Below are 69,979 nucleotides of genomic sequence, written 5' to 3' on the forward strand. Positions count from 1 at the left end.
AACATGCAGGTGCAGTACGTTCTGCCGAAGTGCTTTAAAAAGGTGACAACACGATGTGGGGAATTTTTGTAGAAAGAACCAGAATTATGATGACCACATAAATAAAGAACAAGGTGTGTTATTAGATTGTTCATCTTTGTGATGTCCTAATCTGTAGGCCATGTGCCGATCCTGCCGATGCCCCACCCCGACCCCCGGGGCCCACCCCCACCCCCGGTGAAACGAGGGAGGGGAAGACCACGGATCTACTGGCCAGGCTACAGGAAGAAACCCCCACCCCAGACCAACACACCACCAGGGGCACCCGTCAGAGGTACTAGTACGTAGGATTTTTTACTTGTTTGACTTACAATGTCATGCATGGACAGTCAGCTCATAGTCAGTATACAAAATGTTTGCATGTTAGAAATTGAATTATTTTAATTCTCGGATAGTTCACTTTCCTCCTATAGAAAATAGAGGACAGTTGTACATCAATGTTTTCTTGACTACGTCCTGGTAAATTGGCATATATGTTTCAAAGAAGGAAAACTGTCTTTTATTACAACAATATTCCAGCATCACAAACTTTGAGGTGATTCTAACCTCTCCTAATGCATTTGGAATTGACATAACATAACAAGGCAAAAATATTCAAATTCATATGCATCGAACGTGTACTTTTCTTTCTAACTGTTCCCACTGTGCTCTTCCCTTTCCCAGAATGCCGTCTGCTGTGGGAGTTCTTGCTACGTCTCCTGGCAAATGAGGAAAAGTACAAACACGCCATCAAGTGGCTCGACAAACCCAGAAAGGTCTTCCGTATTGTCAATGCCAACGCCATCGCAAGGTGAACCCAGTTCTCTGACAGAAAAAAACTTCTCACTGTACTAACATTATAATATCTTATGTATGGAAGATGCGATCAAAGGGGCATGAACAACTGACAGACTTTGGGTTTTTCAAATCAGTTTATTTGAGATACCAGCTGAGTAAATACTACTATTTTCTGACATTAAAATCCTTTGCCATATGCCCATTTTCTTTCTTCTCTCTGCTTCTGTTAACACAATATGCCCTACATACTTTCACCAAGGATCTTCCTTGCTTTCACTAACTTTAGGTTCTTTGGGTACTTTGTGTGCTGACATCACAAAACTTTTGTGATCTTGTTCCCAGGCTGTGGGGGAAGCAGAAGAACCGAGACAACATGACGTACGAGAAACTGTCCCGCGCCATGAGGTACTACTACCGCATGGACATCCTGGTGAAGGAAGGGTCCCAGAGACTCACCTACAGGTCAGAGTCTACTCCCTGCAATGTCTTAAACAATGGTGAACTAGTGTACAAGGGACCAAGCTGGAAACATGCCAGCCAGACATTCTTTTTTCCAACTACTGTAATTCACATTATGTGCACAGTAGCAAAAGTTTGTCGTTTAAGAAAAGTGGAGGTCTTTAGGGAAGTATTATGTTCATGGTGGAAGCAGGTACAGAAAAAAGAAAGTTGGCGAATTATAATCACGGTAATGATAAGTCTGTGGAAAAGGCAGCGAAAACCGTGAACTTTAAAAGTACTGCGAGAAAATCAGGAATTACATTAAGTCATTAGGCTTGTCCTTTGTATTGAATACATCCTAACCCATTCAGGTACATTTGCCCCAGCTATGTGTTTAAAGGTTTGTCCAACTTTTTAACCCAGGTTTCTGAAAGGGCTGGAAGACATCCACGCTGATCGCGCCAACCGCCGAAGGAATCGCAGCGGGTCAACGAGCGGTGGCCCGGCGCCGCGTAACCCACCGCCTCTCACCAACGAGCCACACAACAGGATGGGTGTTCTAGACGACGACTTGAACCGAGAGGCCAAACCCCAAAGCAGCAACTTCGGCAACACGCAGCATGAAACGCAAAGGTTGTACGGGAGTAGTGTCGAAAACGTCTCTTCACGTGACTCTATGCAAATGAAGCCAGAAAGTGGATCTGGCGAGCAAATGCCCACACAGGGCGGATCATCGTCTGTAACCCCCGGATACGGCCAAGCTCTGGACGCTAAAATGTTTCAGAGATCCCATTCGATACCGCAAGAGGTAGAAAATGCTACATCTGTGACAAAAGTGGAAAAAGACACGTTACAGATCAAGATACCATACAGATCGGAGGATACACCAGCTTCCAATGAACAAACTGTGAAGAACTTCAGGCCCAGCGTAGATCCACAGTATATAGAACTGAATAGGATGCTTCATCACCAGGCGATGCCTTCATCAGTTGTGTCCAGTAAAGGGTATCACAGAACGACGGACAATGTGCCACGGGCGTCCGTCACCACCGCCCCACCTATTTTCAAGAAAAGGAGATTTTCGGTGGATGGTGCAACTCCTTACCCCACAGCAAGCCTGGACGTGTCCAAAAACACCAAAGAAGCCACAGAAACTGCAGGTTCTGCCGCCACAGAGCCGTACCCCCAGCATCAGGCCATGTCAGCTGAGGCACGTGTGCACGTACGTATCATGGAGGCTCCCTCCCCAAAGAGGACAAAAGTACATCACATTTTCTTCCCTCCCTCTGAGCATCCGCCAGAAGATAGAGGAACAGACAGTGAAAAGGACAAAGATGACAGTGGTGAACAAGAAGAGCCTCTGGACATGAGCGTCAAGAAGACATGATGTACATGTACATCACTACTGAAAACGCGACTTATCACACAAGAAAAACACATAAAAATCACTATTAAAGTAATAGTCTTCCATTGGTGGATTACTGACAAAGAAACTGATCATTTGATCTTCTAAATGCAAGTTAAGTACTATGTATAGAGCACATACTTGTAAGATATAGAGATTTTTCTGTGACAAGCTAGTAGTTAAACATAGACAGGGTGATCTTTTTGTAAACAGACCCTTGCAAGCTTTGTTGCTGCTTTTCTTTTTTTTAGTATTTTGTCAGCTTTGGTATCACACAGTCTTGTGCTGTAAAATTGCCACAGCTTTCTGCAAGAGTCTATAACTTGAAATTTGGCTTCTACTAAGCATTGTTAGTGTTTTGTCATCTTTGAATCACATAAACAGGTTGCAACAGAAGTATCAGTGCTATTCAATGTAATTATGTACAGAGTATTTTGGGATGGAAGAGTAAAAATTTCCTCCTTGCATATATTTTGTATTTTTACAGAAATTGTATGTTCAGAAATCTATTACCTTTATACATGTATATGAAAGAATGATAATTATGGATGCCTTATATTGCTTTCACAATTCCAGCTGCTCTGTTCAAGAAAGTGTTCATGAATAATCAAGCTACGGTATCAATCCAAACACAGTTATAAATTATAAGAGGGCCAACTAGTAACAGTAACGAAGGTAACAATTATTGGAATAAACCCATATGTGCTGTTGAAACACGTTGTCATTGAAAATTATTGATTGTACATGTAGTATGCATGTTCCATGGTGCTGGCTCAAGTCCTTATGGATAGTATTTCTATAAGTTCCTAATATCATAAGAGGATACTGATGTTCTTGAAACGGGAACTGTGGCATGTCTATGAGCTTCCTAACTTCCAACATCTACTGATGAGTCCCACTTTCATTGGACCCACTCAAGAGTGTCACACATAATATGTAATAGTTGGTGATAACCAGTTTAGCACCAAGGAGAGGTCCTGTCACAGATATGTAATAGTTAGTGATAACCAGTTCAGCACCAAGGAGAGGTCCTATCACAGATATGTAATAGTTAGTGATAACCAGTTCAGCACCAAGAAGAGGTCCTATTCCAGATATGTAAAAGTTGGTGATCACTAGTTCAGCACCAAGGAGAGGTCCTGTCACAGATATGTAAAAGTTAGTGATAACCAGTTCAGCACCAAGGAGAGGTCCTGTCAGTGTCACAGGTATGTAATAGTTAGTGATAACCAGTTCAGCACTAAGGAGAGATCGTATCAGATATGTTATAGTGATAACCAGTTCAGCACCAAGGAGATGTCCTATCACAAATATGACACAAGCCCATGCCTTCTCATATCTTCTGTCCAGTGCCACAATCATTGTGAAATAGCTAGACTGTAGACATAAAAGGTTTGACAGTCTAGGGCTAAAAAAATTGCAGCTGTGTAGGTATTTCTGATGTCTACGTGCAGCGAGCCTGCACTGGTCCATGTACTGGGTATATGCAGGTGGGTACAGGTAAAATTGAAGCTGTGTGGGTATTTCTGATGTCTACGTGCAGCGAGCCTGCACTGGTCCATGTACTGGGAATATGCAGGTTAGTGCAGGTAAAATTGAAGCTGTGTAGGTATTTCTGATGTCTACGTGCAGCGAGCCTGCACTGGTCCATGTACTGGGAATATGCAGGTTAGTGCAGGTAAAATTGAAGCTGTGTGGGTATTTCTGATGTCTACGTGCAGCGAGCCTGCACTGGTCCATGTACTGGGTATATGCAGGTTAGTGCAGGTAAAATTGAAGCTGTGTAGGTATTTCTGATGTCTATGTGCAGCTAGCCTGCACTGGCCCATGTGATCTGCACTTCCTGAGTGGTGCAGTTAAAATTTGTCTGTCGCAGGTAATTTTCAATGTTACATGCATCAGTGCTGGTATGTAGGAAAAAGGATTGCCTACCCTGTAATCGCATGTTTGCATACAGGGTAATACCGTTCTTTGTTGACACAAAACATTTTTAGATGCAAAATGCCAAAATTACCAGGTTTTTCAAAGTAGGTCAAAAATGAAAGACCCCTTTTTACATGAAGATGGGTATTCATTTTATTTCCATGTCCTTCAGTCATTTGTCTAAATGACAACACTTATTTCATGAGATTTTTCTCAGCAATTACAACTTCAGACAAAAGAAACATTTGCACAGCATTTATACAAGCAATGGCCTCAAAACCTGAAAAATCAGGTAGATTACTAGTAAGTCCTACAAACTTTCATACTACTTTCACTTGTGCCAATTTACAGGCCTCTTATTCTCCTTTTCTGGAGACACCTCTTTTATATAGTAAACAAGGCAGGGAATAACAACTGGCAACTACTAGTACTAGTTAGGGAGTATGGAATAGCCCAACTCTGACTACCACATGCAAAGTGGTCTTCAACAAGCACATCATACAGCACTTACAATGTATACACAACATGCTTTCTATACACATTCAACACAAACCATTTGCATTTTGGCAGATTTGAATGAATTTTATACTCATCCTGCTGATTCAAGACTAATAACATCACCGTTGCATAGATAACTACATGTACAAAAAATACGAAATCCACCACCTGCACATAAACTTACAGAAATACTGGTAATGTTAAACAGCTGCTACAGTCTGAACAAAATGTCAATTCATCAAATTATAGATGTAAAAAAAAAGCGACAGTTTGGTATGCAGAAAATATTCCATATATACAATACCTGGTTATATTTCTCATATTATTTAAATCAGTGTTACTTCAAAGCTATATCATAGCTGTATCACGGATAACGTGTATCTTGCTTGCCTACATACCACTACATGTCACATATCTGTGACTAGTAACATTGTTCCTGATACAATTAAAATGGTTCTTTCAGAATAAAATCTCATCATCATTGACATCAAAACATTGAGTACAACTTCCACATAATTAAAAAAGATTGTCCAAATACTGCATAATCAATTCTGTGGTCCACTTTCTAGTTCCTTCACTGCTACGCCTTTTCTATGAGCTTATCAATATAAGAAATTTAGCTGGAGAATTATCTACTGCATCTAATGATAGACTTTTGTCCATCTAGTTCCCCTATGATTATCACTTTTTCAGTCAAATTGCTTCAAATACAGTCGTGCAATATATTATTCAGCCTTGATTACTAGCACCTAAAAGCATTTGAAAAAAAATAAATATCCAATACAAAACCTGCCATCGCTAACTGACTTTCCCTGCAAAATTGTTTAAAAATCAATACATCGTGGCATTTTGTTTTACATTTACATAATCATGAGAGTTTGGCAATATTAGTGACATTTTCTGTCATACTAACATGAATAACAGTTAAGTATACCATAGTGTAAGTATATTATACTAACCAAAGCGATCCTCCTCGAGTAAGTATATACCATAGTGATTATCCTATATGAAATTGATGTTGTTGGGAGGTAAAACATTCTTCAGGTGAACTGAAGAATTATTGTTATTGCTTTCCTTTGTACGCGTTTGTGCAAGAACTAGTGTTTCATCAGTCCCTGAAGCCATTTGGAGGTTAATATTCTTTCCCACAATCATTTTTCTAGCCCATTTCCACATACACCATTTTTTGTCATCTGTCACAACATCACTAGACAATACAGCCTAAAACTACACTACATTGTAACATGTATACTAGTATCTCCTGTTCCATATCCTAATTATTCAGAATTTACTAGAAATGCTCATGCTGAAAAGATACGTCATAAAATCATCATACACACATCATTTAGGCTAGGGAGTACTATCCTACACAGTCCTTCTCAAGCTTCTAAAACTACATTTCTAAATCATAGATGCATGTTTACGTGATGCAATATTTCTAAGTCAATCTCACGATCGTGGCTTAAGTCAACAACATTTGGTACTACACAAACATTCTGTTGTCGTTTTTTTTATTCTACTGCTGTTTTTTGGCTTGTATGAACCCATTCTTGTGCTGTAGTCCGTTCCCTGTCTTGTCCTTGTCTGATGTCTTCCCAGCTCCTACAGCAGTTTTAGGCTTCCTAAAAAAAAAAAGAATGAGATAAATGAAGACTTTTTTGCTGCTTATCTTAGTGTTAAGCAGAATGGAAGAAAAAGAAACAAGATGCACCGTCATGTAATATTAGACATACACAATGTTTTTTAATCATTGGCAAATTATTACAGTGTATCTGTATAGCCAGTGTAACTGCCAACCTTCAGTGTAACACACCAGCTTTGCAGGCACGCTGCACCTTTAGAAGCTGGTTATATTACACCAAATGACTTGTCACATCTAACCTGTACATGCCAGGGACATTAAGACACATTGTAATGTTAAATCAATGTAACGCAACGTAACAAAAACTCTTTCATAATCAACCACGTACAACAACTACTGATATACATAAACAATCGTACTCACTTGTAAGCTTTGATGTAGAAATTTCCAAAGAGGGCGATGAGTGAAGTGGCATAGATCAGCAGGCCCCAGTGCATCCACCCAGGGAAGTCACACTCTACATACAAGGACTGCACACAGTGGCCAAACGCAATGAAGAACTGGGTCTGCAAAAGGTGGAAAACCTCATGTCTTTAGTAACAGGCAACAGACTATGATGGTAAAAGTGAACTTTACAGCATATATTATACTCGATTCAAGGCAAAATCTATGAAATGTTGGGACAAAAACAAGTTGAAATTTCAGCTATCTCTAAAACTGACTTATGAATTTGCATTTCCTTTATTGCTCCAGATAAAACACTGTTTTATAGGATTACCAAAAACTGCATAATACTGTAAGCCTGCTTCTTTGGATCTAATTATTTTTCTACACCAATAGTACATGCATAAAACTCCCCCAAAAAGGCCAAATGGCCTGCTTCTTAGAACTGTTTTACATTTCCCAGACAAAAAGATTTTTCACTACTCAAAAAACAATTACCCACCAGTTGTATGACAGTCATGTACTTCTTCCACCAGAGATACTTCTGGAAACGAGGGCCCATTGCGGACAGACCATAATATGTGTACATCAGCACGTGCACACCAGAGTTCATCATGGCACCAAAAAAGGCTGCAACCAGAGGAAAAAAAATAATGAAAACAGTTATATGTACATTGTATCATGATTCACAGCCACATGTTAATCTTTATTTTGTTGTTTTGTGATGTTGGAATGAACAACTGACAGAAATACACATTTATTTACTGATGATAATCAGTACAAATGTGGATTTTGTCTTATCAAAACAAACATGTCACATTTTCAACAGAACACAACAATGTCACGTTGGACGATTTAAAAATATATTGTACTTACACTACAAACATATTGTACTTACACTGCCCCCCAGCCACCCACTTAATCCCGACCCACCACAGCGCGAACATGGTAGTGTGGTGGTACACGTGCAGGAACGAGATCTGGCTGTTCTTCTTGCGTACGATGAAGAAGAACGTGTCGGCAAACTCTAGCAGCTTGGAGATGAAGTACCACCACAGGGCGCTCGCTATCTGTGGTTCAGAAAAACATAACATTTCTATTGTTTGTGACTGCTAAGAAGCACAAGTGTGATCTTTTTGTGCTTGAAAACAACACACTTTAACAGGTCACTGATGAAAAGTACTACTTAGTTGATACTAGAAAGGTAACATCTTCAAAGCAAATGCATAATGTTTACCTTCACATATGGTCTGCTCTTACTCAAACACATTCAGTCATATATGGTGACAGGAGTCTAAATCCCTCCTACTATAAAATTGAAACATTATGTAACCCAACACCAGTTACCATGGTGAGAGACAGTCTGGTTCAAGTCATTGACCAGGTCAGAGGTCAGTGTTTGGAAGCAAGAAGAAACAAAGCAAAAACAATATGTTTTCCTTTGGTAAACATAATTAAAATTTCACATCTGACAGAATCTATCCAGTTGCTTCAGAGTAACAAGTTCCTTGCATATCTCATTACTTGGATGTCTAATCTTCCTAGTCTCTCTAAGTTTTGAAGACAAAAGCTGGTAAAACAAATAAAATAGTGGTGGGACTCACTCTGACTTCATTGACATCATAGGAATAGTTGACCCTCTGACAGGAGTAGCTGTACCCTGCAGACCAGGATGCCGTGACCAGCTGAAATAAAACATACAAAAGTGTCAGTCTCATACTAACGGGAGATACGTCTAGTAGATTTTTGGAATCATCCTAATAAAATATAATTGCACATCTTAAGTTAAACACAGTAGAACTTTATGGTTTTAATTTAAGTCTCAAAATCTTGCAGTTGCAGCCCAACAGACCGAAGGTTGTGACATTTGTGTCATAACTGGGCTGCAGTAACTTTCAATACAGCTGTTCTGGCCCATGTAATAACTAATTTGGGTGCACTAATTATAAGGTGCACATGCACGCAGTATTTCCAGCCCTGTACCATGTAGTATTCTATATGTACTGACCTCCACACAGATGTAAAGGTTCAGCAGCACAGTGGCGAAGTTGTACGGGACCATCAGCCACGTCAGCTCCATGGGCTTCCGTTTCTCCATCAGCCTGGGGCCCAGCCACACGATCAGCAGGTACGCTGCCGTCAGGTACAGCGTGGGAGCCCATCTGTCCATCAGGGGCCAGTCCGCCACGCGCGGGTCTGGATTGAAGGAATTTTGTATCGTTAGGCAGGGTTTGTACAATACCTGACATCATCTTTTTTTTTATGGCTCTCGACACTTAAATGACAAGAATATCCTGAATACTTTTGATACGAAAATATTTGGGTGCACTTGTACACCCACAGAAAAAAATTGGGTGCACAGCTCCAATTTTGGGTGCACTAAGGTGCACATGCACCCAGTATTTCCAGCCCTGGAAAAGGTACTACAATTATTTTGTACACACATGTACATCGTGTACAGGTACAGATATTTGATGTCCTCACCTGAAAAGCTGAGGCACCACTCATAGTACTTCAGTCCCTCTTGAATCTTGTCAGTTATAAGATCCATGGTCCCTAAAAACCTAAAACAGCAGAAGTGCAATTGTTAAGCATCACCCATGTAAATATCAACATAAAGCATGAACCTCTTTTATGGTTTTATTTCTAGTACTTCCTACAGATAAATTTAAAACAAAGGAAAATATTTTGGAATTCACACTTGGCATTTGAAAGTGTTATTGGACTATCTGACCAAAGTAGTTTTTAGAGGAATTGGTTAATAACTTTTAAGTAACTGGTACTAGTGGTAGTAAGTTAACCAGTTCCTCTCAAAACTGGTTTGGTCTTGCAATAAAATAAAATAAAACAGTATAATAGCTAGTTTATAAGGCGTACCATCAGGACTTCCAAAACCCTAGACCCCGGGGAAGACCACCCAAGAGGTGGAAAGATCAGATCCAGAGTGACACAGGGATTACTCTAAGTGTAGCTGAGGCTATCGCTCTTGACAGAACTGGTTGGAGGAACCTGACGGAGGGGAGCAAGGGGCCAGTACCTGGCCTGGGCACTTAGGCAGGCAGGTAGGCATAATAGCTGTAAGACATAATGTCTTCACATTTCTTACCAATGTGGCTCTCTCTTCTCACCTTACACCCAAACACAATTACACCTGTCCGACGTAACCGCCATGCTAGATTCTTTTCTCCAGTATACAATGACCCAAAAACAATAGCAAGGATCAATGCCACACCTTAAGATACTAGCTTTCAAGACAAAGAACATAGCTCAGAGTTCAGTTACTTCCCATAGCAACAAGTATATACAACTGGCTAAAGGTATATCATGGATTGTATATTATAAGTAATACTAATAACTTACAGGCTCATACAGAAGTTCATGTTGATGACTGCACTATCATATAATAGCAAGGATGTTATATACCATAAAATGCCCTTGCATTACTAAGTTGTAGGGAGAAACTTCCATTTTTGGGGACATTTTAATTAGGCTGCTTACTGACAAAATACATTTGTTGTACATTCATTAACTTAGATACATTTTCTTACAACTGTTTGTATAAAATACTTCTAATCTAAGATGATTCCTTGCTTTTATAAATGGACAAATGGTTTTGTTGGTTTTTTACTTTGTAATTTTGCTTACAAAAGGCTCCAAGCCTTCTAGTTCTACCTTCATGCTTCAATTAAAAATTAAATAGTGTCGAGTGTCAACATCACAAGTATGTACCACAAACAAACAGTATTGACTCTGCTTATCTTAAGACTGGGGGGCAAATGTATGTTGATGACAAAGAAATGCAAAATTCTTCTGGAAGGGACACAAAGGCACATAGAAATCTACAAATGGGGAACAGGAATCTCTCGGCTTTGCCGTGGGTAAACAACTGTGGACTAACAAGATGGCGTGATGTTAGTCTAGTGTCAGGATATAGAATTGCAGGGATCATGGGAACAGACCTTTCCAAAGCCTATGATTATAGTATGAATAAACTGAGTTCTACATGAAAATGTTGTCTGGCCCTAAGTAATATGTAGAAAATATTGTAAGGCAAGTTTTATTGGACTTACATATAACATAATGATATGTTTATTTTATCAAGGACAATACCAAGCCTAATACTAGTATGCTATAGTCTAAATTAAAAAATTGTTTGCATTTTTTTTTCATTAAAAAAATAGTAGGCTTAAAAATTCAGCAAATTTTGGTACAATGTTATTTCCAGCCCTCCAAAAATATTATATTTTACCATACATTATAATATTTTTCTCTTTTTTTTTTCAAAATTTCACCCACCCCCCTCCCAATCCTTGCTGATACTGGTAACTGGACAGAACATCTGAAATCCAAGCTGGTTGCTGACCATAACCTCATTTGTGAAAACCAAGCAATTGTATTTAATAGGCTTGGTGATGAAAATCAAATCAAGATCATGTATATTTAAACCCTAACCTAGACATGCAAATTGAGTGCCATCATAAAAAAATACATGTTCCGCTCTGAGCTGAATATGGGTTCAATTTATCAAACCTTTTCACAGGGGGGGGGGGGTAGAATACTACAATGTAATGACAGATAATGTCCCAAAAGTGACCTAAATACATTTCACAGTGTTCATATACATGTAATTAGCAAGACCAGGTGTGTTGTACCATGCAGGCCGGATCTCCATGTAACCGCACGTAAACCCAACAACCTGCCCAACATTCACAACAGCCTGGTACCCACAGTACTGGGATTTATCAGGTTATAAACTTCATCCCGACCAAGAACAATAGAAAGGCCTACCTGTGAGGAATGACGAGGAAATCTGGGTATATGTAAGTAATGTCCGGCAGCCGGTCTGGCCGTCTGTGTGTATTAATTTGCCGGGTTACTGCATGTGCTTCATAACAACCAATCAGCGATGGTGTTCTAAGTCATCTTATCGATAATTAACTTTCTTATCGACGTTCTCATTGGTTATCCTATAAGCCAATCAGTGTCAGCTATCGACATCACCGCAGACTCAAATACAACCAATCAAAATCTGTTTGACATAGATTAAAGGATAGAGGGAATTGTTAGCGACATTGTGATTGGTCAATTTCGTCACGTGGCGACATTCTCCCGAATTTGAAGTTCTATGGCTCCATTCGGCGTTCCTTTCATATGCAAATAAGAGGGAGTTTCTTCCCGCCCGAATTTGGACCGATCAAGGGACCAAGCTGAAGTCCTGTACCGGCTAGTTACTTCTGGTAGGTTTTTAATCATTTTCGTTACACTTGCTCTCGTTCAAAGGCACGTCTGTAGACAGAGAAGTATTTCCTACTCACTGATCCAATTTATTTTGATGACAGGTGCCCAATAATATCAGCTGGCCCATGATATCAGACACCAGGCGATGATGTTGTGGTATGATTTATGAGTATGAGCAGCAGTATAAATTTGACTTTTACATGATATTTGTCTTATGTAACTGTATGTGCTTTATCTAACTAATCCCGTACATTAGCTAGACGTTGCGTAATCTCGCCAGAATATTCCGATCTGGATACAAAGACTATAAAAATACTAGTACCGTGCTAGTACCGTAAGTGGTAAAACAAACATCTGCCCCCCTCCCACCCATCTCATCATCCACCTGATGTTCATTAAAATTCGTGATGAAAATTCAACCAACTGAACTTGAAGTGTACATGTATCGCAATATGTGCAGCTTGTTAAAAGGGGTTTGGTTGCATGACTTAAAATTGCTTGTCCCTTTTCGTGGGTGGGGCTTCCCCAAATTACCTTGAGTGAAGTTACAAATTAGCATGACAATTAGAAAATGATGCCTAATATGTCAGGGTCAGGACAACATGTCAAGCAGTGCACTAACGTTATATCCTTGATCCAAGGACTTATAATAACCACCTTGGTAGAATAATGGCAATATTCACTGTCATGATTTTTTTTGTTGCTCTGCTAATAAAATATTGCAAATTGCTTAGTATAACCAAGGAGGTTAAATGCTTTAACTCGCTTGGTATAACCAAGGACTCTGGTATAACATACATTTTTTTTTTCAGTTTTGTTTTTTACATGTAACGTTAGGAAATCACCTAGCTGCCTTGAAAAATGTTCTGTGGTATGTTGTGAATGTGCACTAGATTAACTCCCAGAGGACAGCCATTTTGTATACTAGTACTTGTAGTTGTGGATCAAAGAGAGATTACTAGTATCTATGATTATGACTGAGTACCTTCATTCATAGACCTGTGTCATGCACTTACATAACATTGATATCCCTAGGCCTCAAACAAAGACTAGTATCCATACTGCCATATCCTAAAGGACCTAAAAAGGCCCAACATGTAAGCAGACTTACCATATATGTATGTGAGAGAATTTTCCCTAGAGCAAAAACCTTGTGATAGAAAGGAACCATGGTCATGTCATGTCAACTGTGCACATTTAATTGACTGATTCCATTGCCCCGCCCACTTCGAAAATGTTGGAGCACAAAATGTAGGAATGGAAGAATTTTACACACACATACTAGTATCTCTGGTTGGTTGATGAACTGCTAATTTTGATTGACAGACAGAATCAGTCTCTAGGGACATAGGTGCCAGACATAGGGCACCTGTTTTACATACACTCATCAGTGACAGATGGTCCCTCTAATTATGATTCATGACCTGTCAGACACTGAAGATTACTGTCTTTAGTTATATTTATGCACACCCCAATAATGTACATGTAACAATTGTGTGCCTGTTGCCGGTGTTCTGCTATTTATACTACTAGAATCTATCCAGTTGCAAGCCCTTGGCTTGAGAATGATAAAAAGGATGTCTTTCTAGTTACAACTGTACACCTTTCAGTATGATTTGTAAATATATGTTTTTAGTAATTTGCAGGAATACAGTATATATGAAATTTCCTTGCAAAAAAGTTGAAATGGAGTATATGAATGGTATGTTGACATGTTGGGCCTGTGTCTTGCTATTTATAGAGAGAAAAGGTGGTTGACCAGAAAAATAGGTTTGAGTTCTTTCTCCAGTCCACTGTTGTTTCAATAACTGTTATTTTCTGTGTGTAGAAGGAATTCACCATGGCAGCCGTAGTAGAAAGGCTTAAAGCATTCCATCAGTGGGCGGAGTCCACTTCAGGTGAGTAGGTATTTTCCACTGTAATAATGATAACCCTGTAAGTTGTATCAAAGTTACATTCAGCACAAATATTTACAAGGGCATTACCTCAAAAGCATGAATCAGGACCTTGTCGGCATATCGGTCCATTCCATGGTGACGACATTGGAAAAAATACAGACTGGCAAAGTCAAAGACCTCACAAACTCCCAAATTGTTTCGCGAAAAAAATCTTCGCGAATATAAATGAACTTACAGTATAGTGTCAACTATTCCTGGTACACCATTCTCATTAGTCTCTACCAGACTCCTTTACAGGTTGAATAAGTTGTTAAAATCAACTACCAGTATTGGTACTACTATATATGGCCTGCTAACAGGCTTTTAGCTAGGATTTTTTTGTTGGGCGTCCATTTTTTGCATTGTATGCTATGCTCAGCAAAGATGCACGGTGCACAAGCTTTTTAAGGGGCCTTTTTTGAAAGTCAAAATGCTCTCAAACACTACTTTTTGCATTTTGAGTTACAAATTTTGAGGAATTTGAGTTTTTTCCTTCAGTAAACCATCATTTTTGTATTTATAGTAAGGCTGAAGGGAGGCATGTGTGCAAGGCAGGGTTGGGAGTGGAAAAAAAACAGGGCGTCTTTAGGGTGTCCTACCAAAAAGTAGGGCGTCCAATTTCTTAGTATTTTCAGTACAGGGCGTCCAAAAGACACCCTGGACACCCCCTAGCTAAAAGCCTGCCTGCTAACTGCCTTGGCCAATTGTATCCCTTTTTAGGCCAATTTTGCCCATTTATTCAACCTGCAAAGGAGTCTGGTTGAGACTACATTGTCACCAGAAATGCAATTTGGAAATTGGATAATTAACTCTTAACAAAGATTCATCAACCATTTTCCAGACCCGCGGACCAAAGACTTGCCGTTCGTCAGTTCGCCCCTCCTCACCTATGGCCTGGTGCTTCTCTACCTCCTGTTCGTGTGGCAGGGCCCCAAGTTCATGGCCAAGAGAAAGCCTTTTGACCTTCGCTGGTTCATGACGCCCTACAACGGTGTCCTCGTGGCCTGGAACGGATACATCTTTTACGAGGTACATAATCAGTATCCAGCATCAAGCGTTCTTGTTGAATGCTATGTTTGTTATTGATGATTTGTTTGTTATAGTCAAGATACACCCAGAGATGTGTAGATTATACATCTCTAAATAAGATTTGCCCTACAATTTTTTTTCCTGAATGAAGATTAAGGTCAGTCATATTTGCCTACCATACAACTTACTTACTTAGTCCTCTTCGCCCACTCGGGAGCACAGGGCCTTTGTGAGTAGTCTCCAGCGTTTCCAGTTCTTCGCAATCTTCTTGGTCTCTTGCCAGGTTATGTTGGCTTTCTCCAGATTTTTCCTCACGCTTCTTCTCCAGGAGATGCGGGGTCTGCCTCTGTGACGTTTCCCCTGTGGGTTCCAGTCTAGGGCTGTTCTCGTTATGGACGTTGGCGGTTTTCGCAGTGTGTGTCTGATCCAACGCCACTTTCTTCTTCTAATCGTGATTTTGATAGGTTCCACCTACCATACATAATGCAGATAAATTTAATGGCAGGATTTTGGAAATCAAGGACGGAGGCAAACATTTTTTTTATACCTTTTCTAACATATTGATTCTGTAACGCCTACAGTTCCTGATGACCACCTTCCTGAACCCTGGGTTCAGCCCAGTGTGCCAGCCTGTGGACTACAGTCAGAACCAGACAGCCACTAGGGTAGGGACTAGGGAGTATTCAGATCAGAATGAACAGTGTGATTACCTTGGTCTCGGCTAATTACCTCTGCCTAGAACTTTAGAAGGTTATGTTTTATGGCTCTGTGTGTGTGTCAACAGCATAACTGGAGAAGGCTTAGATGGATTATCTTCAAGTTGATATTTGGTAGGTCTTCATGAGAGATGCTCGAAATGATTGATTTTGGGCCCCCAGGCAGCTTGTCACGGTACTGCACCAGAACGTCTGGTTTTGATATATCATGATCTGGACATGATAGTAAATTTTAAAAAAAATACTCAAACCGTATACCTTTGGGTATACATTTTCTGTGATAAAAAAAGATATCAGGGCAATGGTACAGTAATTGGTAATGGTAATGTTAACATTGAGTTTTGAGTGTAGAATGTACACATGTCACATAGTAAAACATGGTTGTTTCTATTTTCCAGCTGGCCAGGGCATGTTACCTGTTCTTCCTCTCCAAGCTTGTGGAGCTGATCGACACGGTAAGTAAAAATCTGTTCAACAAAAAGAACAGTCCAACATTAAACAGTTACACCGGCATGTCCCCTATATGTGCCTAATACAAAACAGGCCAACTTCACCAATAGAGTCTGCTCAAAACTGATGATGTTTGTGGTTGTCCGTCACAGTTCTACTTCTAGAGCTCTAAACTTTTACCACTGAAATACTGACACTATTTTGTGTGGATGTGTACAATAGGTGGTGTTCATTCTGCGTAAGAAGACCAGCCAAGTGACATTCCTGCATGTGTATCACCACGCCACCATGCCCATGTTGTGGTTCGTTGGAGTCCGCTGGATCCCTGGTGGAGAATGTAAGTTTGTTTTAGCTGCTCTTCTGCTAACTGTAACTGTGTATTTTATTTGAGTGCTTCTTTTTACTTGGGTTGCTGAGCTGTGGGTAGGTTGACAGCTAATGGGTGGGGAAGATTGACAGGCAGCATGACAGGAAGTCAAAAAAACCTGAAACACATTGAAAGATATCAGGAGAAATGATCTCATAGTTAATTTCAAATTTTTATATATGTAACCACTATCGTTGCTTTGTACTTCTCACCAGCGTACTTCTCGGCTACCCTGAACTCCTTCATCCATGTGGCGATGTACACGTACTACCTGCTGGCCGCCGTGGGGCCCAGACTGCAGCCCTACCTGTGGTGGAAACGGTACCTCACCACCCTGCAACTGGTAAGGGTCACTGGTAAACCAGATAGCCCAGGGTACTATAACTGAGTGTGGTAGACTAGGATTTGCATGATAATGTACACAATAGTCTGAAATATGAAAGTTGAAGAAGCTGATACTAGTGATAGTGGAAATTCTTCCCAACTTACAACATGCATGAATCTAGATTTAAATCTTTTCAAAATTTCATTTCTCACTCCTTTGGCCAAGGTCTCTTTCCCTCTCTACAACAGTTGAAACAGATCAGAAAATTTGATTTCATTTCACTGATTTTGTTTCATGTAGGTAAAATATGGTTTGTAAAATGTCAGCATAATGTACAGACATTGATCTAACTTCTAAGCTTTGGGCTGGAAATACTGGGTGCAGGTGCACCATAGTGCACCCAAATTTGGAGCTGTGCACCCAATTTTTTTCTGTGGATGTATTTTCATAGGTTTACATATGTAAAGATGTTAAATGTATAGTAGTATACAGCATATTCTTAATATCCAAGTATCCAAATGATAAAATCATTGTTATAGTACTTTTCATTAGTTTTTGCCGACATTCTACTCATTTTATTTTATATGGTGCACCTGCAAAAGGTGCACCCAATATTTTAGTGCTCCTATTCCCAAAAATGAATTTCGAGCCATGAAGCTATTATTGTCAAATGGACATTGTTGTATGTGTTGACTGGGCACACAGGGCAGTATGGTCACACTCTTTTTTTTTGTCCAGATCCAGTTTCTGGCCATCATAGTCCACACCTCCGTGGCGATCTACCTGTCTTGCGGCTTCCCCAACGAGTACAACGTGGCCCTGATCCTGTATGGCATCTCCCACATCCTGCTTTTCGGCAACTTCTACAACGAGACATACGTGGTGAGAACTTCGCTTCCGCCTTTGTTTAGCTTTTGCTGCCATGGACATTGAGATTTAAATGTTGAACTTAACTACGAATGCATTCTATGTCTCACAAAAAAGCAGTAGTCACTTTTAAGTGTAATCACTTTTAAATGTAATCATGATCAGTAGTAAGTTTTTGTGTGGAATAAAAAAAACGTTTTGCTCTTATGTGAGATGGGACACCCAGTGTACTAGCCAGTGTCAATCTTTCCATCATTTGACAGAATTTTGCCACTCATGATGGACGACAATTTTTCCCAAATCATCATCTTTGATGGTGAAAAATCAGCAGGTAAAGAAATGGAAAGGGATGTCATTAAACAAAGCTTAGTCTACCAGCAAAACTTTTCCTTCAAAATCCAGGAAAGAGCATTTCAGAGGGTCAAGATTTCAAATTTTTTTACGCTGACCATGCCCCCTTTTGGTGCTTGCTAGAACACTGGACACATCTCTTGTTAAAGGATCATGAGTAGCTCATGCAAGTAATGGCTCCATATGGCTACTTTTTTTTTCAGCAGAAATGTTGCATTGAGTGACACATTCAGCATCATTCATTGAATGAGTGAGAATGTCCCATTCAACATTGGCAATGCAATTCACCATCACGCTCCCTGAGTACGGAATCATCTGCATTTGAGGCTTGCAGTATTCATACATGTTACAAATGCCTCCTTTTATAGAAGGGAAGAAGTTTTCTTGGTGCTGTTGTTTTGTCTGGTTCACACCATTCTGAAAATCACGTGTTGTATTCTATTCTTGTTTTTTTTCTATGCTCACAGAAAAGGAAACAGAAAAAGATCTGAGCACGACCAAGGCCACAACTACCAAAGTACATCTATTCCACTGGTAGTTGGTTGATTTTAAGCACAATTTTTTTCACAAGCAGCGGTGCATGTTTGGTTGGCTTTAGAATGTAGATGTGCAGAGCATGAATTTCTTCCTTTACAGGACCAGGACAGTCACAATTCAGTAAAAATTCTAACAAAGATGCAAGAACTGTAGAATTTACGTCGACTTTGGTAGATATTATTGTGCTTTGGAGATCGTCAGTATTCAACGTGAATGCACAGACTGATAACACAATATGTTGCAACCTGGTGGCACAGTTTTCCAGTGCAGGGACCCATAGTTTGCTTCCATTGGTTGCACTAATCAATCCTGGCAGGCAGTGTGGCGCAGATCTCATGGGTACTGTAAATCACTTTATATTCGAGGTAGCAAAATTTTGTGGTCTGAAAAATGGACATGTTTGCGGAACTACATGTTCACAATGGTGGCAGGTGCAGAAAGAAAGTCGGCGAATTATTTGTTTGCAGTAATAATAAATTTGCGGTACCCAAGTGACCGCGAAAACGCAAATATAACAGTACTGCAAATATAAAGTGATTTACAGTATGGCGCACATGAAGGCTTTTTTGCACTTGTCCATATGAACCTGAAGGGGAATTTTGACATTCATACCATAGCAGGATGCACCTAGAAGTGCTCCTCAAAACAATATATTCCTCAAGGTTTACATTGGCATGTGCATTACTACAGAGCAAAGCAGTAGCTGCTTGAACACAGTGTAAGCATTAACAATGGTGTACTATCTGGTAGCAAGTGATTTAATTATTAATGTTCTCTCTTATACTTGGTGACCCTCCATTCTAAAGAATGTCCAGAATGTGTACGAAGTTGTGCAATTGAGGCATTGTCTCAAGTTCACAACTCATCCTGTTGATAACAGTAAATGAGTCATTTAGACCACATTTATCTACTACAATAACAAAGAAGTTTATAGGAAAGACAGTGATAGTACTGATACAGTTACAATGTACATTTGGTACCTTTTATGATATTGTTAAAGAGTAGTCCAAAAGGAATAGAATAAATGCTGAGGTACATGTAGGCTCATGTGTACATGTAGGCTTATGTGTACATGTAGGCTTATGTGTACATGTAGGCTTATGTGTACATGTAGGCTTATGTGTACATGTAGGCTTATGTGTACATGTAGGCTTATGTGTACAATGTATTTGAAAAGTGAGACCAAATTTAACAATGTTACAGTTCACATTGTCCAGTCCCCACATCTAACTGTGTATGTAGTAGAGCTATAATATGACAGATGAGAATCCATCCCTAACCTTCCAGATATCTTCTTTCCTGTCTCTCCAGGATGCGAAGAAGAAGCGAGGACGGCGATCAGAGGCACCAGCGGCCGCCAGGCCTGCTGAACAGACGCGCTACAACCTGCGACGACGGTCCACCCAACCGGGCGCGTACGCACAATAACGCGGACCACTCTACAGACAACTCCAAATTACGTAGGCAGCTATCAGTGCAAAATGTCAAACTATCGTGATTTTTGTGTGGTGTGTCTTCGATACTTAAGTCACCACTTTTTTTTTTCCGAATTACTAGATTGTCTTTTGAACTTCATATGAAATTCCTCTGTTGTCTCAAAGCATTTCAGCTTTGAAGAAAGTAGAATATATTTATGATAAATGTGTGGAAGAGACGCTATGTCTGATTTTCTGTTTAGGTACCTGATACTACATGTAGGTGCCATACCACATCAGAATTGTATATTGACAGAGCCGTGTCCTAACAAGTTTTTCAGAATTAGTGAAAAGTCTCTACAAATATCATATCATCACTGATTCAGCTGGTCTTAACATCTGTTGTGTTCTTATCATATTTTTTTGTCATTTTTTTGTTTCTTCCATATTTAATCTGTATACTTTTTAGATGTCCTACTTGTCTTTGTGTCTGAATGGAACAGACTGTACCTTCATGGCCATGTTGTCATGTTTTGGTAATATCGAAAAATATTTTACATGGTATAGATGGAAATGTGTATAGATATAACATTTGTAGATGTAGCAAGTGTTGGTGTGAGTGTTATAATTGTAAACAGGAGTCCTGATTTACATGATTTATTTTTTACTGTCACATATAGTGTGTTTTCATAATGAATGAATGTACAACGTATCTTACGCCAAAAAACAGTTACTCAAGCAACTGGATATGATTTTGAAAACGTCAGACGTTTCAGCTAGTATCCACTAGCTTTCGTCAGTGACTGAGAGACCAGAGCAGGTTTATAAGCACAACCTATTGATTGATATGTAAATAAAGTGAAGACAAATTTTTTGGAAGTCGAAAAAGGAACAAAAGTCAGACAAGTCAAGACAAGATGATGCAAATCCAGTTGCTTGAGTAACTGTTTTTTGGCGTATCATATTGCCTGGATGTCTAACCTTCATCGACGTACAATGTATCTTGCTTGTTGGTACATACTTTTTATCACACAAATTGCTCATCAGGATACAAATTCAGGATGACAACTTCTTATATATTGATTAATGTGTTTTCGGTTTTAACAACATCTCTACGATGATGTAGTTCCCTTTACCAACTGTAGATTTACAGTGTGTCATTATTATACTGTCAATGGTGTGTTGCTTGTTTTCTTAGTACACTGTAATTAAAAAGCAGTTACTCAATAAGACCAATGACAAAGTCTTGGACCAAACAGTTGACCCATTCAATTCAAGATGTCAACAAACTCACATACCTTCAGTAATGTGAACACGGTTTCCAGCATTAAGTAGAAAATTAATTACAATATGCCAGAAATCACAATGATTATTCAGAACGTGACACATTTTACTGCTAGCCTGTTAGACAATGCAAATTTTGTAGCCAATGGCTCAGCAATCTGTATGTGCCATGTTGATACATGAAGTTGACCATGTATGTAGATTAATGTGCCATTTCCCTCAACTGTACTACAATGGCAAGAATCACTGTCAAATAGGTTTCTAGACAATACTGTCATATTCAGAAGTGCGTCCAGTTTCCAATAATGTTTCTATGAGAAATGTCTTCAGTCTTGTCTTGAGAAATGAACTTTTAATGTGGTTGACTGCTCTTTGTCAAATGTAATGTAATCTCTGCTGGTTTTAGTTTGGCTTGTAAACTGGCAGCATATCAGAGGAAAGGGTGTTTTGTGTGTGTTTGCTAGTGCAGGTCAAAGCATTATATTTGTTGATGTGAGGGTCGACTTTATATGAAACAAAATTGTGAATTTTTGTTTTCTGCTTTCGAAGAGTTTGTAAATAGAGTTTGATTCAATGACTTGCTTTCTAAAGGTCTCTGTCTATTTTTGATCCGTTGCTCTATGTTGAGAACAAAATTCCCTGCTTATACACAGGAACAAGGCATTTGAATGTTTAACAAGAATGTTCATGCAATTCACTCACCCAGTTCTTCTCTACCCCCCCTCCCAAAATAAGTACAATGTATCTTCCATCCTCCCTTCTATTTGAGCATACAATTCCTGCATACATATACATATATGTAGACACTGCACAATCATTGTTCTTTTGACATTTTCAATTCATACAAAAACGTAGTCAATCTTTTATATACTTTCTGACTAGTTTGTGGAAGATAATTAATTACTCAGAAGAAATCCAGAGGTAGATTGGTGCATTTACAAGTAGCAATTTTAAGTCAAAACCTTTTACATTATTTACAATTTCCTTGATATGTATATGAATAGCCACAATCTCTTCACCTGGTTAATCTTCAGAAATACATAATTATACAAACTTATTATATAGTATGATGCTAAACTTTATTCCAACACAAGGATTAAAGACTTGCAAGTTTTAGACTTACTGTTAATTCCCGCAGGTCTAGTGATATTGGCTGCAAATTTTTAATACTATACTGTAGAGGAATTTGTAACATGTTCACAACGTTGTGGTCTTAATGTCTGTTGGGTCCACAAATGGAAGGATGACTTTACTTGGGTTGCACAACTTCTCCATGGGCTGTATCTGTGGTATGCTAGGTGCTGGGCATGAACAAGGGATATTACACATGCATCAGTATGTAGAAAGAACTTCAGGATTTGTTTGCATGAAATTTTCTTGTAAGAAATCTGTTACAACCTTTCATTAGAATATTGTGCTAAGGTGTTTTCTTGCGTGATACAAAACATGTATCGAACATTGTTGAAGTAAAAATGTGAGTTTTCTATGTTCGCAGTCTACACAGCACATACACATGTGCACATATATAACGTTACATATATACACAGTGTCACTTACATACATACCGTAACATACACTGTCTGGTGTACAAAGACACACACACATACATGTACATGTGCATACATACACTGTCGGGTATACACAGACACACATACATACATACACTGCCGGGTGTACACAGATACACACACATAAATATACTGTCAGGTGTATACCGACACACAAACATACATACATACAATTACTGTGTCAGGTGTACACAGACAGACACACATACATGTACATACACTGTATATGTATATGCACATACATACATACATACATACATACACTGTCAGGTGTACACAGACGCATACATACATACAGGTCTACACACAGACTCATACATACACAAGTGTATACACACACACACACACATACATGGATGCACAGACACACAGACGTGTACGTGTATACTAGAGCACTATTCACCTGTAGTAGGAGCCACTTTCTGTCTGAACACCCCTTTGGCCACCAGCAGACATACAATGACCAGGACCAGTACTCCAACCACTGATGACCCACCGGCTATCAGTAACCAGTAACCTTTATCCCCTGCCAGACAACACAACAAGAAAAATGTTATAACAGAAAAAAATCATCACTTTCTGGATTAATGTTACCATTTCCTAACCCTCCAACTTAACTGGCCTTTCTTCAGAACTTAAACAATACAAGTTGCATTGAAATCTGCGCATTTTATATTCACATGTAAGGCCCATGCTTCTTATTACTTTTCTTCAAATCATGCACTTAAACAGATAAAAAGATGATATCACACTTACCAGGTAGTTTGTCCACAATTACCTGTAAAGGCAAAACATGTCTTTGAATGTTTCTTTTTTCATAGTTTTGTAAGCAGGAACAAAATGAAAATGTGTGTTTTGACTAATGTAATACTTTTTATTGCCACATATCAGTCCTTCCATAACGAAGTTCTATTTTCGTAATTATATTAGTCTCAATCCGGGCGCTGTTTTAAAATTCTAATCCATTCAGCAGTTTCAAGTGTCATTTTCTACAATTTCTTACCTGCCGTTCATCTGTGGTCCGCAGCATGGCGTTGTTGGTCACAGTCAGTGTGACGTTGTACGCTTCATCGGCGAGTAAGCCGACCGACAGGTTCATCTCCCTGACGTTAATGTCGATGGTGTAATTCCAGAAGAAACAGTCGCTGTCCTTGGGAATGCAGTAACACCGTGATTCTTCGCACTCCTGTTGTGGGATTTAAAAAATGTAACTTTGACGTCCAAATGTCTGTATTAAAACTAACGATGGAAGATGGCGATGTTTTCTTTTTTTTTTCTTTAGGCGGTCACAAATTCTGACAACTTCTCATCCTTGCGCGAGTGTGTGCCGATCGTGTACGATCGTCTTTTAGAAAGTCTGGACCGTCAGTAAATGTTACCATCTCTCTTTCCATCCTTTTACTCGAAAATCTTTCAAAAGGAATAACATTTACGGTTGTGACTGGTATCTTCATAACTGCGGCCGTTTTCATGTATTATGAAGGTATTTTTGCGCACCGAAATCACGCCAATGTACACAAACTAGACACGGTTTTCAGATCACTAAGGCACGAGTATCCGAAACCTACAAAAGGGAAGCTAGGCTGCTACATCACTCTATGATGTCAAAGGAATTGTGGAGTAACGTTATAGATACGTGTTATGTAGTTGACTTACTTCTGCGGTTTGAAACACCATCCGTCCTTCTCCATGTATAAGAAGAGGTCTGGTGGTGTCCTGCAGCGTCCAGTGCACATCGAAAACTCCACTATGAAGATCGTGTGCTTGAACGTGAACTCTGAAGCAAAAAAAGAATCAAATTTAAATGAGGATAGTATGTGTGTCATTGCTGTGTTTTTGATCGTAAAGAATACCTTTCTCAAAAGCAATGACACTTTCATGCTATGACTACATGTATGTAGAACCATTGCAACATATACTAAGGCGGTTAACGCTCCGTGTATATATCAATAAACACTTTGGGAGACCAGAGTCATCGTGATATGGGACTGTTATTATTATATTTTACTGCAAACAAAAGAAGAATTTCTACTTCTACTCATATATTTTTGCCCAATCATCAAAAGAATCAAAGTACTACATGGATTAACTTTGAAATCGAAACAAGCAATGCCAGGATGAAGGATGTAAAACAAGGGTATTAGAATAAGACATATATAAGCTACATATATAAGATACAAGGATACGTCATAGATGTGTATAGATGGCGTTCAGCACCAAGGACAGGAATGTTTGCATGTGTGTCTGTGTGAATGGCGTTCAGCACCAAGGACATGAATGTTTGCATGTGTGTCTGTATAGATGGCGTTTAGCACCAAGGACAGGAATGTTTGCATGTGAGTCTGTGTGGATGGTGTTCAGCACCAAGGACAGGAATTTTGGCATGTGTTCTGTGTGGATGGCGTTCAGCACCAAGGACAGGAATGTTTGCATGTGTGTCTGTGTGAATGGCGTTCAGCACCAAGGACAGGTATTCATCTCACTTGAGGAAGTCTATCTTGTCAGTCCAGTTCACTGCAAATGTGACGTTTCCCAAAACAGGCGGAGTCGAGTCAACGTGAATGGTGACGTCATCTTCGGCCACGTCACCCATGACGTCAATGGCGCGAACCCAAAAGCGAACTGTGTCGCCGTCTTCACGTGAAATCTCAAAATCTTGTTTTTCTACCTGTAAAATATATTGCGTGAATGCACTTATGTGTGCGTGTGAAGCAGTGTATTGTTTCTATTCCAACATTCATCCCAATCTTTAAAGCTTTGTATGTATTTATATGTAATATTCCTTTAATAAACGAAAAAAAATCACAATACATCAGACGACGGCACACTCAAGTTTTTCAAACTTATTTTCATGCCGCTACCAACGCAGACAAACGCACGGACAACAGTCATACGCATTTTAAAGTTAAATGGGGGAAATTCCTGTAAAGTGCCTTTCCCAAGAGCACAGGATCGGTTGCATGGCAGGGTTCGAACCCGGGACCTCTTGGTTCCGCGGCAAACACTCTACCGTTACGCCACACGACCCTACACCCAGTGTATTTTTAAAGAACAAAATGTAATGTTTTTATCAACACAGACTGTCCATGTCATTATGAAATCGTTGAATTTAAAGCTTCTTGTGGGAAAGAAAAATACCGACGCATTTAGCATCGTAACAATCGTTACCATGACGTTTTCCCAGCCCCCGGCCGGCCGGGTCAGACTCCGCCCTCCCTGCTGATCCCCGCCCCAGGCCGTCTGGAACAACACGATCCCATGGACGTTTGGGATCGCCTCACGTGACCTGGTCATCGGGGGTTGGCCTGACAACAATCAGAAAGCTAATCAATATTTCCATTTGATATATCGGTGATATATACGTTATATCACACGTGACATATATGATTCTTAATCTTATGTATCTGCTGTATACCCTTTGACAGAATTAGCATAATAAGCGTTAGTACAATTCAAGTTACCAAGGTGAACACTTATTTAAGTCACACAATGTCATCACACTCACCCCACCCAATTTATTCCCTCGACAAGCTTTATAACACTCTTGTTCTGCTTACCAGATGTTTCCTCATAGTCAGTTGAGATGTTACTTGGATGTGCCACTATGGCGCCGAGGAAGTTGTTGTCACGGTGTAGCTTGTTGAAGAAGTGCCCGGCCCATGTCAACTGGAGCTGATACGATGGAGCAATCATAACAGGTTGGACAATAAAAACTAAACAGTTAAATATTGGACAGTTAAAACTTTTGATTTCAACAATAACAGATCTAGTAGTTCTAGACGAGTAATTTTTTTATTTCAACTTTATTCTAGCTGCTTTATTTCTTTACTTGGCTTTTCTATTGACAAAACTTTGTCACCTTTGTGTCATTGTTGCTACCGTCGTGTAAGTTGGTTTGCCACAGCCAGCCTGTGTCGTTTGCTGCTGACGTCACGAGGAGGGGGAAGGTCCCGGATGTGTCTATCTCCACCGTGCTGTTGTCGTCGAAAATCAGAAACCTTTGCGCCGTGATGACGTTCCCAACACCGGGACCTGTACTGTCCTCCACAGTCAGTGTCACCGAGTACACACCTGATCATGTTGGACAAGAGATGCGATGAGGAAGAATGCCTCTTAAGAACATTTTCCTTTCAACGCTAGCTACGCATCATTAATAGCATACATAAACGTTATCATCATTGAAGATGTAGTCCATTTTGTCTTGGATCAGAACAGCATAATGACGACGTACAGGCCGGGTGTTAGTAGTACATACGTTACTACATTTTCTTGTCGTCAGCTTTGTTTTTTTTCAGACTTTGCCAATATATCGAGTTTTGGGTACCACAGAATTGTCCGAGCAATATATCATCATGCTAACATATTACACGTAATTTGGAGAAGATTTCGTGACACTTACCTGGTTCGGTAATGGTGACGTCCACCTGTTCGGTGTCGGCTCCAACACTTCCGTTGAGTGGATACACTACGTCGCCGTCTACGTCAGTGACGTTCCCGCTATTTGTGACGTTCCGTCCGTCCACAGACGAATTTGTGCCCGTCGAATTGCGACCAACGCTCATGTCCGTTCCATTAGTCGACCCTGAGGTAGTGTTGGTGTTCTCTCCCTGTGTTGTGATGTTTGCTGTACTGTTTCCGTTCGCTACTCCGGCCTCTCTGATGCGCCTCCTGTTTACCTGCGGTGTGCTAGTGGTAGCGTTCTCCCTGGCAGTGCCATTTATCGGTGTACTAGTGGTAGCGTTCTCAGTGCCGGTGCCGTTTATTGCTGTGTCATTGCCTCCCACGTCGGTGCAGTTTCCCCACGTGATGTTACCTTCTCTCGTCCCATTCAGACCCGCCTCACTTGTCCCGTTCTCGGTACCGTTTAGACCGAGCACACACGGCCCGGCAGTCCGGTTGGGACGTACCGCGCTCTCCTGTTGGCACTCCCGCTCCTGGCCCGGCATCCCCAGCCCATCTCCGCACGGCCGCAGCCGGACGATGTCGTACGTGTACGTCCGGATACCGGAGTCGTCGTCATGCCAACCGGACCAGCGGAGGCGAATCGTGCCCTGGAACAAAACAGTACACATGTAGTCAAATGTGAATTTACAATTTTTATGTACGAGGATGGTGGTGCTGGTTATATTGGACGATAGAAATGTTCAGGTTCATCGGTAGTTTGTCCGCCATCCGATAAGACTAATTATGGGTTCACCACACCACGAAGTGGTGGTGAACCCATATTGCTTTTTCTGATGTTTCTTCTCCTCCTTCTCCTCCTTCTCCTCCTTCTTCTCCTGCCATTTTTTAAATGGATTCAGCTTCTTCATTTTAGGGCCTAAGGTCCTGAAATTTGGTATGGAGGTACAGTGGTCAAATTTTAAATTTTTGTGATACAGGCTTTTAGAATGGTTTTATTTGAGTTTTTTGGCTGTGTTATAGCAAATGTATTACTGTGTTAGTCTGCCGTGTGTTAGTCTGCCGTGTTTACCACGTCTGGGCATGAGTCATCACAATGGAATGCAGGGCATCAACCAATAGGCATGCAGCTTTCCTCTATACTTCTTGCTGATTGGCTGTTGGGATTTAACTTGATTAACACCTGCACAGAGCATTTCCACCTGCACAGAGCATTTCTTGCTGATTGGCTGTTGGGATTTAACTTGATTAACACCTGCACAGAGCATTTCCATACTGACAGTATGTCTTTATTCAAGTGTTTTGGTAGGTATTTCAAGCTTTTCTGCTCCAGCATTGGAATGCGGGGCATGAACGTTTTTTTTTTTTTTGTAAAATCAACAGTTTGCATTATGCAATTAAAAATCCTAACCAATAAAGTAGGGAATAGCTATCCAACTGTTGTTTTAGTTGTATGTTACTTCATATTATAGTTATATCAATGTAAATCATTGTTTTCCCTTGTGTTTCTCATTCGTTCCCTGCCATGTGGTAAAATGTGGTGAACCCATCGCTGTATTTGCTCCAAAGCAAATATTGGCCTTTCTAGTTTGATTTAGCATTCTGCAAGTATGCGAGGGAGTTGTGGTGCTACTTGTGCGTCTGATGACATTTCCTTGTGTATCTTATATCACCTGGGTGACTAACGTTCATTGACGTAAGCAAGAGAGAGTTCCCTCTGTCCAAATCAATCTTTGAAGCAACATCCAAACATCCAACGGCTTAAGCTCAATCACAAAGCAAAGTTTGTCGTCACGGGCCACTGTTGCTGCGATAGATGATTTTAGGAGGCTTTCTCAATTGGTTAAATTGAAGCTTCACTTTAAATGGTACAAACACAAAGATAGTACATTTTTCGATAACACCACCTACATTTCTGGTTACAGCCGGCCCCCTGTCGAGCATGTTGTCCGTACAGTTCCCCTCTACAGAGCAGTGGTACGGTGGGGTGAAGTCGAAGGTGAAGTGGGCGGTACGGGAGACCTCCAGGCCGGAGTAGTACACGGACGGGTTCACGGTGTAGCTCGATAGACCGTCATAGTTCCTCATCTTCACGTACCCGCCATTTCTCGACTTGGCCGTAAAATACAGCCTGCAACACAATGGGGTAAACGCGAAATTGCTGACGGTTTTAGATTCATCTGGGCAGTCTCTTTATCTGCACCGGTAAACCCAGTCTCCACCAGACTCCTTTGCAGGCTGAATAAATATAAATTGGCTTTAAAAGGAATGTAACTGGCCAGGGGAGTTAGCCGGCCATAGAGGGTCCAATTTTCCTGCACGGATTTGGACTCTCTATGGTCGACTAACTCCCTTGGCCAATTACAGTCGTTTTAAGGCCGATTTGTATATCCTGCAAAGGAGTCGGGTGGAGACTAGGCAGTATAATCGCTCCTCGGTGTAACGCACAGTCGTGGCGTGCTAAACAATGTTTTGATTGTGCATTGAAATATGGATATTTTACACTCATGCAACTGGAGTTAACCTTCAAACTGGCAATGTTACCTTTAACTTAAAGTACCCAAACTTCAGAGTGTTTCGTTTTAAATGAATGGAGTGTTATGCATTGTCTTTGATGCTAGATACCACATGATACATATTATATCATATGATATCATATCATATCATCCGAAGTCAATGAAGGTTTTCTGACCTGTCCCCGTGTTGAGGTGTAACAGAGATCACGTGTCTTCTGGTGCAGTTGTGAGTTGACAGGGCGGGGCTGTCCTGACTGACCACGTGACTTGAGCCACCATCCTCATATGACTGACACGCCAAAGAGCCGTTCAGAATCGCCGTTGTCCCTAAGATTGTGAAGAATCTCGAAATGATTAATTGTGACACAAATATACGATAGAAATTCATGTATACTTTGTGCATATGCTTTACGTTCACAAGGATTTGTTAAAGATTTATTTGTACAATTTCACATGAAAGTTACAGGTTGATATGCAGCATAGTCCTAGCAACGAACTCGTAAAAAAAATCACAAACATGTTGAGTACCTCTTTCCAGCCACCAGTTTGTGGACGCCTCCGTCATCCCGATTTTCCTGTCATCTATGTAGTAAGGCTCTGGCCAGTCAGATGGCGACGGCTCTTCAAACGCAGTCTCCCAGTTAACCTGACCAGAGAAAAAACGATCACATATTTCGATGTGGTGCCATCAAGTTTCATGATATACAGAGTTTTCAGTCAAGAACAGTGATTGTCGTCTAAAGTTCAAATCACATTTTTATATAGTCTAGAAGGAGATTCTCAAATGAGGCCTAGAAAATGAGAAATCTAGATTCAGAAAATAAAAACTCTGCGGCCACTTGCGACTTTCACGAAGTTTGACGTGCTTTATTCTCCATTCATGGTACGTTTGCATAATTTGCACAAATTTTCATAAAGAACCCTAGAACCATGATGTCCCACCTGGACCATAGTACGGCTTATCTTAAAACGATCAGGGGACATTAGGTGTGATTCTATTGTACTTGCCAAAGTACATACGGGGTGGGCTACGACACGAGTTTTTTTAGGTTTCTCCTCCAGGACTAATAGACATATATGTGTCCAAATGAAGGTATAGGTAGTGATACCTCTAACTGCACCGTGGTTGCTTCCTGCTGGAGGTTTGTCCAGACGGTAGAGGGCGCTATTGTAGAATCCGTACACGATGCCTCTGCAACTTCGCCTGCTGCACCGGTCAGCAGTCCGGCACAGTGTGTCATCTCAGGTGGGACTTGGACTGTGGAAATATTAGTGTACTGATTTATCAATTTATCAATCTTTAATATGGGCTTTGATTCACCTTCAAGGCTTGGATTCACGTTCAAGTCTTCAAAATAAAAAGCATAAACAGAGAATCGAAAAAGACGTCCAGTACTTCCAGGACCAGACGTACTTGACAAACAGTTTGTCCCGTTGAAGTCAGGTGCGCATGTGCAGGATGACGGTAGGCTGTTGGAGCCACAGTTGCCAGGGTAGCAGAACAGACTGTCCGGCCGCCAGGAGCACAGCTCTGATCAAACAACATGAAAACTACACTTTACAACTAAAATTGACAGTGGAAAATTAAATGCCATCCTATCTTTTAATGGCACTAAAACTTCCGTGGTTGTCTTAATACTAAATTAATACCGACTTTAAAAGTTTAATTTCGGGCCCTACGACAGCTGTACATAACATTTGCTTTCTTCCTGAACTTGCTTCAATACGTCGTTAATGTTTGATGTCCTGTCTGTAATTGGTACACGTACACTGCTATGCCTATGGTATACCGCTATCTATGAATAGTTTATTTCATCAGGTAAGTTACTGAGTAAAAAAACTCTTTTTACACAACCAAGTGTTTTATTCACAGCGACATTTCGGTGATCGTCTGTCACCTTCCTCAGGGCAATTCTGATTGGTTCACATTGAACTGCAGCACAGCTGTCGCTGCTTATCGGATGTATTCCCAAACGTGCAATATTTACACATTCACACATATACGTGGTTACAGGGACTGTAATCTGCAATATGCGGTCCCAGGTCCCAAACGGTATACCGCTAGCTATGTCCATACAACAAGTAGGGGCAGAATACTCACGAGTACAGGACTTGCCGTCGGCAGCCAGCCGGTAGCCCATGGCGTCCCCTCCCCGGTCGTACTGACACGTGGTGCACGTGGAATCACCTGGTCCTGTACACTCTAGCACTTCGCAGTCCGCGATACTGTCACAGGCTAGCGCCAAACGGAGTTTAAAATATGTAAAGTTTCAAGTTTTAGACTACCAATTCACCTTTTATGTTTTCAAGAGGCTGTATGCCTAATGTACTTTACATTATGTCATACCTCGGCGGCGATAACTCTGTACTTTACAGTACGTACTTCCTTCTCCAAAGGGGTGGTGTACATCTATTTATGTTTTTAAGTGGGGAGGTATGTAACATGTACTTGACAGTACGTACTCCCCCCTTCCAAAGGGTAGTTATCATCAATGGCAAATCATAATACATGTACTTGTACTTGTGGCGATGGCCGACTGAGCAATTCAGTCACTTCTGAAAACAGTAACCAACTACCAAGTCTTAAAACAAAGGGAAAGTGATAAATAAATACTAGTATGGTAACGTTACGTCTTTAATTTGCGCGCACGATCACAGTTTTTTATACAAAGTTGCGGACTCCTGTACCCACCTACACAGCTGTGCTGACCAGACAGGTAGTACCCGGTGTTACAGCTGCAGATGTAGCTACCTGCCGTGTTGGAACACGTGTGGTCACATCCCCCGTTACCAGACCTGCACTCGTTTATATCTACCCAGAGGAAAACAAAAACACATCGTCAAAAGAATCATATTACATAGTACTTCTGGTCTTTCCTGTTTCTTTTAGGTGTGCCATCGAATATAAACCTTCAACGGGAACTTAAACTATCACTACAAGTTGTTGAATCACATTTTCATTAAAAGTAAAACATCTGTCGCTAGAACTAAGTGTCCAGTCTATCTCGGCTGGGGCGGGTTCTCTTCGGGGCTGCAGAAGCTTTTCCCGCCCGACTCATCTACTAGGTTCCCCGGAAGGTTTTGCACGACCGGCGTTCCTACTACGATTTCGTAACACTCCCACCGGGCGGCCTGTTGAACTGGACGGGAGAAAACTATTAGAGTCCCGAAGACAGCCCGTCCCAACCACGATATAGACTGGATACCACTTACCAGGCTACGTTAGAACCAGACGTACACAAGCTCGTTTATATGTACATGGGGGTTAAATCAAGAACACATCATCTGATCATCAAAAGAATTATATGCTTACATTTCTTCTGTTCTTTTCTAGTGCTTTTAGGTGTGCCGTCGACAGTTGTTAACTTACGGGTAAGGGGGAACTAAAACGTATGTTCTTGAATGATCTCTTTAAAAAAATGATATACTCCACTATGGAAAACACTAGGAAGGATCGTTGGGATTGTGTTAAGATAGTACCACAGGTGAGAGGTGGTTACCTGTGCAGGAGTGTTGTCCGGACAGGCTGTAGCCGGTGTTACAGCTGCAGGTGTAGCTACCTGCATTGTTGCTACACCTGTGCTGACACCCTCCATTGTTCGTTAAACACTCGTTGATATCTGTATACAAAAAAAATGAATGGTGCTGAAAATGTAAGGAAACATTTTACCGAATCTAAGTTGTGTACTTAAGTTGTTTCCTGTGTATGTATGGGTTAAAAATAAAGTTGATAGATGAATAGAATAGTATCTCACACCGGTGAAAACATAAAGTCCTATCATGAAAAGTATCAGCATTATAGAAGTTCCTTATCAAGAAAGTAATTATAATAGCCTTTAGGGCAGCTATGCAATTACTTTATGTCAAGCTTTATCAATTATTTGCATGTACAAGTATGTCCCGCATGTTTAAGAATTTAGGAAGCCTACATGTACTACGTGGTTCGCACTGTACATGTGTGGAAAAAGCTGCAGCGATGAAAACTTACCGTTACACACCCTCCAGTGTGCGCCGCTCCCAGACGTCCCTGCGTCCGCCCTGACACACAGGTAACCAGCGGTACATCCCCAATATTGACACGCCATTGTAGACAGGTATTCTTGCTGCGACGAGGATATGTATTATTTGTCAACATCAATCAAACAGGATAGAGACAGAAATTCTCTCCATTTGGTGCATGAGAGAAAGGGATGCCTTCCAATAGCTTTAAACGTATTTCATTCTAACAAGCTACGGAAATTTTGTTTGTAGGCTACACCGATTTAATTTTACGGATGACATCCTCTGATCGAAGACCCTCAAACTAGTGCGCGCGGGCGAATGAAAAATAATTCCGACCGAAAATAAAAATGGCACTAAATCATAGAAATGCGAAGCTGGAAATTTGCTGCTGTACATAGCGACGTTTACGACAACCCGGTGTCTGTGGCCTTATTAAAATTACAAGAGTTAGGGACAACTTAGGGTTAGGGCAAACTTGACAACAGCCTGGAAATAAAATAATGGCTTCTTGCTATCTATAGCATGAATAGTTCCATAGTAAGTAAGGTGTCACTTGATTGATTGAAGAATGGACGACTTACCGATTTTTCGGTGTTCCAAAAGACCTCACGGACTTCTTCATAGACACAGCCTTCTCCATAACATTCCTCGTGTAACGTCCGCTTCTTCCTCGGTGACCTCTCAAGAAAACTGTTGGCTTCCTTTTCGGTCCAGAAGGGCGACAAGACGTCGTTGATATCATCAGCCTGGTCATTGGCTGATAAACTTTAAAAAATAGCATACGTGTATAAGCAAAAATATCTCACATTGCTATCGTTTGTTCTTGTTCTTAAGATAATACCATCAAGCAGCAAATACCCTATAGATGTTGTACATCAAAACTGCAATGACGATATGTATCTATATACTTTTCTATACACAGATAAGCTTTTATTATACTTCAACTACCGATACAGTTGTGGTGTTGCCATACATTTGTCCCATTTTCAAAATGTAGTTCTTACCCCAGAGCTTATAATTAAATAAATGATGAACATATTTCCAAGGCTTATATAAATATAGTACATCCAAAAGAACGATATTTAAACTTACCACAAAGCCGTGTTAATTATCAGCAACAATGTGGTCAGGCAGTACAGAAGCAAAGGGTGGGTAGTTTTCATGAGCCTCATGTCTGTCTGTAGATGGTAACAAACGTTTTGAGTCTCAGTATCAGAGTTTTTGTAGCGGTCAAGAATTTTAGATCTATTTCTGTCACGTCACGGGAATGTGGAACTTGTTCAGTTGACAGTCACACATGAGCAGTAACACGCCATGCCTCTCATTGTGGTTTGTCTAAATTGTCAATCATCTGGGAGAAAAACATTACTTCTTCCACACACTTCTCCTTTTTCACACGCGCAGTTTCATCACACATGTTTGTACACCTGCTGCATATAACCAAGGACACAGACGTGTTTCGCGCTATGTCTGGTATAACTGTAAACAACATGACTCATCGATCATGTACGGATGTCATGACGTGTTTCAACTGTCCATATCGTTTGTAAATTAAAATTTCACAAGGTCACCGCAGACGATGTTTTTCTGTCCACGCCATCTTGTTTGACGTAACATAGAATGTGACATATTTCATACGACCGTGGATTGTTGAACTCCACGGCCGTTCTCTTCATCAGTATAGTGATGAACTCCAGGGCCGTTGAATTCATCGGTGTAGTGATGAACTCAACGGCACTTCCGTCCCTAATAGCGGCGATTCGCCGTTGAATTCATCGATATGTAGTGATGAACTCAACGGCACTTCCGTCCCTAATAGCGGCGATTCGCCGTTGAATTCATCGATATGTAGTGATGAACTCAACGGCACTTCCGTCATCGATATGTAGTGATGAACTCAACCGAGTCAACGGTACTTCCGTCATCGATATGTAGTGATGAACTCAACGGCACTTCCGTCACGTTTTGTTTCGTTGATGTTTTGACGCGTTTTGTCTTGAAACGAGGCATTTATTTCTCGGACATTTGCATTACATTGTCCTATAACGTAACTAACCGATCAAACTACCGTTACCAACATAAACCAACTCATGTTACGCGTAACATCAACCAGTTTTGTTTTTATTTACGGCGCAGACGCAGAGCAACATCAATTTATTTACAATTCAAACGTATGAAACCACAAAATACTTTACAACTGATGAGCGAAATGGGAAGATTCATTTGAAAAAGCCGTTTGCAGTTCAAACATCAAAATACTTTACAACTGATAGGCAAAATGGGAACATCCATTAAAAAAAAGTTGTTTGCAGTTCAAACATGTGAATTTACAAAATACTTTACAACTGATAAGGAAAATCGTCGCTATTAGGGACGGAAGTGCATCACTACACCGATGAATTCAACGGCCCTGGAGTTCATCACTATACTGATGAAGAGCACGGCCGTGGAGTTCAACAATCCACGGTCTTATGATATACCTACGCTCACTCGGTGGTTTATTCGGTGGTTATTGCCCCTGGTCAGGGGTTATCTCACCATATAATCCTCGGGACGGGGCAATAATCCTTTATTATCATAATAACTTTAAGTAGAGTTTTATTATAAGTATATACAACTTTTAGCAAGTGTGCGATATGATTTTATTTGTGTAACCTATAACCGATTAGGTTATGTCACAACTCAATTAAGCTAAATTTAAATCGACATAGCTGCTTCCGTTGACAACTGGAAACTGTTTTAAGTGTATTTTAAAGGTGCGTGTGAACAAACTGATTCTCTCTCTCTCATATCAAGTGCTAACTCGTTCCAAATAAAGTAAAGGGGTGTTTTTAGATGCTCGTAAAATCGTTTCATGCTATATCAAGTGTGGTGCAATACGAAGTTTTACATTAATGGTATTCTAGTTCATACCCATATGCACTTACTGATATGTTGCAAACAACAGTGTTAACGACCGGGTAGTTTAGGAGTTGTTCTCGCGGTATTTGCCGAGTTGTGGGAGAGTATGTGCTGACCCAGGGGCATGGCGAGACAAGGCCGCCGCTTGCTTTTCTCTACTGTTGGTCATGCGAATCTCCTACAATGAGGTCATCTTGGCCAACAGGCCAAATTGTTTTTCTAGAATATTCAGTCACCATTCCTTCAAAACCTTGGGATATTTGAACTGGCTAGCATGATGGTGTGTAGTGGAACTATACAGTTTTTAATAACTATGATAATTTTTGTGACATAAATACTAAACTGTGGACGATTAATTACAACATTGGAGATGTTCAACTTCCAGTCTGCTCGATAATCGAATACACTGTCGTCTTCAGAGTGAGTGCAAGCCTCTCAAAATATGTTCTGTTGTTTTATAAGAAATAACAATTGCAACATATAGCGATTGTAGCAGGATGTACTACTAGTATGTTCCCTTTGTAAGTTATTCGTGTAATTTTGGCACCGTTACGAGTTTTGGTGCTACAGTTACAGTACGTTTAACTTAAAACCTGTCAAAGAAAAGGAAAACAAGGAAAGGTTTAAAATAATAAGCAAACCTTCACATAAGCTATTGCATGTACAATGGTAATAGATGGCAAAACAATATCCACACTTAAAATAGGTGAGCTTTCTAGTCTTGAAAACACGGGAAAAAAACAAGGCGCTTTACCGCTCTCCTCACCTACTCCTTACCTACAGCGTCCTTTGATGGCCAGATCTGCGATTTGACTAGCCACTTGCCGTAACCCTCACAGAATATTACGAAACCGGAATAGCAGCTGATAAATGAAACACTTAAACAGACTGAGACACTTGACGTCGACACAAGTTGTTGATAAACAAAAAGCATTCGTGATGTATGGGGATTTAAAAATATCCATACTCACTAACACTAATCTCTATACAGACAGCCTGCATTACGAGAATTGCGCGGGAACGCAATCATGTACTCTAGTACATGTATATGGCAGTATGTAAGTCGATATGCTCTATCTGACACTTTTGAGAGAGGCGTTCTAACTTTAAGATGTTGAAAAAAAATATGAAAACAACTAGACATTTAAGATCGGATGTAAAGACTTACCTTTGCCAACAACCCGATTCAGTTACTACATGTCCACAGTAAGCATGGGAGCATCGTTAAGCCACGCAGCCTTTCGAGATCTTTCGACTGTTCCTACGTGAAATCCAGTTCTTGAGCCGACTTCACTTCAAAAACTGATACAGCGAGGAGCAAATTAATGCAAAGTTTGACTATCACAATGTCTTAGCAGGTGATACGCGTGCACTTGTTATCAACAAAGCTCACAAGGTGCCCCTCTCCTCCCCACTTAACCCTGTCTACCGTACAAGACACGTTCTGCCTTACACCATTGACAATGCTGTTTTTATCGGTGCCTATCGTCAGCGCTTGACGCCACATGCCTGTCCAGCACAAAGCCGGTACACGAAACACACCGTCCTCTCCTTGCCTGAGAGATGACAGATGTACTGAAATTCTACACCCTGGTTGACCTGAGCAAATGCCGCATATAGCCGCTGCTTTAAGTATTCAATAGCTACGTGTTGTCATAGACTTGAAACGTAAGGTCAGTTAGGACTTTAATTCGTACTTAATACTTACAATAAAGTTCATAAAGTTGATAACTACTGTAAGTCGTAGAAAGTTTATAGATCCATATTAGTAAATAAATACATACATGGATATATAAATGTATCATCATGAATTGTATACAATGTATTCTTCTCTGACTTAGTATAGAATACATAATATCACTGCATGGCTTTATCATTGTACTTTCTTATGAATAGCACAAACATGTCTGTCACCCATTCATGATAGTTACCACATCAGAATCATTAACTTCAGCTAAGGTAAAAAAAGAGTAAAAAAAGTCATCAGTAACTACAAAGTAATTAGATTTAGCTAAAAAAAAGACTATAAGATATAAGAGCTGCATATAAGAGATATAAATGACAGCCCAATAATGGACATGTAAGTTTCTTTATGTACTGAAAAGCTCCTTATTGGTAAAATTATGAGCCTTTTATAATTTTTTAAGAATTTGTCATATGCATGAGTCTTACTTCATGAAAGTGTAAAAAAATTGCCAAGATTGACAGGTTTCCAAAATATTCCATACAAAAAAGCCCTTTATCAGCAATATCATTTCTCTTCCAGTCAGGTCCATCCTATCTTTGAACTGAGGGGTAGTAACGTTATATACATTGTATTTCCTTTCCAATCCTAGGATTCATGATGATAGTCTAGAAATTTAATTAAATCTAAGTCTAATTATTAGTTTTAAGACTAACAATCTAGTGTCAGTATACACTGATTAACTAGACCTGGTCTATATGGATATCTATAATGTTATGCAACAGGTCCACATATGGGAAGAAGAACTATAAACTAAAAAGTAACATTTGCAAAGCAAATGTATAAAGTTAACTTTCGCATATGGTCTGCTCTGTTAATTCTTACTCAAACACATTCACATATATGGTAACAGGAGTCTAAATCCCTCCTACTATTAAATTGCAACATTATGTAACCTAACACCAGTTACCATGGTGAGAGACAGTCTGGTTCAGGTCATTGACCAGGTCAGAGTTCAGTGTTTGGGATGGAAGAAGAAGAAACAGAGCAAAAACAATATGTTTTCCTTTGGTAAACATACATGTAATTATAGTATGATTACATTTGGGTTGACATCATCCTTTGGTTACACAGTGTAGTCTTGTCTAGCGCCTTATCCATGATTTAGCTGCAGGTTTCACAGGTCCGTCTGGCACCTTACATCCTTGTGTCATCCACAGGAGGTTGCCCAGGTTGTCCTGTTGCCACGCCCCTCCTGTGCTTGTTGAGGTACGGACCCCAGTCTGCCGGGGGCTGGACAATTTCACTTGGTCTGCCTCTCACCTGTCAAGATTTGTGAAGTATTATTAGTTTCGGTGCTTGTGACTTTTGACAATTTTTCCGATGTATGAAATTTTTCTAATCAATAATGGATGAAATGACTCAGCCTCCAGTTGGTTTGGAATTTTAATTCTAATAGTTATTCTTTAACTGTAAATCGTTGATGAACACATAATACACATGTGGGCTCGAAATACCCAGGTGCAATGTGCAAAATGCACATGATTTTCAAGACTTGCACATAAATGTGCAACGTTGCACCTAGAAAAAAATTGATACCTGCTATAAATGTATCATGTTTGCACTGCGTATCTCCAAAGTTTAAAAGTTTGGCCACTATTGAAATGGAAGCTTGATAAGAATGGGGACTAACTTTAATACATTGATTTATCAAGATTTCTCCTCATCACATGCACAATCAATAATCATGTCTCTCAGCCAGAGATATCAGTATCTTATTCTATCTTAATCTGTCAACATGGCCATTCAGCAGAAGTCTCTATACCTATGTATTACAGTTGAGCAATAGGCAAATAAATACACGTACTAGCATTGTTCATGTTTGGTCTCTTATACATAAAGTCCTGTATGCTGTAGCAGGCTAAGAAGGTTAAAGGCACTCTATGTAGTTTTTTGACAATACAAAAAGTATATTTTTCATTCTTTTCTTTACATAGTACATTGACTTAACCCTTTAGTATTCCAAAATCATACTCCTCAACAAAAAATACAACATCCTTGCTCCTTAGAAGCTTAGAAAACTGTGAATGATCTTCTATACAACCTCTGGCCAAACCGCACATATGGTACATTGTATTGTCCACTGCTAGTGGTTTGACCTACATCCCAGTGGGGTGTCAGTTGATAGCTTACCAGTTTCTGAAATACCTAACCGTTTACCAGATTTTTTATCTCTTTTGAAGGAATAATGACCACAGTTTATTCATGCCCAACAAAATACTCCAAGTTGATAATTATATTCCACCAGACCTCATGTGAAAGATATGAGTGTTTTTCTAAGGAGGCTACTAGTATATCTTGTCACATGTGCCCCTGTCAATCAAGCCTGGCAAGCCGGTCAATTAGCCACCCTAGGGGGCAACCCCTGTATGTTGTTGTTGTTGTTGTGCTGAGCAAACCGGTGGCACCGGGTACCCAAGAAGGACTGTTTGAACGGACAAAATATACGTAAAAAATGTGAAATAATGACACAAATGTGTTGAAAAGTGATAGTAACTGTTAATAACACTGAAATTTAGTATAATCAGAATATTCCAACTTTTGGCGCAAAAAACTACATAGAGTGCCTTTAACACACAATATAACAGTTGTGAACCGACTAATTATAATTTTGCACGTAGATGTTTCAAATTGCACCTAAAATTTTTGCCAATGTGCAATTTTGCACATACCCGAAAAAAAGTACTTTGAGCCCTGTCTAATTCTAAACTGCCTTACGATTCTGCCGTCAAATATGGGCTGCTATGAGGCATGTACATGTACATTATGTTGTAGATATACGTATACTTTTGTCCAATAAACCAGTCTACTACTACTTCTACTTCTATGTCAGAAGTTGGCAGAATCATTGATGCTACATGTAGTAATGACCCTCCTCCCTCTTCAAAGTTTGCTTTAGAAGGAGACAGAAAAACCCTGACCAGTGCGATGATGATGTTGACAAGAGTAACCAGGGGGACCATGATGAGACTGATGCTCAGGATGAAGTGTCCCAGGATGGCAGTCCAGCGTGGAAAGATGTAGGAAAGGTACCCCAGGTCATGTGGCCACCAAAGCAAGGGTCCCATTATGATCTGTGCCTGGGGGATAAAAATGAAATATTTTAAATATCGAGTGTTAATGTAACACTTAGGAACATGAAATTTCTCATGATAACATCTAAAATCCGTCATTATATTTCCTACCATTTGAATATCGTAAGCCTGTTAGAGGACTGAAATGGAGAACTGCTTACTAGTAAGTTCATTGCAGGTTGAAACAATGTTGCTAAACTGGCAGTTATGAAATTTCTGGTTGCATTGTATCAAATGTGACACCACAGAATCAAATGTAACATTATGTAAACAATCAAACTGACACCCCTCGAAACCCTTCACCACCGGTAATGGTTTGTCTTTAGACACGGGTGGAAGGGTAGCGTGCCACCTATGGAGAGCCCCATACTCATGTTTCAGTCAACACTGCAAGAAAGCCTAACCATTTTAATCAATGTGCTTCACTAATACTGTCAGATCAGCTGTGTTTTTAGATCAGCTGTTTGGAGGTGAGCTTGACCACAACAGGAGAAAGAGAGGTTTTTGTGAGATCACAGAGAACCTAAACCTAAAAAAAGATGTCTCTATTTCCAAGTCTACAAATAGACCAGATCATGGCTGTTATACTGACCAACATGACCACGGGGATGTAGTACACCCAGGCCACTGCTGTCATCCCGTTCACGATGGTGGCACAGCAGAAACAGCAGACGTGCTGCAGCATGTGGCTCAGGTCAGACAGCCAGCGGTTGAGCGCTGGGCAGCAGAGCTGACAACTCGGGGCTGACACAAACATAAGTGTTATAATCTTACATGCATTACACTATTTAAGGCAACAGCAAGTAAATTTCATGCTTGACAACTTGACATCCTCCGCTTCAAATCTAATGCGATAAGGAGAAAAAAAAACAAGGTGGGCCAAACAAACAAGATTCCTACATTTTCAACTTTTGACATTGTAAACCTTGCTAAACAAGAAATGATACCTATATTGTGCTGACTTTACTGCCAACTATAATACAACATCCATTTTTCACTGAAACAACTTTGAAAATTAAAAAATTTTCAATCATTGTACAAATGGTTTGGATTCAGTGGGAGCATCACAAATAAAAGGAATGAAATACATCACTGCATCAAAGTAAAAGACAAAACCACAAATCAGAGCCTTGTCTTGTCATGTGCCAAGGAAATAACATTATACTCAAAGCAATTTTAGGGCAGTAAAACTGAATTTTCAATGTCAATTGTCTGGTTATCTATAATTAACTTTGAAAATCTAAATTGATTCAATCTTGCATTATACAGTAGTATACTGATACGATATCTGTGAGACAAAAAAAAGTGATTTCGCTGACGTTGCCTGTTTCATATCATATGTAGACTAGTTGAAGCTATTTATTACCTTCGCCAAGAAGGTTATGTTTTCGTTGGCGTTCGTGTGTCTGTGTGTGTGTGTGTGTGTGTGTGTGTGAGCACGATAACTCAAGAAGGCTAAGATGGATTGTCTTGATACTTGGTAGGTGGGTAGGTCTTCATGAGATGTGGAACTGATTAGATTTTGGGCCCCCTAACGGCTTGTTATGGTACTGCAGCTGAACTTCCGGTTTTGATATCTCGTGATCTAGACATGCTAGGGTGACGAAATTTGGATGGTAGGTAGCTCTTGTGCTGGGGAACAAGTGACGTGAGTTTGGACCCCCTAGTGGCTTGCTCTGGAATTGCAGGGGCATTAGTTGAAAAATGTTTAAAGGCGGATAACTCAAGAACCAATTGATGGATCGTCGTGATTTTTGGCATGTAGGTAGCTGAAGTGATGCTTGACATAATGTTATTACAATTATGCAAATATTAATGTAATTTGCATAATTAATGAGGAAATTCTATATACTGTAATTCTTGATTTGATAACGGTCACTTAATTATAGCGGTTTTAGCGGTCACTATTCCACCGCTAAATTTTCATGATCGCAACTTTTTTTACCACTTCAGCCCCCCTCCCTCTTGCCCCAAGCTCGTTACGGTACGATCGCAATCACGCTTCATTTCTTGACTACAACATGCACACAACGCACAGTACTAGTGCTTCACATAGGAACAAGCAAAACACTGATGTGCTTCCAGAAATAAAATATTTATTAAACATAAAGTAGTTCATATTTTTAACAAGTATGCAGTGCTAAGCAAACCACGGTAAAAAAAAATCTTGTGAACATGCACAAACACATGTGACGCAGTGACGCTTTGAAATTTCCCAGCTTATCTACACTTGGGTATTTATAAATATTTAGCGTATACTTCGATTTAGAAGTTTCTTCATAAATTTACAGAAACGATAGCCGTTCATTTTGTGCTAGTACGGGACAATATCGAAAAAAATGAGACGAGTTACAAAATTCAGCGTCGCCCAAGCGTGCAGACAACAACAAACAAAATGGCGGCCCGGCGGCCAACTCCAGAAACGAGTTACAAACTACGAGAAATGCGGCATAAATCTGCTTAATTTCGAGGTAGAAATCTAGGTAGAAATACAATTAAATGTTAAGCTTCATTTGTACTACAAAATGTAAAAGCGTTAATAGCGTGCTACGACTAAGACGAGTCGAAAATTTGGGAACCAAGCGCCGAGTGAAAAAAATGGCGTCACAAGTTTTTCGAAAATTGCGAGTCAACTTTTGCGGCAAAAAATACGATTAAACGTTACTGTTTAAAGGCTATAGTGTCTGTAGAACTTTCTCGAGGGCGTCATGGATTCCATTACGCTCCAATCCTAGGTCGAAGACGCCAGGTTTCGCTGTAAGCTCGTCTGCGGCGCCGGACATGTAGCGGCGTGCAGCGGCATGGAGCTTGGGGAGGGGGGCGGCGGTGCCGCACGCAACACAAGCGTGCGTAATTACGAACTTTCTGAAGTCACCGCGCCGCTACAGTACTTTGTAGATTATTTACTTCCAGACACCATCGGCGTGCCTGTTTTGTTTTTTCTTTGTAAAAATCGATTTTCGCTGGCGTAAACTGCTTTTTTTATTTTCTTAAAAAAAAAAGGCCAGCGTTTTAATGTATTTTTTTACACACATCAGCCATGTTCACACCGCTATAATTAAGTGACGTGAGGTTGTCCATTTTTCGCCGACCGCTATAATTTCCAACCGCATTTTTAAATGGATTTACAGTATCAGCTGCATTCCATGATAGGACTATTCAAGCTTGTGATATATGTAATGCAGAACGGCAGAAATACAGGCAGATATCGATTATGCAAATGAAGACTCAATTTGCATAATTAACGAGAAAATGTTATAATTACATAGTGGTAATGTCTGGAATTTCATACTTGGGATATTTGAAAGTTATTTGAAGGTGAACATTATTAAACATAATTTATTCAAATAAGGACCTCATTTGCATAATTTATGAGGACATGCTATAATGGCATGCATTGATAAGATAAGACTGTCTTCTGGTGTAGAATATGATCAACAGATATAATTGATGCAATATAGGATCCTATTCGCACAATCAGGGGGATTAATCTATAATTTCTTAGTCATAAAGGCTAACATCAGTTGGCGAAGGTATGAGATCGTGGAACTCTAGTTGGTGTTACATTTGTAGAATGTATCTGGAAATGAAGGGATTCCTCACATTGCTTATTTTTAGGCTGTTCCAAATGCATCAACTATAAACTGATGACGAAAATGTGCTATCAAATGTCAGTAAATGTCAATATCAGACAGATTTCCTCATCCAGAATATTTTTGTGTTGCCATCCTGAAATTGCATTGAATGCTTTTAAGGACTGTACATGTGTAACTGTTACTCACAGTATAGGTAGGTGAGTGCCACGCACTCCAGTAAGATGAAGATGTAGGGTTGAATCAGGGCGTTGTAGCTGTCTGCCACAGTCAGAAGGTAAACTCCTCCCTGTTGTAAGCAAAATGTTTACCATTCAGATACATAACTGTCAGTCTCAGAGCTCACACTGTTGTACATTAGAGGTATAAGGACCACTTAGGCATGAATATTCACTAGGGTATTATATGGGGCTGAGAGATGATCAAATTACAACTCTAAATCTGTGACTTCAATATGGACTGTTCTAACTTAAAGCCTAACACACATTGTGCCACCAGACTTTAATCATTAAGGATATTGAGATCGTCTCTCACACACAACCAGTAGCTATCTTCCCTTGTCTATTTATCATGTCTATGAGTATCAGACACCTTTATCAGAGCTTCTGACTGGAGTGCTGCTTCTCACTGCAATATTTAAGTAGCCAACATAGGTGGTGCTTTTTGTGATGAGAAAACAATGCCAAATGTGGCTAAGTTCTTGCCGCAAAAGTGCTAACTATACATTTGTAGATAGCGGTGAGAAGCAGCAATCCAGTCAAAAGCTCTGTAGAAGGTGTCTGATAGACCTCAAAATGCAAGAAAGGTGAAGGAACAACTGGTATGTGTATAAGAAAATCCCAAAATAGTTTATGTTCTATCAAGGATGTTAAAATCACGAGCTTGATTCTAACCTCCTAAGGGGTTCTTTTACACCCTGTTCATACGAGACTTATATTTAGCGGTTTCAACCGGTTTTTCAAAAACTGGTTTTTATTTAACCTGGTGTGAACGCAAATTAACCGGTTTTTTAGGGGTTTAAATCCGATTTTCAAAAACCACCTTGGGAGTTTTTGAGGGGTTTTTCCACCGAAAAACCTGGTCTGAACGCTAAGGGTTTATTGAACCGGTTTTTGCGTCATAATTCTGGGGTCACGGGGTCAGCATCCTGGCCGTGTGCGACCTCCAAAGCTTTTTTGATCGCGCTGTTTAGACTGTTTCCACTGTTTTTCCACGGTTTCTCTTCATTTTTACGATGGAATCAGCCAATGCAACCTGGTCGGTGGACGAGACGCTCCCGATACGTATTTTTGGAGAGCAGGAGTTGATCGCCGAATTCGAAAAAGCTGGGGGGAGGGCTCTATTGAGGTCTCTACCGAAACAAAAATGTTGGAGGAGCCTGGTAATGGCCGATTAACCGGATATTCGCTGGACAGGGTTTTTGAAAAACCGGTTTTGTAAGTCTGGTGTGAACGCGACAGGTTTTTGCCGGGTTAATTATTTAGCGGTTTCAACCAGTTTATATAAGTCTGGTATGAACAGGGTCTTAGCGTTCAATCATTATGATTTGCATGTGAAGTAGAGCTGTCACCTGTGTGACGTAGGGCAGTCCTAACAGGAAGAACAGGAAGCAGACGGCAGCAGTCATCACACCGTGGAGGCGCGTCCTCTTACTCAGCAGCCCAGACTCCCTGCCTGGGAAGTTCTTGATCAGTCCCTCAGGGATGAGGTCCATCAGGGAAGTGATGACAGTCTCCACCAGAACAAGCTGGGGAAGAAAGATAGGTCGCCGAAATATTTTAACCACGAGTGCTGACATTAATCACTTTGTGTCATAAAAAAAACTGAAGCAGACTTTGTGTTTTCTCTAAATATTACCATCTCTACACTAATGATGAACATAACATGTTTGTGTGACATGATCATGTATGGTATTGGTTTGAATATGCATGCTAGAACAGGAAACCTTCAAGAAATTCTTTCAGCCACTGTAATTAACATGAACTTGTACTGTCCCTCAATCCATCAGAATAAGTAAGACAGGCTCAGTCAGCCTGGGTCACAACTACATGTATGTCAAAAAGACATGTTTACAAAGCACATGCTTCTTTACATGAAATGCATAATTTGCTAGAATACCTGTATACAGCATTTAACATTGGTGTAAGAAATATGTCTGTCCATCTCACCAAGGTTTGAAACTCCATCCCCACGTTACCATACTATTAGTATCTATGACCCGCTTTACATATGGGAAAAACCTGACAGGACAAAACTGTGCACGCAACGAAAACTGCATAGGTCAAATTTTTCCTGCATATAAATCGGCCTGCATTGACATTCAGATCATATGACAGCCCTCTAAGTAATGTCGAATAGAACTGTGACTGTTTGGTGTGCAGTTTTCGTACAGTCAGGTGTGTACACAGTTTTCATACTGTCAGGTTTTTGTCCATGTGTATATCGGTAAATCAACCACTGACCTGACTTCCATACGTCAGCAGGACCAGGGTCAGGAAGAACAGAGCAGCCCAGGACGACCCCACGGGGAGGTGCGAAAATACCGTCACCATGGTAACATAGACAAGATCAGGCCCTGCAGGGTAGGAAGTCAACAATCATATCGTTAACACTTTAAGAAGTATATTACTCATAAAACCTGTATAGTTTATACAACTGCTCATTGTACTCTTTATAAATATAGTATAGAGTAGCTAATAGAACATACTTGTAGAGGTGTACTAGTTCTTAGTCAGTACATGTAGTAATTTATTCAACATTATGCCAGACATAGTACCCGTTGAACCTATATGTAGAATTTTGAACCATACCAGCTAGTAATCTTATTATCTGCCATACTTTGTACCTGTTACAATGTGGGGGAAGATTGACAGGCAGAATTGACATAGAGGAGTCATAGAGGAGTCAATAAGGTCAGACACAGAAAATGGGGTGAACTTAAGAGTACACTGTAGGTTTACAGCATGTGATTTACAGGCAGAATAACAGGAGTCAGCAGGTCAGACACAAAAAATGGGGTGATCTTGAAAGTCACAAAAACCCAAAACCAAAATAAAGTCACAAATACCCCTGTTGTCTGAAATAGCCAGCTTTTTTAGATACAGTGAATGAATAAATGGATCACAGTCATTTTGCTGCTCATAGCTTCAATTGGAATGCCCAGTAATGTTGGGAGCATGTGGTGGGAGATACGTGGTGATGACAGTACGACATCTAGTGGATATTTGGCACTTTTCCTACCTGCGGTGACCACTTCACTAATGTCCACCCCCAGTTGATGTGCGAGGAAACCCAGGAATCCAAAAATCGTCACCGCACAAAACAACACCATTAGGAAATCGATGAGGATGACAAGAACTGCGTCCCTGGGGGAGGAAAAGGCAGAGTTTATATGATACAACGTTAAACCTGTGAAAATATGGTTACATATCTATAACAACTCAACTTACTCAAGCTATGTTTCGATAACCCTAACCCTATGTTGGATGGTAGGGATGTTGAAACATTGGGGCATGACACCATAGGGGTGTCAGAGCACCGGTGTCAGAACATAGGGGTGTCAGAACATAGGGGTGTCAGAACATAGGGGTGTCAGAACATAGGGGTGTCGGAACATAGGGGTGTCAGAACATAGGGGTGTCAGAGCATAGGGGTGTCAGAGCATAGGGGTGTCAGAACATAGGGGTGTCAGAACATAGGGGTGTCAGAACATAGGGGTGTCAGAGCATAGGGGTGTCAGAACATAGTGGTGTCAGAGCTTAGGGGTGTCAGAACATAGTGGTGTCAGAGCTTAGGGGTGTCAGAACATAGTGGTGTCAGAGCATAGTGGTGTCAGAACACGGGTGTCAGAGCATAGGGGTGTCAGAACATAGGGGTGTCAGAACATAGTGGTGTCAGAGCATAGGGGTGTCAGAACATAGTGGTGTCAGAGCATAGGGGTGTCAGAACACGGGTGTCAGAGCATAGGGGTGTCGGAACATAGGGGTGTCAGAACATAGGGGTGTCAGAACATAGGGGTGTCAGAACACGGGTGTCAGAGCATAGGGGCGTCATCAGAACATAGGACTCTCCCCAAAAAATAGAAATGATAAGAAACAGCTTTCTTGTCAACTATGTCTCCCCCATTTTAGTTAGTCTAAATATGAGGTGTTGTAAGTGAGTTACCTGTGATTGCTGTACAGTAACATCAACATTACCTGAGGACATTGTTGTGGAAACGGTTGTAGGAAGCCAATGTTGTGTAACCTCCATGACCCAGGCTCAATCGGTGAACAATGGCCGTTATCACAGTGTAGAAATAAGAACTACTCTGTAAATACAAGGCATAAACATGATTTGAAAAAAACTGTTGACAACCACAACTACCGGGTATGCAAATCCAAGAAGCTAAAAGTTTTTTATTTTTAATTTCTAGTTTTTGTTCTGTCCAAATATACTTTAAAGTTCGGACTCTTCGATTAGTAAATTATAGTCTTCAGCCTAAAAAGATCAGATAACATTAATAACTTCCTGTTGTTCATCATTGCTCACATGTAGCAACATCAATCTTTAGTCAAATGATGGTATGACAATTTACCCGTGTCGGCGCGGGCCACAGCAGGAAAGCAATCCCATCAGTTGCTCCGGGTAGAGTCACAGCACGGAGGAACATGACGATGGTGAAAAACATGGGCAGAAGAGTTGTGACATAGGCAGCCTGGAATAACAAGGAATAAAATCAAAATGTGTTCCTTTGAGTTGCTGAGAAGCTGTGATATGACCCACTCTTTCGGGGATCTGGAATGTTTATAAGCTACCACCATACACAGTTTCATTTATTCATTTGTAATATGGCTCAAAAGTGAAGGAACAATGCCTTTTGCAAATATGTACATTGTGTAACAGTTGGGGGTTTATAGGCGCTACCAACTGACCCAGCCAATGGGTCTAGACCTTTTAGCTCACTCAGTTGGAGCATCTGACTGTGGCCCGGGAGCCGTGAGTTCAAATCCGGCCCGGGACCAAGGGGTTTTTATCTGTTTCTACTGTCTCCTCCTGGTTTCTTACACTGGTTCCCACACCGGGAATCGAACCCGGGCCTTGGCGGTGAGAGCGCCAAATCCTAACCACTAGACCATATGGGTAATTTGTACTGTAAATCATGATTTTTTCATGGTACTTTTAGATTTGCAGTTTTCGCAGTCTGTATCGCAAACTTATAATAACTGTGAACAAATAATTTGCCAGCTTTCTTTTTGCTGCACCATGAACCTATAGTTCTGCAAACATGTACATTTTTCTCAGACTGCGAACTTTTCTTACCATGTGCATAAAGTGATTTATCGTACTATTATGTACATTGCCAGGATAAGAATGGCAAAAAAAAAAGAATATCAGAAATCAGGGAAAATGTTATTCTTTCCCCCTATGGGGCATCCAGAAATACAATATATATTTAAAGGTTAACTGAAAGGTAATACAACCTTTCCCAGAGACTTGACACCAAAGCTGAGACCAAGCACCACCAGTAGCCATGCAAGGAAGAGGCATCCTGCTAGGGGGCCTCGCACAGCTCCCATGTTGTGGATACCTTCACTCAGTTGGAGGACATAATTGCTGGTAGATTGAAAAAATGTCAAAATTTAAGTAAGGGAAATTAGGTAAAAGTACCACATTGCATTCCTGCCCCCATGTCCTCCATGCTGGTGCTCACGACCTCACAATTTTGAAATGTCCTATCATGGAATGAAGCAGATTTAAAGAATTTTGTCATTAATTATGTAAATTAGATTCTCATTTGCATAATTGTCATCTAATTATGTCAAGCATCACTTAAGCTATATACATGCCATAAAGAACGACAATCCATCAAACGGTTCTTGAGTTATCCTACTTCAAACATTTTCAACAAATGCCCCTGCAGTTCCCAAACAAGCTGCCAAAATCAGAAGTTCTGTTGCAGTACCATAACAAGCTGCCAGGGGGCCCAAAATCTAATCATTCTAAAGTCTCATCAATACCTACCAACCTACCACATATTAAGACAATCCATCAAAGCCTTTTCAAGTTATCATGTTCACACATACACACAGACACACACACCTTTGTCAGCAAAACAGAATAATCAATCATGAGCAGCAAATGTAGGTATTTTCATTGTTTACTTTCTGTACTCCATTGCTGAGGTCTCCAGACCACCGCAAATCAGGTGTGTGAAGTTGTATGGTTCATTATAGTCATACTCCTGAACCTCCTCAACACATCCACTCACTGAACAGATTTGATTAATAATCCACAGTGGCTTCCATGCAATCAAAGCTGCTTCTAAGGCATAACAATACTACCATTACGTACAGTAACATTACTTCTGCAAAAGAAAGATTTGTCTTGAACTTCAGAACATTTTGCTTGAGCCTTGTTTCATTATGCTATTTTCAGTTTTGAAATCCTAGGAACATTCAACTGTTAGTACTCCCTATTTGGCTAGATTTTACTACTTTTCAGCCAGCAATGTTATTCTGATCAAGACTACTTCTTAGACTAAAGGTTGTATACTGACTGTGATTCAGCTCTCAGTCAATCATAATGAAACTCACTGCAATTTGGCGTGTTCCAGTAGTTGTCACATGATGCTGTACTGCTCAGGTCCCCAGGCACATAGAACATGTAGTATAGCATCTCTGCCAAGAGGCTGTTGTGGTAGATACAATAGATGGCAGACATAACCACCATGCCTACCCCAATTCCTGCAAGGGGTGGAAGGTCATCAATGCAGCACCAATGTCAAATACACATGAAGAAAAAATTCTTGAACAGTCAAATTGAACAAGGGGATTGCAATTTAATCAGGTACATTTGTATTACACCACTTCTGAACTCCTCCACATACTGCCCACTTACTTCCACGTCATGGCACATGCTAGGTTACCTGGAGACTTCCCTGTCAATCAACTGTCAAAATCACCCACCTGGCAAATAACTAAAGGACAAGCAGATACATTTTTGTACACACACCAACAACTCAACCACCTAAAACAAAACTTCCACACCTGGTAGTACTGTAGCAACTCTATGATCCATCCAGCTGACAACACCCATGGCTTAAATATCTCCCAACAACCACACCACCTCCGAGTCAATGGAAACCGGATGTTATTCAGGGATGGCTGAATGCGACTTACCCTGCAGTATGGGCACCCCTCTCCATGCACGGATCGGTCCCTGTGACGTGTACTGTCCCAGTGCCATCTCCAGGTAAACAATGGGGAAACCGACGAAAATTTGCGAGAAGAAGTACGCAAGGAGAAAGAAACCTGGTGAGGTAAAGAAGACACAGAGCAGGCAAGTTGTACATCTACAGCAATGAGCATCATATATTTACCTACATAGGCTGAATAGGTTTTGCTTTAGTAAGCTCGGGTTCAGGAATGTTAAAAAATGATGGTGAACTAAAGATGAACAGGAAAACAAAGTTTGGGAGAAAAGTCAACTTGACACATAAAGCCAAAGGGAACAAATATAGTCAGATTGCAAGTTTTACTTCCTGAAATCTGTTTTCACCTTATCCCTTTACTTAACTTTTACTTAAAATATCTCAGAAACAAGGAAATCAGAAACAAGGAAATACATGAAATAATAGCGTTACCACCCGCCTCCGTTCCGGTAAATAAGATACGGCATCGCCCACAGATATCCCGCACCAACACCATAGCCGACACTGGCCAGGATGGACTCAAAGTTACAGGACCAGTTCCCGCGCTCCGCGCTCTCCTCTGTACAGCCGTCGTCACAGCAGCAGCAGCAGGGCGTGGTGCCCGTGTCGCTGGGTTCCACCACGATCACGTGCTGTTGTTGCTGTAGTGGGGCTGCTGTTGGAGCCATTGGAATGGTTTCTTCAACTTTGGAAGCCATTTTGTCACCTGAAAAACAAAAAAGAGGGCCTGCATGGGGGGTAGTGATTGGAAATTATGCAAAATTACGAATTACATTTAGGTCTCAGAGCTCTTATGAACAATTACATGCTACTGATTACGTAATACACACTGTACGATGTTTTGAGCAGCTGTCTATGGATTACAAAGACTAAAAAGGCCTGATTTATAATACACTTTACGAAAAATGGCATGCGGGCTCTCAAAAAAGAATGTCCAAAAAGTTGATACAAGAGATCTTCAAAATTACTGACCATCAACTTCAAGTTTAACTATGGTATCATGAGGCAATACCTCACCTCAAAACTCACATAACAGTTCTCCCTCAATCCATCTTCAAATAGTTAATGGTTGGTCCCCAAACTAAACCGATATCCTTCTCCCAGAAATAATAAACCTCAATCCCAGGAGACAGGAGAGCTCACTCAATGGAAGACCAAGAAGTATGTGCCTCCTCCCCTCACATAAATACTGCTGGAAACATTATGTTGATGATAATGGCCTTGGGCTGGAAGGGGTCCTGGAATGCTCCTTGGCAAGCCCAAGTCCCCACTGACAACCAAAGCTTCAATACTACTGCATAGTATAAATGTAAGTGGCTTATAGAACTAGTTTCTGGGTCTAGCAACTGGGTCAAGTAAACTGTAGAATACTAAATTATCACAGGGCAAACAACAGCCACTGGTCCCAGGCCAATACTGCCATTTGTCTGTTGACAGCTCTATGAAGTCCCCGCCAAAACAACAAGGGTTCAAAAACAGCCTTTTTAGCCAAATTTGAAGAATGACAGCTTTTTTTAGCCAAATTGGAAGAATGACTGATGGCCATCGGAGTTTTGGCATAATTTGTGGCCGGGGGAGTCACCCTCCCGTGGACTAAATTCTCTTCTGACCAAATCTATTCTTCCCTTCTTGCCGAATTCTACTTATAGTATCCGTACCCCCGTAGGAAGGGCTGGTGGAGGCTAATAGATAGTTTGGCACACTTTTCATAACACTTAGGCTGTGTATCTGGCACCAAGCCGTTGCGACTATTCGAAGAAAGAAGAGAAGCACTTCTACTACTACTAGTTCTAGATCTTCTTCTGTAACACCCATCTGCAAATTTGTAAGAATAAAATTTTAGCATTAACTTACTAAACTGTAACTGCACAGCTTCTATTCAGACATATTCGAACAAAAGATCAAACGCCAAGTCCTACAATGATCGCGGCATTTGAGAGTTTTCAATATCAAGGAGCTCTTGTCTGCCTGTAAACAAAACAACATGGCTCAGGGGCTTGGCTAGCTGATCATCTAAAAATCTCACCGATAAAGCTCGAAATCAAACTATTATGTTGACCTTACTAACCTCAACTTAGCCGCAAGGACCCCAAAACTCGCTTGCAGACTGGGAAAGTCCACCTATATTTAACTTCGCTGCTATCAGAGACAGACTGTTAGAATCGCTGGTTGAGTTGTTTTTCTGCCTTTTAGCAAGAGTCAGGGTCAGGCCTGGATCTCATGGGCGTGGCTTCGCCGTGTCCAACAACCTCTGCTCCGCGGGAACATGAGGGATGGGCCGTTGGTCTCAAACAACGATATCTTCTTTCTCTGCCAAGCCAAATCTCGAAGATCAGGACCGAACCCTTTCAATGGGACGACCAACACAGTTTATTTGCTAAAAGATGAGGTACAAAACAAAATCAAAATCGGAATTCAAAAGCGCACACTGTCCTTCCACTACAAATCTATGATGGCCACCAAAAATGTACAGTCCCGAAATGCCTTCAAGTCCCCAGGCCGCCTGGAGGGAAAGTCCATTCGATGTGCACGTGTGTGGAAGCAACGTCGCTCTCATCATGTAGCCCCAAGCTCTGTGTGTGATTTTTATATTTGCATTATTTGCACTTTATACATGTATATGCATATGGATGAAGTTGTTTGCTTTAGAACACAGGGAAGGCGCTGTGAAAACGCCCCATACTGAAGGAAAACGCTCCTCTTCCCTTCAGTTCAATTCGATCAACTGAGTGGCTGTTTCCCCCCACTATTTAATATTAAAGTACTATGTAAGTGATAAAAATCAATCCCTCAAAGGCATACTTGAACTTAAAAGGGACTTCATCAATCGTTTTAAATAGGCGTGCTCTGAAATCTGTGGTCAGAACAACTGGCCCTGGCAACAAGACGGATGACAAGTACATGTATGAAATCTGTCCGACGCAGGGTTCAGTAATCATCATGGACAGACATCCGTTACGTCCCGTGACAAGTACAACTTTACGCATTTGAAAGAACATATTATCATTGGAGCATAATATATTTCAATTGCACTCAATAGATAGAAGCATAGCAGATCAGAAGGAGTCTTCTGGCCAGCCCCGATTTTAACCCTTATAAGTTATCATTTCTTCCAGCAATATGAAATGAAATGTAAGCTTTGCTTTGCTTGCAAAACAATTGCCACTCTGTAACGGCCTGGTATATATCCATTCATGTACTGCTAAAGTAGAGTCTAAGTATAGCTCCAGTCCGTCCCATAGACTTAATCCGTCCATGATCTTGTCCGTGGGGCCCCCGGTCACAAGCGGATTAGGAGAGAAGATTATACTAACAGGTTATGACACTTATCCGTGCTGTAAATATGTCTGAGAAAAGTCGTATAGCATTTGAGTGGAAAACGATGTTCATAATTCTCAAAAGGTTAGCACATGTTGTTTGCCATAAAATGTGCCACACCACTATATACACTCTCTATATAATTGAAAGTTTATTGCAAATACATGCCCGAGGGCTAATTGCAGTTACAAACAACATAAGAAAGAAAATACAGTGGTATGTGACACTATATCTACGTCTAGCATTATAGGCCATTATACTATATTCTACAACATGCATGGTACTAGATTTACTGGGTTTGACTTCTTCTTTTTAGGCAGAAAAAGAGCTTTATTGCACGACAATTGCACATGGTACAATGTTTGGCAAACTACATAGAGAAAGTAACAAAAAATAAAATACAATAAATGTGTTGAATAAGACTTAATGTCAAATAAAACGTAACGTATCTTAATTACTCAAACAATAAGGGCGTGCACAAGTCTTTGATAAAGCGTTACAGTCGAGTGGGCTAATCACAAGTTTCGGGATTTTTTCTAATAACAAAGCAGTCCTTTATATGAGTCTCTTTAACTGAAGTAGGCATTGACCTTGTCACATGTACAGGTCTGCCTTGTGACATCTCTGCCTGGTGAACCCTCGGAGGTTTATCTGAGTTCCAACATCTGCTTCTTGTCGCGGGTCGGCGAACTTTTCATCCTGGCACTACGTCACTTTGCTTGGCTCAGGCGGAAGTAAGACTATCACATGAACAGCTGGTGCCACTGATCATGGCATCAGATACCTGCTGAAAGCTATAAAGGCTGCATTTTCACTTCATTTCCACTCATTACTCTCGAAGTGTGTATCAGACGTTTTGTCTGTTAGTTATTAGGAACGTACGTAGCCTTATAAAGCATGGAAAAGTTTTGCTGGGTTCAGTTAATCGCGGTCTTTCTCGGGCTGAATCAACAAGCCGTCGGTGGATATTCTCTCGGCGATGCAGGCCTTTCCGCCCGAGGAAAAGAGAACTGTGACCCGGCGCCTCTCATTAAGTACCACGAGGGACAGAAGGAGTGTATGTACATAGACCCTACAGGAGCCAGGAAAATAGGCTTCGGATATGGCCTAGACAGAGCTGATGCCAAAAAGGTATGCAGTAATGGTTTGTATGTTCAGTCTCTCAACTTGATCGTCGCTACAAAGGTAGCCTGGGTGCCAGACCCCGGCTCGGCAATCAATCTGATCGCCTCCAGTATTAGTAGTTCAGTGGTGATCCAAGGTTTTTATGTAGTTCTCACCTGCTTTATTGTTTTATTGTATTGGTTATGGTATTATGGCAACCTTTAGAAACTTACCATTCCAAATTTCCATTTTTCGTCGACAGAACCATGCATATACATGATACATGTATATACAACAATCATACAGAGTTACAATTAACTCTAACCAAATTCAGATCTAGCTACATCGAAATTAGCTCGATTGTAGTACCTTATGTCTTGTTTTTATCTGATTCTTAGTTGGAACAGATATCATGATTAGTGTACATCATCGTTTGCAACATCAGAATTTCCAACAAGTTTTAAAGCAGACATATATACGTTCTTTTCCCACTAGGATAGAATTGTCCGGATCGAGCCGAGTAGGTTCGCTTTGATCCGGCTTGGATCCGGATCGAGTGAGTGAGTGAGCGAGCGAGCGAGTGAGTAAGAGTGATTGATTGAGTGAATGAATGAGCGAGCGAGCGAGTGAATGGATTTGTTGCAAAATGAATATGGACCTTTTCCTGATTTTGAACATTGAACACACTCTTTGAACATAGGTGATAGCGAATCTCGGTGTAAACTTCACCAAGTTGTACAACGGACCAGCCACGCCCTTCGGATCAGCCTGTCAGTGCAGTGACGTCATCTGTATCAGCGAGCAGCAGATTTCACAGTGAGTTCCTCTCCCATCAAACACGTACATAAAATTCAAGCAAAAATGCAGCATCATTTTGCAGCATTTTCGAACTCTTGAAGCTTGTGTCGTAGTTGAGATGATCATCGGTATTCCTGGCAATATGATACAAAAATGTTAATTTGCAAAATCATGCACGAAGGCTAATTGCTTGTAAGAAATTTAAGTAAAGAAATGGAGAACACGACGATCATCATTACAACAAGAGACCGCTTGAAATTGATAACTAAATTGTCTTCCAAAATCAAGACCTAGAACCTGGGAAGTTGCTTCTCCGCTATCTATATATGTAGCCGACGTAGGTGGCGCTTTTACGGCGAGAACACAGTCCCAAACGTGGCTAAGTTTGTATCCCCCCTCGTCCCGGTTCATCACTCTAGTTAGAAGCTCTGAGGAAGATGCCCCGATAGGCATCGAAACGTAAGCAGGTGAGAGTCTTTACTGCTTGTCAGTTAAAGAATCCTATGCTCTACCAACCTGATAAAATTTTTTTGTACTATGTATCTTCCTATGCGTTTTGTTCCCAGGCTGTTGAAGGTGGCACTAGCTCAGGCCACGTCTGACGCACGCAAGGCGTTCAGCAGGTTTGACGAACTGAGCTGTAACGTGCAGAACGTGCTGGTGGATATGTCCTATCTGTGGGGGTATGCAGGTGGGTCATCACGTTTTTATCATCACCTTTGTCTTTCAATTGTCATATCTTGTGAAATGTGCTCTATGCAATGATCGCTGGATAACTGCGTGCATTTTTCTTTGCCCTGATCTCACTGTCCGAGTCAAAATCAAGTTCCTCGCGTGGCTCTACGAAGTATCAAGATACGTATAACGCTAGATACAGTTGACGACGTCGTCCAACAATAGTTACGTTGTCGAATAGAAAAATGTCATCTTGGTTTGCTGTTGTATGTACCTTTCATATTTTTGCTCTTTTATTACTCTAAGGTCTACTTATGTACGTCTACAGGGCCCTGAATTTGAAGACAGACCGCTAGCGATACGTGGTTCCTGGGTAGACAAATGAAATGAAATGTTTCCTACTGTTGTACCTCAGATGTGAAAGGTTACTTCGGCGCGTTCCTGGCGTGGCTGGGGATCGGGAACTGGCACGCCGCGGCAGACGACCTGTCCCTGACGGAGTGGTGCATGCACTACGACCCGGGGAACATGAAGAGATGCATGGACGACGTGAAATACGTCAAGATGGGCAGCACCTGTTTCCAACCTTTCACAAGGTATTCTATTTTCCTCAAACGGCAATGTATTCAATTATAACGTAAATAATTGCACATCGATTATGTATATTTTTCAGAACTGTCCCTTGTAGTACTCCTTTTTGTAATCTCATTGGTCGTATATATGATTGTAATGGGCAGTAGATGTACATGTGTACTACGTACAGTTTATCCCCCCCCCCCTCCCAAGGTTTTCTTCGTAATATTTCAGAGCTACTAGTATGTAAAAAAACAACATTACAGAGTAAGATATTCGAGCCACTCCTTTATTACCAATCAAAAGTTTGGGTATGAATGGGGGCCCGCAAGCCCTTTTCCGTAGGGCGTAATCGGCCGTTTTAATTCTACGTAGAGCGTTGTCGGGACCCCCCCTGGCAGGCCCTCATGAATGTGGCTATGCTAAACTCCTTTGTCGTCCTAGGAGCTGCAATTCCTCGTCCTGCTGCAAGGAGGTGGAGACCTGTTGCATGGACAGCTGGCGCTTTGTGGAGTACGTGGAACGGACCTTGCCGGAGTACCTGTGCTGTCCCTACCCGAACGCCGAGTGCTGTCCCGGCAGGAACGCCTGCTGTCCCCACGGCTACCCGAACTGCTGTCCGACCTACTGCTGTCCTCCGGGCTACCCTGTGTGCAAGGACAAGAAGTGCTTCTCTGTGGACGGCCTGGAGATGGCCGAGCCGCATCAAGATGGGATAGGAGAATATTAGCTTGTACATGCAAGACAGTAACTTCCTGGAAATTTTTTGTTAACTTCATAGGAAACTACATGTAATAGTGCTGTTTTCCTTTGGTTCTATATTATACCGAATGTAAACGTTATCACACAACAATTCTACAAGGTACAAAGTATGGATTTATATGCAACTCAGTACTAGTTGTATCTAGAAGGTTGTTTTTCATAGATGGACAATTTCTTAATCTCCAAGCAGATTCGGTGGGGCAAAGGGACTTTATGTTCAGTCAGGCGGCCAACATAAAGTCCCCTTGCCCCACCAAATCACATTCTCATACAGTTGATGCAAATCTTGAAAAAAGAACATGACAATATTTTGATAGAATTGAATTTATTGACCTTCACAAAAACTGTACACTATTTGTGCCTCACATCAACAATAACAAAAAAAAAGGTTGAACACAGGCTTTGGTGGAATAAAGTAACCACGAAAGACCACAAGCCAGGACAGAGGTAAGAGTTTATGCATCCCATTTCATACCGTAACACTGGAAAATTAGGACAAAGCGCTGTACGTCCTTAAATTGTCTGCATACAAATCATTGTCATAGTCCTGAATCACCTGAGTCCACAGTCAGGAATTATATTACCTCCAACTGCAAAGCAGAATAGAAAACCAAAAAAAAAAAGAAATCAAGAAATTTACAACTGTGTCTCTCTTTATTCTACATATTCTAGCTACATGCAAATAAATAGTTATGACACACAGAACACCCACCATCTTTATCCGATCTCCTAAACTAGAGCTAACCTAACAATTCCACGGAAAATCGCTAGGTGGCATCACTGATAACATAGCTGCATTCCCGTCCAAGGGCTCTGAATCATATGAATGCACATACTCCAAGAACAACATACTTCAAAATATACACATTTCGCATCCTGTACAAAGCTGAGATTGGCAAAAACACCGGAAGATGACACAAGTATCTTCATAAATTAAGTCTGACAGCCCCCTGATAGGGAATATTTCATCACACAGTAAAGAACGATTGTAGCCAGCAACAAAAAAAAAATTGATTAACCCAGGACAGGAAAGTCCAATTTTGCTGCAATTCCAATTTTTATCTGAATTCAACATCATAATGCCATCCCTGTTTCTTCCAAACTGAATACCTTATCCAATCCATTTCTTAAATTCCAATAAAATATGGTTGTAAAACTCACCCACCCAGCAAAGAATACCCATAACAATGTAGTTTGACAACCAAAAAGTTTGTAATATATCATACCTTATTGAATGGTAAGACGTTTCCTTTCTTCAGCAAAGTTGGACTTCCCCTGCCTGTTTATACAATCACATGTATAGACAGTATTGCTACCTATGGATGACATTCATACCCTGAATATGTTGAGTAACTGTTTGTTCAGAAGTTTTCAGGCCAAGATGGGTGAAGTGAATACAAATATTTTCTACAAACAAGTCATGGCAAAGTACAGCTTTATGTGTGGCAGAGACAGAATGGAATAATTTGTTTGCTAAAACACTGGATTGAAGAGTATTTCACTTTAAGAGTTGTTGTTAAGATCTGTGCGTTATCACATAGCATTCTTCTTCACCCGTCTTGGCACATTTTTCCATCCTACTGACTTATAAGGCCACTACAACTGTCTCTCATAGCTACTTGCAATTCACAGTTTCGCAAACTCTACAGCATATACACCACAGATAGAACAAAGATTTCCACGTCTGGGGATAAAATTCACCACATCTGAGTACTTCCAAAAGTATATCTCCTTAAATTTTCTGCTAATTTATACTTTGTAACACCATGAAAAACAGTAAACTATTGTGCACATCTCGATATTGTCATAAAAAGTGACTTCACTTCTTGGTTGCATATCATTTAAAATCCGGAGGAAGGCATCCTGGGAGGGATGGTCTCAAATGTTCAGATATGCTTAGAAGAAAATGTGTTTGTTGCTCCAATGCTTAGAGAGCATCAGTAAAACTTTCCACACTGAATAAGGACCAATTTACAATTCTTTCTCATGAAGACAGGCAAAGCTTCTGGCTTCAGAGTAATATTGTCTTGGAAAACGTTGAACATTTGAGATCAGCCCTGTAAGATCGAGGTAGCTTGAGGTTGGTGGTTGATCGCATGGCGAGACCAAGCTGGAACTAAGGCACATTTCATCAGCTTCAGTCTCCTGTACAAAACGCAGAATATGCACAATGTATTCACATTATACAAATGTTTCTAGTCTAGAGTCTGGGTGACCATTCCCTCTGTCAATGGCTCTATGTTACCACTCCCTACTAAAAGCATAATTTAATCAAGTTGGCAATATGTCTAGAATAACAGAGAAATGAAGACTGTCCTTTCCAAGCTAATATAAAAGCCAGGCTTTATCATTCAAAGTGCACAGAAGACATATTCAACATAGACATGTAAAATGCAACAATTGTAAGAAGAAAAGTTAGGAACATATATCTATAAAGGCACAGAGGACATAAAACAGGAAAGCAGTTTTTACCTGAAGATAGCATGCTTTCACTGTGGTGGCAGTTCGCCGTTCCTGATCTGCTGGTAGCTAGCTGCTGGGTAGCTCATGGTGGTTGGCTGGGGGGTAAGCTTGGGATCTGAGAACTGAGTAGCTGCTGGATACTGCGGAAAATGAAGTGGAAGTGTGAAACATACGTAGGGCATAGGGAACCCTGCACTCAATAACAAAAGTTGTTTTGGACTCTGGATATACTAGGTTCACGGGAATTACAGTATTGTGAATTCACAGGATAACACTGTATTTTCCAGTTCCTTCACATGTGATTACCGGTAGTGTCGACTTTTTCTCTCAGTTCATTTAGTGATGCTGAAGAAGAGTGATGGTTGTCACTCAAAGCACCCAGACTCATCTCCCTAATTCATCCAGTAGTAGAGTTTGATTGTGTATTTGAGCATTGTGGAGTTTTGTACTGCAAATATCAGAACTGTCTAAATTGCTACCAACGATGAAATCGAAAGCAAGTGACAAAGGGACAAAAAATCAGCTAGCATGAAACTGATTAAGGCAGCGTAGGACTGAAATGCAACAGAAGGAAGGTTTACCTGAGGAGGGTAGGGTCTCTTCATCTGCTGCTCCTGATACATTTGTTGTGCATACATCTCCCTGTACATGGGGTGGTTGGGTGGGAGGCCCTGCATGGGCATGCCAGGCCGTGGGTAACTCCCCATCATTTGTCCATTCATGCCTCGCTGTAATTGGCTCACCAGATGAGGCGACGCTTGCGATTGGCTGATTGGCTGAGGCATGGCCCCTGATTGGCTATGGAATGGGAAAGGCGGGGCTGCTGACATGGCAGGCTTAGGTTTTGGTTGGCTGTCTAAGTCTAGGATTTCTTTTGGGCTGCTTGATCTACTGTCGCCCTCTGTCGCTGCCGGTTCCACTGGCTTGGGTTTAGGTTTGTCGTCAAACCCGATGTCATCATCTCCGTCTATCAAACCGGAGACTGCTACTGTGCTCAACGACGCCTCTGTGGATGCGGAGGTTACGGCAGACGTTGATGTACTAAATCCTGACACTGCTGGGTTGGCTACTCTGTGTATGGGTGTGGCAGTCTGTGGTTGGGTGGAGGTGGCCATGTTGAACGGTAACCTGCTCTGTACGCCGTTTGCAAAGCCTGCCTCGGGATGTCTTCCGTAGTAGGGGCTGGGAGAGCCGTAGGGCGGCATGTGGGGTTGTGAGGGGCCCATTGGGAGGTGGCGCGGGGCGGACGGCAGACGTGGGCTCATCAGTAGCTTGACGAGCTGGGACTCCTGCCTGGGTGGCTGTGAGGGGGATGTGCCATCACCCATGGGGGCTCCCGGGTGGGCCTGGCTAACCCCTGGGTGAGGGACGGCCGGTCCCCCCTGCCCTGGGGGCATGGACCCATACTGCCCCTGGGACATGTGGGGGTGGTGGTAAGGCACTTGTGGAGACATCATATGCGGGGATGAGCCCATTCCGTGCGGAGGGTTACCCATCATCTGTGAGGGCATGCCGTGGTGCATGGGCATCCTGTGCATCCCCACTCCAGGTGGCATATGTCCAGCACTGCTGCCCGGGGGCATCTGGTACTGGGGTGGGATCTGAGAGCGGTGCGGAGCAGGGTATCTCTGCATCCCATGTGATGGCATCTGGGGCACTTGCACACCTGAAGCACTGGCAGGAATCTGCATTTGTGGATGATGGGGAGGAAGAGGTGTCCCAGCCGCGTGGGAAGTGGGAACACCAGGAGTGGTCGATGTTGTTGATCCTTCATGTGGAGGTCCTGAACTGTCTTCTCTGTTGGACTCCCTAGTCACTGGGGTCTTCCCTTCTCTATCTGCAATATCTGATGTTTCTGGTGGCTGACTGTCTTGTCCCTCTGTTTTGTCTCCACTACTGTCAGTGCTGCCCTCTTGTTTTCCAGCTGCTGGAGATTTGAGCTGTTGATTATCTTGTGGACTTCCAGTCCTTGGTGCAGATGATTCTCCCTGCTCAAAAGTAGCCGAATCTTTGTTTTCACTGCCTGTATCTGCTGATTTTGATTGTGTTTCACCTTTCCCCTCCCCCTGCTGACCCTCCGGTGTTTGCCTGGAGCCAGGATCTGCTGTAGTGTCAGGTGGTATGGTGTTATTGCTGTTGTTAGGCAGAGTTGCCGGGGGATATGGTGCCACAGGTTGGCTGGTTGGGACGACAGGCTGCCCCTGAGGCCCAAAGGCAGCTGGGTTGACCAGAGAATACCTTCTCTCTTGCTGCATGTAGTTTCCCTGAGACATCGGTGGTGGGCCCTGCATCTGAGGGTGAGGGAGCCCAGGAGGCCCCTGGGGTGCAGATGGATGTGGGCCTTGCGGAGCCCCTGGGGGTGGCCCCTGAGGAGGCCCTTGATGTGGGCCCTGCGGGGACTGCCCTGGGTGGGCCGCCCCAGGCGGGCCCTGCGGTCTGTTGACCCACTCTCTGGAATGTTGGTTCAAGTCGATCATCTGAGGGTACCGTTGCTGCATGGGATATCCTGGCTGGGGCGGCACAGCACCAGGCTGAGGGGGTCTCTGACCCTGAGTTATCATGGGATTACGTTGGTCATGGGGGTGGGGAGGGCCCTGCCCCGGGGCCGGGGGCATCCACTGCTGTCCGCTGTAAGGTGGCATATTTGGTGGTCTCTGATTGGGTGGAACTTGAGGGCTGTTAGCAGCATACGGTGGAACTCCCTGTTGTTGTGGGTACCCGTTGGGAGGCATGTTTGGAGGCATTCTGTACATAGGGTTTCCTTGGCCAGGGCCGTTACTGTACGGCATGTTAGGGGGCCTGTTGGGGTCGTACGGCCCAGGTGGTCTCTGTCCTACCTCCTTCCCCATACGGTGCCTCAGGAAGGCCTCGTGGAGGGCGTTCCTCCCATCCTGGGGCATCCCTGGGTGCTGGGGAGGATAACCCTGTACAGGACGGGGGTACATGCCAGGTCTGGGACCTCCATTAGGCTGCATGTACGGATGACCGGGTCTGGCCATGGGGTGGCCTGGTGGATAGTTCATCCCTCCAGGAGCCTGCGACATCACAGTACCATTAGCCATGCGATGGATCTGCATTTCATTGGGCATGTACGGAAACGGTGGCTGCACTTTGTTGTACGAGTTGTTCATCTCTGAACCAGGGGGCGGGCTCTCCTGGTCTCTGTTGTGATACATTACCACCTGACCGGACGGCCCCTTCTCACCTGGCTTCTTCTTCTTCTTCTTGATCTCCGAGACAGGTATCTCATCTTCTCCAACCTGTAACAAAAATATCTTGGTAAGACAGAGCTGTGAAACATAGTGGTTACCTTCTGAAGTACTAGTATCAAACTATTATCCTTACTGAACACCTTTTACTTTTTATTCTTTTTTGTTTACTTTTCAGTTAGCCTTTGACCAAAACATGCAAGGGTCTTTTCCCTTTTCCATGGAAAACCTTCCAAGTGGCAATAACTCACAACACTGAAAATTTGCACCAACATCATTAGCATTACCATGTAAAGATAGTGGCAAACAAGCTCTACAAAACACAGGTTGCTGGTTTGAGAAATGCTAATTCACATGAGATGATTGATACACTGATACTTAGTAATAGGAAAGCAGTGCATACCTGATACTCATCATCACTCTCGGCCTCTTCTTTAGGAAACTCTTTCCTCATGTTCTTCTTGAACAGCCTCTCCAGTTTCTGTGCCATCTCCGTATATTCTGCATTACAAGAAAATAAGATAAATTTAAGACTTTTGATGGGGTAAGGCTAATCTCCTTATGGATAAGGGAGGAAAATGCACAAAAACACCAACATAAGGAAAGTACACTGTGATTAGCTAATACGTGTAGTAAAAAGAGATGGAGTCATTTATGTTTTCTTTTTACCATCCTTTCCTCAATATTTTGAAAGGAATACTGTTTTGTGTACTTACCATTGTTGGGCCCATTGTAGTCCAGACAGTTGTCAAACATCAGTTGGAAGTCAGCAACCAACTGTGAAAGAGAACAGTGCAGAAGATTGTTCAAAAATTCATCCAGGACTTATCAACTTTCATTACTATACCAAACAAGAATTCCGAGATTTCATACCTCCATGAAATATGGGCTTGATATGTAAATGTAAATTTCTTCTTTAATTACGCAAATGACCTCTGCATTAACATAATATATGCATTGTGATGTTAACTTTTGATTAACTTAAAGATGTCCCAAGTATGACATTCCCATCATTCACCATTGAGAAATCATAGATTTTTTGCATTAATTATGCAAATTAGGTCATCATTTGCATAATCAGTATCTGTTGATGTTCCATCTGCCATAGGTTACATACATTATATGTATGAAAGTTCTATAATGTAAAACACTGTAATTATAGAACTTCCTCGTTAATTATGCAAATAAAGTCCTCATTTGCATAATTTGCAGTTAATTATGTACATCTCTCTGTCAGATACCTACACACCAAAAATGATGAAAATACGCTGTTCCTATCTGGACTTATTGGCTTTCAAAGATTTCGCCCGAAAGTCCCCTGCAGTTCTAGAACAAGCTGCTAGGGGGACCAAACCCACACCACTCATTCCTGGCTGGAAAAGCTATCTGTCACCAAAAATTCAAGACCATAGCATGTTCAGGACCAAAGATACAAAAACCGGAAGTTCTGGTGCAGTACCAAGGTCATCCACCAGGAGGCCCATATTTGACCTTGACCTTTGTCTTCCTAAGACTTACCAACATACCAAATATCATCACAATCCATACAGGCGTTATGAAGTTATGCTGACTACAAAGTTGCGGAAACACACACAGACACACACACAGACACACACACACACACACAGACACACAGACAGACGCCGCCAAAAACAATACCTCCATTTTTCATGGAGGTAAAAACAATGAAATGGCTGTTCCATGTATAAGGCAACTAGACTAAGTGTAACTGTTACAAAATCACAAAGAAAGTATCCTTACTTCCTCTTTCTTGGTGTAGACCTTGTCGTTGAGTTTCTTCTCTATTGTTGACAGGTCCATGGGGTGCTGGGAGCAATGTATGATGAACAATGTATGAGTAAATACAGTAACATCATTTCTGAGCTTGGCAAAGTGGACAATGGTCAGAATTTTTACAGCCTCAACATTTTAAGTTAAGCAACAGTCAATGATACATGAAATGTGCAGAACATGTGTCAAAAGCCTAAGTATAATAAGACTGGGGATCTTTTTCACAATATGCAGGATAAAATTATACTTGGCTAGCTTTATTATCCCTTTTCTAAGATGATGCTAAAAGTCATTGTTGGGTCCAATTGGTAAATCATTTACCTCAATGATGTCATGGTAGCCTGGAGCATAAGACTCGTCCACAGGTTCAGCAAATGGCCAGGCATCTTCATGTGCCTTCACTGAATCAAAAACTGGGGGAAGAAAAAAACAGAACAAAAATTACTTTCTTCTCCAGAGACTTCATTTTGAGCTTACAGTGCATGATCAGACATCAGAAATGACAAGTAAAATGAGAAACAAGACAAATGGTCTGTAAGTCCCAACATGAACACATGTAATTGAACTGCACCAGAGTCAAGAAATTTAACCAAATGGGAGACATGGAGCACAGAATTCCTTACCTTTGTACATAGCTATGTAGACATCATCATCCAGCTCAAACATGTCTGCGTCAGAGCTGTCCTGGGCGTCGGGTGGCTGTGGGGAGTCCTCGAAAGACTTGAGCAGCTCAGGCGGGATCTCCTTCCCCTGCGCCAACAGCCACGCCTTCTCCTCCCGCAGACGGGCGCGCTTTTCTCGTGCTGAATCAAATAACGGATAACGTTAACTTCAAGAGAAGGGGAAAATCCACAAGTAATAATGGTCAGCCATCTCAGAGACGACACCCAGCTAGTTCTTTTCCTGGCTGAAACACTGACTTATGCCAAGGTTACATTTCGAAACCAGGGGCCCAAAAAGTTTTGAAAAATAATGCATGAGCACCATTTGTGTATACTGTAAATCTTTGTATTATTAGGCTTTTATATTCACGGTTTTCGTGGTCACTTCTACACCACAAACTTATCATTACCATGAACAAAATTTAATAAATTGCTGACTTTCTTTTTTCTGTACCTGCCACCGCAGCAAATATATAGTTCCGCAAACATGTAAATTTTTCTCAGGTTGTAAACTTTTGCTATGGTGAATATAAAGTGATTTATTGTATCTACTTCTACACTTTTGTGTCCCTCTTTCCCAGGCATTTACCTTCGCGGGCCCTCTCCATGGCCTCCTCCCGCAGCTTGGCCCGTCTTTCACGCTCTTTCTTCTTCTCTTCTTCCAGCTTTTTCCTAAGTTCAGCTTCTTCCTTCATCTGTCTCTCCTGCTCCTCAGCAAGGGCAATGGCAGCCAACCTCTCCTGCAGGAACAACACAATCATGGATCAATATTGACAAAAAGAGCACATTGTCAAAAAGAGCAGAAAGCACCTACTTGAAACCTGGATTTTTCACATTTTCTGTTGGATGTTTGGTCAATGTTGAAGCAGAATTTTGCCCATTACAGACACACTATCTTTTTAGGCACAACATGTGAAAACTGTAGATGGGAGGTCGATCTTAAACTGGATGTTCTTCTGTATAGTATATTGTGGGTTTAAAGACGGCACAGTACATGTACATTCTGCCAACGTGCTGACCAAAAAAGTATATGCAGTACAATTTCTAAAAAGTTCAGAGGTAGGCACTTGGAAAGATGGGGAATTATGAAGAACAGTTTAACTCCTGTGGATGTTACTATGTCAGATGGAGTACATGTAGAATATGGACACTTCAGAAGGTACTAATTCATGAACTAGGTAACATCTGTAACATCAACCATAAGATACATGTACAGAATCTGATAAACAACATCAGTCTGCAATATATTGTGCAACAGTAGTGGTTGTTGGGTTAACTTTGAGTAATTGTGCAGTCAATGAAGTAACTGACCTCCTCTTCCTGCTTTATCCGCAGGACCTGTATCCTCTCAGAGGCTCTTCTAGGCGCAAGGTCAAGGAGCTTCTTCTCTTGCAACTTCTCCTGCACAGCAAAAACAACATTGTTATCGCTATGTACGTGTCACCTGTGTGAAAATCAAATAGACGTCTAGGTCTACAATGCCTGGAAATATATGAGAAATAGCACCATATTAGGCATGGAATTCTAGTCAGGGCTTTAGGATGATACACCCAAAATTCAATAAATAGGCGGGTTTAATATTCTATTTATATACATTGTATTTGATTAAACTTCAGATAAAACGTTGCTCGTTAGCATTCAAAAGCTTTGTTTCTACTTGTTGTTCTTTCAAATTTCGAGACCAATTCGACTTCTTATTTCATTTTTGAACTGCCTTTTCTAATCAATTTGTGATGGTGGGGCCAGGGAGAGTTCCATGCCAAGATACCAAGCAGACAAAGACATACATGGGTGTCGGCAGCAATGCCGGCCCAGCGAGCATAGATAGTGTCAATGTTGTCCTTGGTGGTCATGAAACAACAAAACAAGATAGAAACAGTGTTAGTGTCTTCTAGGAGTCCAAATGTAACATACAAATGCAGGAATGAACATTATACCAATTACGTTTTCGAATGACTAGAGAGAATTATTTTCTGCATTATAGTCTTAGTTTTGTTTTTAAAAATCT

General features: G+C 41.2%; 7 protein-coding genes across 17 annotated transcripts in view; 3 read left to right on the top strand and 4 right to left on the bottom strand.

The window, feature by feature from the left end:
* The window catches only part of LOC109482864 (bromodomain-containing protein 4-like), an 18,215-nt gene extending 14,850 nt beyond the window's left edge, over window positions 1-3,365 (top strand). For 3 of the 5 annotated variants that reach the window (XM_019785710.1, XM_019785708.1, XM_019785711.1), the window contains 4 exons: window positions 158-319; window positions 703-829; window positions 1,159-1,278; window positions 1,681-3,365. In XM_019785710.1, the coding sequence (XP_019641269.1) occupies window positions 158-319; window positions 703-829; window positions 1,159-1,278; window positions 1,681-2,644 (1,373 nt within the window). In that variant the 3' untranslated portion in view covers window positions 2,645-3,365. The remainder of the gene's footprint in view (window positions 1-157; window positions 320-702; window positions 830-1,158; window positions 1,279-1,680) is intronic. The other 2 variants (XM_019785709.1, XM_019785713.1) reach the window with 1 other exon arrangement.
* Window positions 3,366-6,588: 3,223 nt separating this feature from the next.
* Window positions 6,589-12,015, bottom strand: LOC109482921 (elongation of very long chain fatty acids protein 4-like). Of its 4 annotated transcripts, none has more exons than XM_019785813.1 (8): window positions 11,898-12,015; window positions 9,594-9,673; window positions 9,118-9,305; window positions 8,714-8,794; window positions 8,008-8,179; window positions 7,612-7,739; window positions 7,089-7,231; window positions 6,589-6,705 (listed from the first exon to the last, which is right to left on the bottom strand). In XM_019785813.1, exons 2-8 carry the CDS (start codon window positions 9,658-9,660, stop codon window positions 6,600-6,602), a joined length of 885 nt encoding a protein of 294 aa, XP_019641372.1. In that variant the 5' UTR covers window positions 9,661-9,673; window positions 11,898-12,015; the 3' UTR covers window positions 6,589-6,599. The 4 variants fall into 4 exon arrangements, with proteins under 4 accessions (XP_019641372.1, XP_019641371.1, XP_019641370.1 ...); XM_019785812.1 differs by lacking the exon at window positions 11,898-12,015 and adding an exon at window positions 11,806-11,831; XM_019785811.1 differs by lacking the exon at window positions 11,898-12,015 and adding an exon at window positions 11,762-11,829.
* A 217-nt stretch (window positions 12,016-12,232) lies between these two features.
* LOC109482923 (elongation of very long chain fatty acids protein 4-like) lies at window positions 12,233-21,049 on the top strand. 3 transcript variants are annotated; one of them, XM_019785819.1, is made up of 10 exons: window positions 12,233-12,346; window positions 14,176-14,245; window positions 15,126-15,313; window positions 15,895-15,978; window positions 16,428-16,484; window positions 16,702-16,816; window positions 17,062-17,189; window positions 17,910-18,053; window positions 18,857-18,923; window positions 20,238-20,329. In XM_019785819.1, exons 2-9 carry the CDS (start codon window positions 14,188-14,190, stop codon window positions 18,878-18,880), a joined length of 798 nt encoding a protein of 265 aa, XP_019641378.1. In that variant the 5' UTR covers window positions 12,233-12,346; window positions 14,176-14,187; the 3' UTR covers window positions 18,881-18,923; window positions 20,238-20,329. The 3 variants fall into 3 exon arrangements, with proteins under 3 accessions (XP_019641378.1, XP_019641376.1, XP_019641377.1); XM_019785817.1 differs by lacking the exon at window positions 18,857-18,923 and having other exon boundaries at window positions 12,234-12,346; window positions 20,238-21,049; XM_019785818.1 differs by lacking the exon at window positions 18,857-18,923 and having other exon boundaries at window positions 12,257-12,346; window positions 14,179-14,245; window positions 20,238-21,049.
* A 290-nt stretch (window positions 21,050-21,339) lies between these two features.
* On the bottom strand, window positions 21,340-34,868 carry LOC109482956. Its single transcript, XM_019785856.1, has 17 exons — window positions 34,694-34,868; window positions 34,099-34,213; window positions 33,611-33,730; window positions 32,803-32,922; window positions 32,212-32,346; window positions 30,287-30,437; window positions 29,506-29,725; window positions 27,593-28,244; window positions 27,053-27,264; window positions 26,751-26,865; window positions 26,353-26,498; window positions 25,677-25,861; window positions 24,850-24,970; window positions 24,197-24,379; window positions 23,950-23,971; window positions 23,597-23,719; window positions 21,340-22,926 (listed from the first exon to the last, which is right to left on the bottom strand). The coding sequence occupies exons 2-17, from the start codon at window positions 34,193-34,195 to the stop codon at window positions 22,823-22,825; spliced, it is 2,706 nt and encodes a 901-aa protein (XP_019641415.1). The 5' UTR covers window positions 34,196-34,213; window positions 34,694-34,868; the 3' UTR covers window positions 21,340-22,822.
* Window positions 34,869-39,702: 4,834 nt separating this feature from the next.
* Window positions 39,703-55,007, bottom strand: LOC109482957 (sodium- and chloride-dependent glycine transporter 2-like). The gene is made up of 15 exons (XM_019785857.1): window positions 54,685-55,007; window positions 53,056-53,322; window positions 52,585-52,716; window positions 52,000-52,149; window positions 51,568-51,673; window positions 50,887-51,019; window positions 50,001-50,120; window positions 49,621-49,733; window positions 48,665-48,789; window positions 47,887-47,999; window positions 46,995-47,171; window positions 45,614-45,713; window positions 42,424-42,575; window positions 41,679-41,837; window positions 39,703-40,020 (listed from the first exon to the last, which is right to left on the bottom strand). The coding sequence occupies exons 2-15, from the start codon at window positions 53,312-53,314 to the stop codon at window positions 39,895-39,897; spliced, it is 1,965 nt and encodes a 654-aa protein (XP_019641416.1). The 5' UTR covers window positions 53,315-53,322; window positions 54,685-55,007; the 3' UTR covers window positions 39,703-39,894.
* A 1,824-nt stretch (window positions 55,008-56,831) lies between these two features.
* On the top strand, window positions 56,832-60,469 carry LOC109482920. Its single transcript, XM_019785810.1, has 5 exons — window positions 56,832-57,065; window positions 57,739-57,854; window positions 58,403-58,527; window positions 58,927-59,107; window positions 59,529-60,469. The coding sequence occupies exons 1-5, from the start codon at window positions 56,832-56,834 to the stop codon at window positions 59,812-59,814; spliced, it is 942 nt and encodes a 313-aa protein (XP_019641369.1). The 3' UTR covers window positions 59,815-60,469.
* Window positions 60,160-69,979, bottom strand: part of LOC109482867 (trithorax group protein osa-like) — a 12,268-nt gene continuing 2,448 nt past the window's right edge. Inside the window, exons 5-15 of one of the 2 annotated variants that reach the window (XM_019785720.1) lie at window positions 69,759-69,812; window positions 69,283-69,372; window positions 68,561-68,711; window positions 67,933-68,112; window positions 67,631-67,722; window positions 67,280-67,345; window positions 66,235-66,295; window positions 65,922-66,019; window positions 62,891-65,569; window positions 62,319-62,449; window positions 60,160-61,991 (exon numbers count right to left, since the gene is read on the bottom strand). In XM_019785720.1, coding sequence (XP_019641279.1) covers window positions 62,336-62,449; window positions 62,891-65,569; window positions 65,922-66,019; window positions 66,235-66,295; window positions 67,280-67,345; window positions 67,631-67,722; window positions 67,933-68,112; window positions 68,561-68,711; window positions 69,283-69,372; window positions 69,759-69,812 — 3,585 coding nt within the window. In that variant the 3' untranslated portion in view covers window positions 60,160-61,991; window positions 62,319-62,335. The remainder of the gene's footprint in view (window positions 61,992-62,318; window positions 62,450-62,890; window positions 65,570-65,921; window positions 66,020-66,234; window positions 66,296-67,279; window positions 67,346-67,630; window positions 67,723-67,932; window positions 68,113-68,560; window positions 68,712-69,282; window positions 69,373-69,758; window positions 69,813-69,979) is intronic. The other variant, XM_019785721.1, reaches the window with a different exon arrangement.

Source organism: Branchiostoma belcheri, unplaced genomic scaffold (assembly GCF_001625305.1).
Source record: "Branchiostoma belcheri isolate BF01 breed outbred unplaced genomic scaffold, Haploidv18h27 scaffold61, whole genome shotgun sequence".
Taxonomy (NCBI): domain Eukaryota; kingdom Metazoa; phylum Chordata; class Leptocardii; order Amphioxiformes; family Branchiostomatidae; genus Branchiostoma; species Branchiostoma belcheri.

Coding starts and splice junctions, on each gene's coding strand:
- LOC109482920 (XM_019785810.1), top strand. CDS start 56,832: ATGGAAAAGTTTTGCTGGGTTCAGTTAATCGCGGTCTTTCTCGGGCTG. Junction 58,528..58,926: donor CTATCTGTGGGGGTATGCAG/GTGGGTCATCAC, acceptor GTTGTACCTCAG/ATGTGAAAGGTTACTTCGGC. Junction 59,108..59,528: donor TGTTTCCAACCTTTCACAAG/GTATTCTATTTT, acceptor TTGTCGTCCTAG/GAGCTGCAATTCCTCGTCCT.
- LOC109482921 (XM_019785811.1), bottom strand. CDS start 11,781: ATGGAGATCCGGCCTGCATG. Junction 9,674..11,761: donor ATGGAGATCCGGCCTGCATG/GTACAACACACC, acceptor CTGCTGTTTTAG/GTTTTTAGGGACCATGGATC. Junction 7,232..7,611: donor ACATGACTGTCATACAACTG/GTGGGTAATTGT, acceptor CACCTTTTGCAG/ACCCAGTTCTTCATTGCGTT.
- LOC109482923 (XM_019785817.1), top strand. CDS start 14,188: ATGGCAGCCGTAGTAGAAAGGCTTAAAGCATTCCATCAGTGGGCGGAG. Junction 15,314..15,894: donor ACGGATACATCTTTTACGAG/GTACATAATCAG, acceptor TAACGCCTACAG/TTCCTGATGACCACCTTCCT. Junction 15,979..16,427: donor AGAACCAGACAGCCACTAGG/GTAGGGACTAGG, acceptor TCTATTTTCCAG/CTGGCCAGGGCATGTTACCT.
- LOC109482957 (XM_019785857.1), bottom strand. CDS start 53,314: ATGGCTTCCAAAGTTGAAGAAACCATTCCAATGGCTCCAACAGCAGCC. Junction 48,790..49,620: donor TTCCACAACAATGTCCTCAG/GTAATGTTGATG, acceptor TTCCTCCCCCAG/GGACGCAGTTCTTGTCATCC. Junction 42,576..45,613: donor GGCACTCACCTACCTATACT/GTGAGTAACAGT, acceptor TGTTTGTGTCAG/CCCCGAGTTGTCAGCTCTGC.
- LOC109482956 (XM_019785856.1), bottom strand. CDS start 34,195: ATGGCGTGTCAATATTGGGGATGTACCGCTGGTTACCTGTGTGTCAGG. Junction 29,726..30,286: donor ACACCTCAACACGGGGACAG/GTCAGAAAACCT, acceptor ATTGTGTTGCAG/GCTGTATTTTACGGCCAAGT. Junction 27,265..27,592: donor CGTCACCATTACCGAACCAG/GTAAGTGTCACG, acceptor CAACATGATCAG/GTGTGTACTCGGTGACACTG.